The 72,089-nt window shown below is 42.0% G+C and overlaps 2 protein-coding genes across 11 annotated transcripts; both read left to right on the top strand.

The window, feature by feature from the left end:
• Positions 1-31,172: 31,172 nt before the first annotated feature.
• LOC133918930 (aspartic proteinase 36-like) lies at positions 31,173-35,779 on the top strand. 10 transcript variants are annotated; one of them, XR_009909868.1, is made up of 5 exons: positions 31,183-31,592; positions 31,676-31,746; positions 31,901-31,988; positions 34,471-34,653; positions 35,025-35,779. XR_009909868.1 is itself a non-coding variant. In XM_062363065.1 (4 exons), the coding sequence occupies exons 1-4, from the start codon at positions 31,527-31,529 to the stop codon at positions 35,040-35,042; spliced, it is 243 nt and encodes an 80-aa protein (XP_062219049.1). In that variant the 5' UTR covers positions 31,173-31,526; the 3' UTR covers positions 35,043-35,779. The 10 variants fall into 10 exon arrangements, 1 of the variants encoding a protein (XP_062219049.1); XR_009909871.1 differs by having other exon boundaries at positions 31,198-31,592; positions 31,676-31,761; positions 34,494-34,653; XR_009909869.1 differs by having other exon boundaries at positions 31,198-31,592; positions 31,676-31,768; positions 34,494-34,653.
• An 11,096-nt stretch (positions 35,780-46,875) lies between these two features.
• Positions 46,876-59,127, top strand: LOC133918929 (riboflavin biosynthesis protein PYRR, chloroplastic). Its single transcript, XM_062363064.1, is given in 10 exon segments — positions 46,876-47,543; positions 47,840-47,974; positions 49,210-49,309; positions 49,396-49,521; positions 49,609-49,922; positions 50,539-50,658; positions 50,955-51,200; positions 52,258-52,383; positions 58,513-58,738; positions 58,741-59,127. Coding segments are annotated over 10 exon segments (1,836 nt in total). The 5' UTR covers positions 46,876-47,132; the 3' UTR covers positions 58,773-59,127.
• Positions 59,128-72,089: the final 12,962 nt, after the last annotated feature.

Here is a 72,089-nt window from a genome sequence, read left to right as displayed (position 1 = left end):
CTAGGCCAGTCGGGGCAATGTTTGTTGACCCTCTACTGATTGGTGTTGCTCCCAGAACCACCGCCTGCGATCGATACCTGGCTCCAAGCAGTCTGGTCACCTCTGTGGCCAGCTAGGTGTGCTTCACGACCGGGTTGACGGCCGGCCGGAGCAGCGCTGAGCAGTAGAGAGGACATGCGGGCATCAAGATCAACTTCCCGGGTGATCATCATGACCTCGTCTAAGACATTGACCTCGAGAAGACCCTACGACGATGCAAACCATGAAACTCTAACCCAGGAGAAGGCTTGGAAGTGAAAAGTCGGGAAAAGACCAAGCATACCAATCTGATCTGAGCCCTCTCCGACGAAGGGAGGACACACAGTGGTGGAGCGTCTCACAGAGGGCCATTCTTCCTCGGGGTAGCCACCATTAGAAATTTGACCCGCAAATCGACGGCTTCATCAAGGAGATTTGAAAAAAAGAGATACCTAAAATACAGCACGATTAGCAACAAGCGCCATGAAAATGGTTGCGACGTTACCTGAGGAGCTCTCCCGGGTGTCATCCTCACTCCTGGTGTACAGGTAGGTCGGTTGTGCTCTCCTTCGTAAGGGACACAACCGGTACTTGATGAAGTCACGAACGATGTTTGACCCGACAGCCCAGCATTCGCAAGCTTCTTAACCCAAGCAGTGAGGCTCAACAGCTTTAGAGTGACCATAGGGGCGCTCCCTCAGTTCTTGCTGAGTTGCGTCGGCGTGGCCTGTAAGTGGATGTTGTCTAAAAAATCTTCTGTTTGGAGGTGGAACCACTCATCCCTCCATCCTGACTATGACGATTTGAGGTGCATCTCGAGGTAGGAGCCCATGACACCGTCGCGAGTTGAAACCCGAAGCTCCCGATGGCCGACCTGATCTATAACCTAGCTGTGTAAAAGAATCTAAAAAGATTGAGGCACAACTCGACTCCTATAAAATTCTCGCACATGTGAGCAAAAATACTCAGCATGATGATGAAATTAGGGTTGAGGTGGAGGTGCAAGATGTTGTAGAAGGTGATAACTGTGGTGAAGAATTCAGAGAAGGCTAGAAAGAAGGAGGCGAACATAATGATCTCCCCCTGGTGGGGAGCAGGCGCATCTTCCCTAGGGCGGTAACCCGAAGAGAGGCGATGAGGGAGCAGATGGTTCTTGCGCATCTACCTCATCTTCGTCACAGTGCATTTGGACTTGGAGAAGTTAGGTTCTTTACTGGAGCGCAACGCCATAAGAATGTGGCAAAGGCTGTGGTGAGAGCACGGACAATGACGGAGAAGAGGGGCTTTGAGCATAAGGGCTAGGGGCTTGGAGAATGACAAAAAGATCTACGGAGAGCCAACGACACCCACATTTATAGGATGACTACGGTATCTCAACCACCGTGAGGCCCAACCAGTTCGAAATTCAAAAAGCCGTGCAGGAGAAGCAAAAATTCCCTTGGGTCCGATGGCCATCATTGTATCTCTCTCCTACGTTCCCCTTTTCTCTCTATTTTTTAACCTTCCCTCAGGATACGATTTCCTGGGCCCACCGTGAGGGAAGACTATGTCGATGACCACTTTTGGGGTAAACTCTTGTTCACATGGGTCCCAAGTGGTGTGGTTAGGTCTGATCACATCCATGGGGGAGCTTAGGGGCTATTGTCGGTATATGGAACAAGGGGGTCCATATCAGGGGGAGTTCGCACAAAGGAGTGCTAGCTGGCGGTAGATAGTTTTTCAAAGACCATGGCTCTATCGCGCGACCAGGAGAGGCTCTCGTGACTAGCCCCCTAGTCGTGGAGGTAAGCCTTGCGACTAGCCTCACTAATCGCATGATAGCTATTTCATCTTAACCTATCAAGTCGCATTAAATGCTATGGACGCAAGTGTTTTTCTTCCCCAAGCACACCCTCCAGCGAACAAAGTCTTGGCTAGCGTAGATGGGCAGTGTCCCGTCCCGTAGCATTAAACGCTATTACATGGCGTTACAGACAGGCATGGCGCCGCACAATAGATGGGACGGCGTCACAGGCAGGCATGTAGCATGGGGCGACAGGACAGGGCAGGTCGGTCAACAAGTGTAGGGTCTGCATTCCTACTCTAGCTATGGGTAGTTGGTTTCATCAAGGTTAGACAGGGCACGCTGTTGGCACGGTCTGTTTGTATGTACACTACTCTTGCTATATAAATAGAGAAGGATCAGACTTGTAAGAAGAAGAGAAACACATTTGTAAACAGTTTCATACTATCTATAAAAGAATATGCAAGACGTATGGCTGTTATCCTACTGAAGACCTGAACCTGAATAACCCTGGTGTTCTTAAGTTCATATACACACACGAAACATGTCGATCATGCACCTATCATCCGATATACTCAGGAAGTATTATCAGGGATTAATTTCCGACAATACTATTAGTGAAATTGCACTTTGCCAAAATACCACTAAGTGTGTCAATGACACATGGGATCATACCCCACTTGTTATTACCATAACTCAATGGCATTTGGGCAAATTAGGGTTTCACTAGTGGTATTTTGGCAATGTTCCCTATAACTATGTGGGCTAAACAATTGAAAAAAAATACTGAATGAAAGATTGAGATGTGTAAGCATAGCTTATCGGTGTACATGCGCCAAAAACATACCCTCTTTAGTTTATAAAAGTTTTTGCTTTTGATTGGTTTTGAAGTGGACAACAGTTGCAGAATTGGTCCTAAAATTATATTAAATCTAGAAAAATATCCTCATAATAGCGTTCCTAAGAAATAAAGAAATTACATAACAATACAACCAGGTCATCTTCTTCGCATCCGATAGCATACATGTTCTTCACATTTCTCCTCAACAGCTAAATGAAGTGGATCGCCAATGCTAACTTTGATGAGGAGCCCTAACCCCTTGGACCATGGACAACAACTTGATATTAAACTAGGTTTTTTTTTTTACTAAATTTCTATTTATCTCGGCATTGTTTGCATGTTACACTTTCCATTAGGATTTCTGGAATAAAATGGGTGAGGGGTTCGAGCCATTTTCATCTGAAGAAAATAGTTTGCTTGTCATGCTACAAAGTTATGATACAAATTTTGGCAAAATTTGTGCATGTTGTTCAAATCTATAACTATCTCTTTACAAAAGTTGCACATGTTCAGATCTATAACTCTCTACTTAAGTTGGTTGTTACCACTAGATATTATTACTAGAACAGAATATGTTCTTTTCTGTTTCGAGAAGAAAGCAGCAGGGAAGGAGCATACGTCACTGGCCACTAGGGCGAATCGGTTTGTTACCTACCTACCCATCCTCCCGTTATCTGCCTGGTCCCACGCGCGCAACCAGGACCAGCTTTCCACAACGGGCAGTGGTGGCACGAACCGGACGACGATCAGTTTGGTTTGGCCCAGCGAGGCGCGACAGCTGTGGGCCTCCATCCGTCCGTGGAAAACCCCATCCGACGGCGCACGTAGTCCCGCCTTCGCGTCGTATCCACGACTCCGCCCCTGCCGCACGCACGTGGGTCTTCTGCGGCCACCAGGGCCAGGGCCCCGCGCGGGCGTCCTTCCTGACACCGGGGCCGGCTCTCGAGTGGGAATCTATGATTCGGCGTGATGGCGCGAGGCATGTGCGCGGCTTGCTTTCGCCTCTTGTGCGCGGCTGTGCCGTCGCGTCCTCGTCTGTTGTCCTCTCGAGAAAAGCGCTGGCGCGCCCGTGTACCCTCGGATTCGGCCGTCGCTTTCACCCCTGCCTTTTCGGGTGCTCTGCTCGCCTCGGCTCGGCCCGGCCTGGCCTGCCCGTCGTCGTGGCGCAGGCGCTCGCAACGGGAAAGTTCAAAGTTGTGCTGTGCACGCTTGGTTGCATGCATGCATGCCTTCGTGGAACAATCTTCCGGTTCCGTGTTAGCAGAGCATGAATTTGTTACCCGATACATGCTATGTCTACTGTTTTTGCCTCAGTTACTGCAACTGCAGGGACATGGTTAAGGATGACAGTTTATTCTGTTGGGTCAGGTACTCACAGGTTTTAGACTTGGCATGATCGGATTCAGTGAAAAAACGACCCCGCGTGGCTACCGAGTCGGGGTCTGACCTAAGTCGGATTCGGAGTCAGGATAGACTATGCACCCGCAGGTTACCTATAAGCCTCGAATACTATAAAAAAACAACACAACCATTGCTAACGTCTCTTAGACTCCCCCCCACACAGCCCAACATGCCCTGCCGTCACTACCCGAGGGCCCCAGCCCGCTTGCGTCTCTGCCCATCAACCGCCGTGGTCGAGCTCTCCACGACTCCACCGTCGTCGTTGCCCTCCCGCTCCAACGCTTTACAGTACGCCATCGGGTCTCTACCGAGGCCGAGGAACGTTTTGCACCCGATAACCATTTCGAGCTAGGTCAAATTTGAGATCTCATATTTTAGATCTAGTGTATTCAAGCTTCATCCGTCCCGACCTGATCCGTTGCCACCCCTATACATGGTGCATGTCCCTAGTTGTGTTGTGATCATGGCAGGTCAGGTATTGCCGTATTTGTACAGGCAAATTTAGCCAGAAAGAGATGTGTGCGCCATCATGTTCTTAGAAAATGAGAAAGGGATCCGAACGCCACATTGGTGCCAATCATCAGCTGCCCTGCCTTGCCACCCGATTGTCGCTGACATGCCTTTTGCCCATCTCGGAGGAGTAAGCAGTGTTTGCGGAGGGGAGGATTGGGGGTACTGAACTACCGGATCCATTCCTCACGTGCACAACTCCATAACAATACAATGCGTCTTTGGGACTCTCTCAACAGTCAACACATGACTAAAGGCAAGTTCAGTCATCCATCGTCCCTCAATTAGGGCCTTGCACAAATAAACTCGAGGCATATTTGGTTTGTGCCTAATTTTGTCATTCTAAGCTTAGTCACATCACATATTTTTGGCAGTTGTTTGGTTGAATGTCACAAGCTTAGTCACAAGGCACACTTTGTTAGCACCTTAGACTCATATGTTATACATTTAATTTTTTTACAAACTTTGGTATACTTATAGTTAAAAATTTGTTGGTCATACTTTTTGTAGCAAGTCATGTTTACCTAATATTAGTTGTGGCATCATTAGGCATGAACAAAAAAACCCACGGTCTCTTTTGTAAGCTGGAAAACTCCATCATTTCAAATGATACCTTTTTTACTAAATGAAACTTTACTACAAAGAGAAAGAATTCCATTTTTTTAATCAAAAAATGCTTCTTTGAACTAAAAATGTATTTGCACCTAATTGCTAGTTCATTTCCCCTATATTTAGAGACGAGGTGAACTAGAGTGATGACCCAACTACCCATTACATTGGTGAGAATTTTCATAATACGACACTAAAATCACATGCCTTTCACGATTGCACCACTTGCAACCTTGGAAGGCACATGAGTTTAGTGTTATATACTAAATATCTCGTGTTGGTTGGCACCACTTGCATCCCTAGTTTGATGCAACAAATGAATGAGAGCTTCAACGAGGTCATATATGCACTTGTTAGCGTGAGAGTGCACAACCACACATGCAGGTGCCCTCTTCCCTGTCACTGTTAACATATGCACATGAATCACAAGTGCACTTTAGGGGTACAAGTGCATGTCAAGAAAAGCTGGAGGTAACCATGGTTAAAACAAGGAAATAAATGAGCATGAGAGATCCACGTATAGCATTTGGGAAATACTCATGGGCCGAGAATGTTATAGGCCACATAGGGCAGACGCAAACCCACCACCGCACACCCCCTCCTCCACGAGCTCCTCTACCCCAATCGTCATCCCTGTTGTAATGTTGAGCTACACGTAGAGCAATTGGGAAAGATTAATCGTCGGAAATGTTATAGGCTGCATAGGGCAGACTCAAACCCACCACCGCACACCCCCTCCCCACGAGTTAATTCACCCCAAATCGTCATTGCCGCTACAGCGTTGAGATGCATGTAGAACAATTCGGAAAGATTCATGGGCCTAGAATGTTATAGGCTTCATAGGGCAGACGCAAACCAACCGCTGCACGTAGAGCAATTGGGAAAGACTCGTGGGCCGAAAATGTTATAGTCCTCATAGGTTAGATGCAAACCCACCTCCGCACAACCCCTCCCCTGATGAGTATCTTCCCCCCAAATCGTCGTTGCCGCTGCAGCGCTCCATGCTCCCAGGTGCTCCACGCTCCCCTGTGCTCCCATGCCTTCCTGCTCCTTGTGACCCAGTCATGCTTCGCCGCCTCATGCATAACCTAGGAAGGGGTGGGGACGTGAATGGCGGTAGTGCTACTAGCATGATTCAGCGTAGCCATCACTAGAGTGGAGGTAGAAGGTGAGATGTGGGTCTATAGTTGGAACAATTGATTTGTACTCCTAAACATTTGTTTTCTTGAAATAGAATATTTTTTTCTACGTTCGAAACATATGGCTCGAGGTTCACCAGAGATGTTCTTGGTGCTAGGAATGACGACACTCAGCTATGTTGAGGTGGGGCCGTCTACAATAGCGGTTATAGATACGAAATGATACGGGCTGACCTAGTGGGCCAACGTATGGTGCTGGATCAAAGTGGACTAGAGGTGCATGTCTTGTGAGTTGGATTCACAAGGGGGTCGACCTACCTTGGCTTGAATCTGCGTGCTTTGCAAAGCTTTCAAAAAAAAGTCTAGGATATATTGCCTAGTCCTAAAAACAAGAATAAATAGGCAGTCCAACTAAAAAACTTCCTCTGTTTCACTATGTTTGACCATGGCCTCGAGAGTATCCAGTTTAAATATTTGTCCACATACTTTGTGATGATTAGTGATCACTTGTTTCAAAGAGACTTTAAATGCAAAGGAAGGCTTTTAGAGGGGAAAAAGCAATGCATGTAGATCACTTAAGGTATGATTATGTGTCCCAAAGGATGGACACCTAAATGTGGGTTGATTTATTGCTTCTTTTACACCGATTTTATATTTTCTTGGTATGTGTGCAACGGTGGGTGTGAACAAATATAGCGAAATGGAGAGACTATTAATTGTAGCCCAACACTAACAACTTCATCTAATCCAAATTAGATAAGACGCTTAGGCGCTCAGCTCAACACGGAGGCAACGATGTGATATAAGATTCGGCCCACGGGAAACCAATTTGAAGCGAAATATGCTCTGGCTCACTGTTGTTGAACCCGACGCAGAGCTTTGAGGTCACTTACAAGAACCTAAATACGTTTAGATTTTGCAAGTGTATATTTAGAGGTAGAAATAATAAGATAAGCTTACCTTTAGCGATATGCTTGATGGCACCCTGTGTACATCCATGCTAGACGTACTTGAGATTTCAATGGACTAATGTGACACTGGGTGAAATTTAGCACCACGTCCCATGCCATCAGACTACAAGTCTTGAGGCCCTTGATGCAATCGATGAGTACTTGAAGTTACTGCCTCACCTTGAGAGGATCTTCCCAACAAGAACTCGACTTTGCATGGATGCCTCTATACTCGACGACGCTTGGTGTTGGGCACTCATAGTAGAACCACTGCTTGTGCCATCATGACCATGATGACTTGGTGTTGATGTCGATGTATTCATCAGCAAGGCCGTCGTGAAGGCGAAAGTCATTAGATCCCACCACTCTTGCAGCTGAAAATTGTTTCAGCTAGTAGAAGTAGTGAAAGAGGAGCACGGGTGGCCTTACCCCCATGAAATCTTCACAACGGTGATCAAAGATGCCCATCATGGTGATGCAGTTGGGGTTGAGGTTGACGAGCTCAATGTCATAGAAGAGAGGATTTCTTTAAAGAAATTCAAAGTAGAGAGGTGAAACAACAGTGGAAGAAAGCCTCGAACACCATGATTTCTCCGATGTTCGGACTTGAAGACCCCTCCCCCTTAGCTTGCTTCCAAGAGATCAAACTCTTAGGGGAGATCATTTCCTCCTATTCTAACTTCTGAGTACAAGCATTTGAAATCTCTGAGGATGCCCACAAGTTGCTAGAAGTATCCATTAGAAAGTTGGGGGCTAAAGATTGAAGAAAGGGGAAAAATTCACTTGAAGGCAGATGTTTTGAGAATGCGAGAGCATATATGAAGATAACACTGAGACCCTTTCCTATTTGTAAGGGAGGGAAGTTTGGCAACGGTTCCATAATGGACTCTTGCATCACTACTTCAATTAAAGGCATCCTCAACATTTTGAATGTCAAAGCACTTTTTTCAAATGTCACGATTGTTTCAACTCCCCTCAGAAGGCGTGCACATTTAATGCAATATTCCCTGAGGACGTAGAAAAGAGAAGGTGACACATGGGATTCTACGATTGGAGGTATTTCCTGACTAGGTAAGCCTCTCCGAGTAGAGCTTTGTTCAATTGGAAGAGTTTTTTTACAAAAAAAAGAGATTCTATTCAGTCAGAGATGATTCCCGACTAGGAAGAACATTTTTGGCCAAGGAATATATCCAGCTAGGTGAGTTCTAGCCCCTCATTCTTTTCTAAGTAGAGTTGAGGGGCTAGCTGAGAAGGACTAAATAATTAATAATTAAATGATTTACTAAAAATATATTATATTTTACAGACAAATATACACCATACATGTGTCCTTAGTCTGATATGGTAGGTTTCATAGCCGTCATGAGGTAAATAAGACATGTGCCTAACGAGAAATATATAATTATTTATTCTACATTTATCATAAATGCGGCATATCCATAACAGATATCTATCGTGCACATGTCCTTTACTCATTTCAGTAGGTATCATAACCACCATACTGTAAACAAGGCATGTGATAAAATATCCGATACACAAATGTATCTGATACGGAGATTACCCCGTATTTGGAAAGGATCTCCTAGATATCTAGGAGAGTTACAATCTGAAAAGGTTACGCTTGAAGGAGTCTAAGTAGGATAAGGCTGCCTCACCCTGACTATAAAAAAGGAGGGGGAGGGGTATGTCCAAGGCACGCTAATTGATGCCAATCAACACCAGAGACATTGCATATCGCAATTCAACTCACCTCAAGCCAACACATGCCTTCAAAATCTATGTAGATGCTAATCCTAGAGCAAGCCTAGTCAAGTAGGAATCAGAGACACCGAGAGAAGATCCATGGAAAAGAATAAAATCATTCAACTAGGGCTTTCATGATATAGAACATGAGAGATTCCGCATATAGATTTAGGATTAGATCTACATACCCCCCCTAGTTGTAATTATCTTCTCTGAGATAAATCAAGACAAGACATGATGTAGGACTGTTATCTTGACGAAGGCTTGAACCTGTATAAAAACTTGTATCTCTATCTTCGATACATACTCTATGACTAGCAGATATCCTTACTTAATATATAAGTATTCACTATCGATTTACTAATCATTGACATTGCCGATATTCCAGATAGTTCATCATGTTCTACACAAAAATCATCCCCAGATTAGGAAAGAGTTCTCTAGATATTTGAAAGAAATATAATCTAAGAAGGTTACAACTAAGAGACTTCGAGTATGGTATGTATTCCTAACCCGATTATATAAGGAGGGGATGTGGTACGTCTAGGAGGGATCGATTAAGCCAAGAAGGAGCCAAAAGCCAGCATAGCAATACGAGCCAAGCCTAGTTGGATAAAAGTATAAATAACCCATTAAGATCTGCAATAGATTCAAGATATGATTAAATCTAGACACACCTCCATTATAATTGCCTTTTCCTGAGATTAATCAAGACAGAATATGACGTATGACTATTATCCCAAAGGAGATCTGAACCTGTATAAAATCTTATGTCCTCTTCAATACACACAAGTATCCATACTTGAAATAAAATATTTGTGTAATCAACTTTACAAATCATCGACAACGACCGTACTGTGCTATCCCCTTGATGTCATCGTCATTTAACCTCTAGGGATTACTATGAGTTGGACAAGGAACCCAATCTAAAGTTACAATGGAAAAGGGTCATTCAAAAAGATGTACATGATATTCCACTTTTAATTTCACACTAAGATAAAATATATTCACTAAAGAATATTAAATATTTAACAAGGGTAAAATACTAAAAAGGGCCACTTTATTTATATGATAAAAGTATTGCATATATTGGAAATATAAAGATATAAGGATTCCGACTTGTATTGATACTCCAAAGAAGATTTCTCCGGAACCGGGGCTTGGATGCCCGAATCTAGACTCTAGTCTCCTAGCATAGCCTAGACTACTCTTACACTACTCTTGAAGTAGACGAAGTGAAGGATGTGTTGATGGTGCATTTTATGTTGCTTGAGAGGGGGAGTGATCTCCTATTTATAGGTGGCCTAGAAGTGAGGCCGAGCAGCCTGGTCGTGGAGGCCGGCCGACCATTGATCTCCATAGGCAGTGGATTGGGTGACCTGGGCTCTTTGACTTGGCATGTGAGCCAGGCGGCCTACCCAAGTCCCTCGGGCGGCCAAGTAAGTTCCCACCAAGGGTTTGTCAGGAAGGATGTGGCACGTGGACTTGGTTGGCCTAGCCAGTCAGCCCAACCTAGTACGCTAGGCGGCCACATGGTCGTGGGCCCCTTCGGTCGGCCTGGACCTTGGGGTTAAGCCCTTTTTTTCATTTTAATGTGTATTACAATTAAGTATTGCTCAACTAATATCTGATTAATTGTTATATCCACAAGATTTATGTTAAATTGTCAAAACCTTAGGAAAAGGGATAGTGGGCAAATCCAAGTATACAATTGTTAAGATCTCGCAAAATTGAAGACAACCGAACCAAGCATGCCTCAATTGGAGTTTCTAGGAGGTTTGGAGGAATGTGGTACGGTCTCCTATTGTGATCATACGTGTACTTTTGGGACTGGATCATCAAATCGTACAACTTTTGTGAAGACTTTTTTGGGGCAAAGTATCTTCTAGATGTGGCCCAAAACCCTATTCTGCGGAGGTTATAAAGAGAAGGCATCAATCCATATTCACAACACTGTCCAGAGACACCACACCGCCGCCACACCCGCATAGCTAGAGTTCATCATCCCCGCCATCCATCTCCACAATAGAACCTTGTACTGATCCATAAACAATTTTCTCTCGATGTACTCTAGCATCGCGTCAAGGAAGTTATTGTGTTTGCATCTATCATTGTATTTACTTCATATCTTTATCATGATGGTTTATTCCTTGGAATTCCTTATTGTTATGCTATTATTATGATGTGTGAGTAGTTCCATTAGGGCCAGGGGACGCAAAGGCGCCATGTAGCACCTCGGACGGGAAGTAGTCTTAGCGGAGATGTGTCTATGCAACTTCTTTCGATTGTCTTTACTCCTTTCTCGTGAATGCTTGGCCACACATATGAAGCTTAGATCACAAGTTAAGGTAGTGATTGTGTGGATGGCCTATTTGTGATTGAGGCTCGGTGATAAGGACAACCCTAGCACAGGGAAGCACTCTCGTAAGTGACCATGATATAATGATGAAGCGGAAGACGTTATTCTAGAATCTAATCCTTTAATAAAGGTGCACAACGATGACCCCTCGTAGAACCAAAGGATGATTGCTCTGGTCTAAAAGGGACACAAAAAGCCATAGCACAAAGATTGTCATGTTGTACCTCCCAGGTGACGAATCATATATATATTCAATACATATTATTCTTCATTGGTATTTACTTTTCTAGATTAATTTTCGACTTTGTGCACCATTAGCTACATGGCACTACCATGCCCTTTGCTCTATCTTTTATAATTGTTGCAAGTCTACTATTAATCCACAATCATTTATTTATAGCAATTTAGTATTAATTCATATTTATGTTATTTGGTACTTTAATTCTAGGTTTTTCTGTACAATCTTTTCCCCCCTTATTACAACATTGGTTGGACAGACTCTGTAGGTTAGGCTCAGTAGACCTCCATACTTCTTCGAGGGATCAATAATTAAACCTAGGATCACTCTAGGGGAAAGAGACTACCACACTCTTTTTTGTGACATTGGAGGGGCATTCATGTGCTAGTCACAATCAGCAAGCAGGAAGCCATCTAGCTTCCCGTACTTCCGCACTAAAGCCAAAAAATCCATGGACCAACGCCTCATATCCCGAGGTCCTCTGATAAATGACGTAGCATGCATGATATGTTTGCCGACCACGTCCGCTTTACTCTCTCTACTAGTAGTGCTATCTATCAAGCCTCAGTATAGGTTCGCCCTTATCTACTTCTGATGACCCTATATGTAGTCCAACCGTGAGCTCTCGATCTTGATGTATGTATCGACCACGAAATGCTGGAAAAGACACTTGCCACAAAATATTGCGTTGAATATCACTATCTGCATTTGGAACTTGTAGCAGTAGTACTCCCTCTTAGACACACACAACTTGCTATTTGAATCTACGTTGAGCATATGACGATAAATGTTAGTGCTAGATCTAAACGAATACCATGGCATGACCCACCATCAAAACATTAATTATATGAGAATACCAACCTAGGTCTGCATGATTATTACCACGAGCTACCCTAACCGCATCCATAGACAAGCAAACCTTTAGGATCTCAGGATGCCAGTCTACTTCACCTCTAAGGAAGAGAGGGTATGGCAGGGGTCATAGCATGCATGATTAGGGATGATAGTTTTACTCGTTTACCCGCAGGTAAATATCCTAATAGGGTCAGGTATGTTCCTTATTTGCTATCCACGGGCATGTTCATGGATGCAAATCGCTACCCGATGGGTATACAGATACAGGTATGGGTAAGACATACCCATACCTGTGAAACCCATTTACCCGTCTATATATAAGATAGGTAGGCCTATCTTACCCTTACCCTAGTATTCCAAGTTTCCAACTCGCCAGCGCTCCAACCCCCTCCACTCACACACGGAGAGGGAGACATAGTCACCGACACACCAAGCGTCCCACTCGGTCGCTCCTGCATCCCTGCCTCCGTCCGTCATCGCGCCACCCGTTTGCCCCAACCGCTACCACGCCGCTCGTCCGCAACCCCCAGTGCATGTCCGCCTCGATCGCCACCGCACCACCAGTCCACCCGACCGCCAATGCGCCGCCCATCCGCAGCCCCCAGCGTCCAATGCCCCGACCTACCAAATCCTGTCCACTGCCCGTCCGAGTGCGATGTCTGCCATCCAGCCTTGACACGAATCCATTGAGCTCAGATCCCACCGGCCGTCGTCACCTCCACGTTCAAGTGGCTCGGCCAACACAGATTTGGCCTTGGCAAGCACTTCACAAAAAGGGCATCTAGTAGAGATTATTCTTCCCAAATACGACTGCATGCAGCATAACCAAATTAACAATCTTAAGGCATGTATCTTATTTGTTGATTCTTATTATGAATTTAGTTGCATCTTTTTTGTGGGGGTTGCATCTTCTGTTTGGGTAAGATTGCTGTTCTGTGATTCTGCAGGTTCTAGATGTTGTCGTACAGTCCTACTTTGAGGGAGATCTGTTTGGCAACAAAATATGGACCGGGACTGTTGAAGGTTCCATGCAACCCTCAGTTTAACCATTGTTTAAAATTAAATCTGTGTTGACCTAACTAAACTTAGCATGTGCAGGCCTTCCTGTCTACTTTATTGAACCACAGCATCCAGCCAAGTTCTTCTGGAGAGCACAATACTATGGAGAGCATGATGACTTCAAACGTTTTTCTTACTTTAGTCGAGTGGCACTGGAATTACTTCACCAATCTGGCAAGAAAGTTGACATAATCCACTGTCATGACTGGCATACTGCGTTTATTGTAAGATTTAAATATCATGGGGCAGGCTAAAAATTGATCTTGTCTTTCTTAGCTGTTTTACTACGTTGGAGGTACTAAGTTGTGTTCCTTTGTGTAAAATATGTTGTAAAGTCATGTCTAATCTGGTGGGTAATTAGATATGTAGGCGATGGGTACCCATGAGTAACAGGTTATTTCTCCGCTCTTTGTTTGTGGGCGTTTGTGGGTATGCCCACGGGCAAACAAAATTCACAGGTACTTGTGTGTGAGGAAGCACTACTTGTACCTGTCACATCCGATTGCCGTCTATATGTATGATACAACCAGATGTCATATTTCTCATTATTGATCCCATACAAGATAACGTTATAATTGAAATTCCTCCATATTCCATTCCCTCGACCCATACGGCTGCCAGCTCTAAAGTGACAGGTACGTTATACCGCATCTAGTCCATCCTATGGTGTCAGAAGTACTTTGACTAACGAACATGTAATCCTCCTCATCTATGCCCTCTTCGAATATGACTTCATCATCATCTGTCGTCTCATAAAGGTGCGTATTAGTATATGATGGTCCCTTTGTATCATAAGAAAATTAATACAATGGAGAACGTTACTGTCATTAGCGACGAATGACTATGTTGGAGGCTCTGCCCGGTTGGTGGCTTGTGAGATCAGTGAAGGATTTTCTGCTGATAAGACAAAAGCTTGTGTGTAAGCACATCGAGTTAGTTGTGCATCATAGGAAAAAAAGAAATTAATATAGTTAAATCGTTGACGTTAGTAACGACTGACTGCGATGGAGGGAAAAAAGAAATTAATATAGTTGTTCAAACTTTGCATGCGTTCTCTTCTCTGAGCATTATTTGCATCCCTCTCTTGAGGTGTCAACGATCCCGCTTTGCTTGCCTTTGCTCCGGTGTTAGGCTTGGATTCCGAGCATTGTGTCTGAACCCTCCCAGCTTGTACTTGTTCTGGTACTTGAAGGCGTAAGGCGTGCATCAGAACAAGCACCAGAAGGACGCTTTCGTCCTAATAGATATAGGGTGATTATATCGATAGCTGCATTAGTCCAACTCACATAGATAGAAAAACACGGTAAGATATTTAACCAAACACATGGATTTGCCATTGGAGCAATCGCCTTGTTTCTACACCCCAACTGATATGATGTGAGTGCACTGCAGGAGGGAAGGGTGGAAGCTAAGAGAGTCAGAGCATCCTCGTCCTGATGAATAACTTATGTTTGTGGATGGAGATGGCTCATCTATGATCGGAGTATTTAATTTTTTTCCATCCTGCTATTCGGTAGAGTGGTAAATTTATCACTGAGTTCACTATCATAGACTTAGAAGGGTCCATTTATTATTCTCAGCGAGAAATTATCACTGACAAAAAGTTAAATATTCCTCTATAACCACTCCAATATGGGTACCTGTTGCTGAATTGGTTCTACATCTCTTCGAGGCTTTGCGTTCATCGGGCACTGCTGCAATACTATATACAAAAACTAAAACATCAAATATTTTGTTTAGATTGCATTATTGTATATAATTTCATGTTCCAAGATAACAAACTTCTTTTTCCTTGACCTGGGGGTTGTCTCCAATGCTCTGACATTTCATAGAAAGACCTTCAATACAGAAAAATGTTTGCTCATAGCATTCACTTCGTTCGCTCAATTTTTTTAGAAAGGCGTTCGTTTGCTCAAATTCAATATTGTTTATTGTTAATGGTTCAGGTTATTTTGTTTATGAATTATGACATATAGAATTGCTCCATTCCTTACAGTCAAATGATTAGCAGAGGGAACAGTGTAAGAACGTTCTAAATGGTGCCGGATATTGTCGACAACAAAGAAAAATTGAGGGAACAGCCACATTGATATGAAAATCCACGTACTTGTCATTTCAAAGTTGAAAAGCTCGAACTCATACGTTTGGATATGACCTATTTGGATAAGTTGTGGCTTCAGAGCTTCTGCCTAGTTTGAAAAGAAACCAGCAGCAACGCAAACTGTTCATGCACACTCCATATGAGATTAGCTGAACAGCCAATTTAAAAAGCAATGGATGCACAGCCAAACATTTGCCTGTCTAGGGTAATAGTTTGCGGTATCATTTACATGAGATCGTTGCAAAGCCACATAAGTTGCAGTCGTTGTTTACAAAGTTTACATGGTTCTGAGCTAAAATTTTCAGCATGTAGTACAAGATTGAAACACATTAGCTTGCATATAGCACTGTAACGAACGTGAGAATGAATTTTCAACCATCTTGTGCACTGCTCTAAAATAACAACTTCATCTATACTTCGAAGTCTAAAAATCTGTATCATCTCTAAAGTCTACATGTGTAATGTGACTTGCGGCCTCCCTTGATCAAACTATTGCTCAGAATCTTAAACTGATGCTCGACCCGAGAACTGACGCCATATTTCCCTCACTTCAGTTCAAGAATGTATATGAATCAAAAGATATTTTCATACAATTGTGACATTTTTAAAAACACGGAGTAGATATTGTCTGTGTTTTAGAAACATTATATAAGCATCAATTAAACTGATAGTCAACAGATTTGTCCCGAACCACCAAGAAGAAGGAATTAGTCAATTCGAGATCCTCACATGCCTAAACAAAATAGCCCCTGGAAAATCATTGCCAGTCATCTTAAGCTAAGGGCTCTTCTGGAATCAGACTGAAAGTTCAGAATCTCAAATTTCAGGACAAATTATAATGAGCAATGATGGCATATTAATCAGATCATGTACATGAATATTTTTTATGTACAGGAGGTAGATCTGGAAACAGAAAGACTGAACAAAAACCAATGGCCAGTTGGCGCTGATCTCTGAACGCATCAACCAAACACATAATGAAACAAGATAAAAATCAGTAAAAAAACAAAACATCGTCATTTCGGAGTGCACATAACACTGAACAATTAGTGTCTTATACACCAAAAAATGTTGGCATATAAATGTTTTGGACGAAACAACAGGGGGATGCAGTGTTTTGGATGAGCATAATAGGCAGCCTAAAGACACATGCACTTAATAGTTCACATAATGAGGCCATGAAAAGCGAGGAAATGCAAATGACCGCCTTTTATCATGAAAACTGAAACAGGAAAACCCCCAACATTACTGGCAATTCAACTTGCAGACTACCATATGATGTTTTTATAGCAACAATCATCCAAACAAATAATGTGTCTGCCAGGACAGATACCTTCTAGAAAATAGGCAAAACATCTCAAACAGGAGGTACCTTGTAGATGTCAAAAAAACAATGCAAGGTCTGGGTAAAACATGAGCACCAGGTGTGATACAAATGCATGGAAAAGCAGTATATTGCAAAGACATGTTATCTCAAATATCTCTATAGAGCAATCACGTGATAGCTTGATTCATCACAAAAATCGCAAAGAGGATGTACCGTGCACGTACGAAAATAACTACTCGGAATTAATCATGCAAATAAACTTAAGCCAATATGCATGACCCATCACCCATTACAATGATCATGAATATCACAAAATAGTGCCCTTGGTCAACGATCTATACAGACGTCCATTTATATGGTATCGCCTCTACAGATTTCATCAAAATTCTGCTACCATATATAGGTCCATGCCAATTATGAAAGCATTTAGGATTTTAAATACTTAGTGATATACTAAAATCAATTAGCACCTTCAGATACTTCAATAAAGGAGTAAGCGTACATAGATTGGCTATTAAAAACCGATCAACAGAACTCTAAAATTAAACAGGTGCATATATATAAGGGATGCACATAGGAAACAATACGAAATTGCTTACAGGTTATGCGCAGTAGGAAACAATATGAAATTGCTTACAGGATAGGCGCAGGAAGAAACAATATGAAATTTCTTACAGTTACAGGTGATGTGCAGTAGGAAAAAATATTGAAATTGCTTCGTTGAAATATGAACATGCGCAAACAACTATGTGCAGGAATCAATACGAACAATTCAGATGAGTTATTTCAAGTATACTTGACAATTCATATTCCATCAAACTGCGCTTATTTGCTTCACATGGAAATGACAAAAAAATCCATTTAAATGGCATCGCCTGTACAGATTTCAACAAACTTCCACTCCCACTCGCCCTTGTCAAATACTTCCGTGATATACCACTGGTGATGAAATGCCCTCTCAGTCACATTACATCCACGTGGTACAAAAATCGCGGAAACGATATGGACTGCTTTTTACAGCAAAACAATTGTATGCGTGTACATTCAGATTACAGTTCCGAACTAATTTTTCCAACACCTTGTCTGGCGCTACCCATTAGGAGGCGGGAGCGGAGGATGAGGCGGCGAGGGAGCAGAGCGGCGGTGGGGTCGCGGCAATGCCTGAGGCGGCGCAGAAGTGTCGAGGCCCAGGCCTGCACCATCGGAGGATCCCCACGAGCAGCGGTAGACGGCGAACGATGGGAGGTAGCGAACCGATGCCGGGTGAAGAGCGTGAAGAATAAGCTAACAAATAATATAGAGAAATGATTGCTCGGTAAGGTTTCTTGAGCGTGTTTTTTTTTTATCTTAAAATGCTGGCTCATAAAAAACTAAACAACAAAGGGTTTGTCGAGTTAAATTGTAATTTTCCTTAAAAATTTGTAGTTTATTTAAATTATTCGAGATATCGTTGACAACACTTTGTCCTCTAAGTTATGCTGGTGTGAACTTTTTGAATTTTCCATTGTACAACTATTGTTTAGCCTTCAACACCCATTCGGAGAATTCTAGGCCCATCAAGTAAGCCTCCTCAACGGCAGCGGCGGCGATAGCCTTCTTCTGGGCGACTTGTACCTTCTTCCTCAGCTCAGAGGCGACGTACACTCCAGGACGGCGGCAAAGTAGACCGGAGCCAGCGCGCTGCGGGTAGCGGCCCTTGTTGAGGTAGTGGCGATGCGAGACTAGCACTAGCTAAGGAACCACGGATGGAACGGAGACGATACTCTGATGTACTGACGGCTACTGCACATCCGTGTGTAAACGGCTGTGCAATACTCCATGTGTAAACGGCTGTGCAGTACGTGCGAGGACACGTCCCGGATGGAACTGCACCGCACCGGCCGGGAGTCCGTTTCTTTCAGTCCACGACCGGCAGTTCGATTTCACCTGCTTACTTATCCACCGGCCGAATCTGATTCTGTTATGAGGCCGAGCGGGAGTTTTGAAAGGAATTGGTGGGACGGACCTGGGTTAGCCCAACGACTGGGGCGGGCCGTTTAATGGGTTTATTGTGCTTACTGTACCGGAGTACATGAAAGATAGAATTAAGTCAGCGGTGGAAATGGGCCAAGACTAGGGCTAGTTGCGCTAATGGCAAATCCGCCCAACCTACCCTTATCTATATAGTCCGGTGATCAATGTTGGATAGAGGGTTGATAGAAAAAAATAGTATAACCAGATTTTTTTTATATATCAGATAGTCCGGTGATCAATGTTATGTCATCGTTGGACTATCCGATGCTTGTATTTTGATTTCGACCAGAAGACATGTTTTTTGAAAAAAATAGTTCGGTGAGGGGCTTATTGAACGCCAGACTATTCGGTGCTTATAGTTCGAATTTGGTGCAGTAAAATATGCTCTCTGTATAAAATAGTCCGGTGGAGATTCCAGTGTATCACCGGACTATTCGGTGTGTAGAAGGTCAATTTGCGTCGAAAACTTACTCTCTGTAAAAAATGGTCCCGTGGAGATTCCGGGGTATCACCGAACTATCCGGTGAAAAGAAAAATGTTTTTTAGCCAAAAAAATGTTCTCTGCTAAAAATTATCCGGTGAGATCTTTGATGATCACTGGATCATCCGGTGTGTTCAAAAGGAAAACTTTGCAAAAAATTTGCTCTCTATAAATATTGGTCCGGTGACATGCACCGATGAGTATAAACATAACATCGAAATATCTGGTATGTGTAAGACCGAGTCTTAGAGTTTTGGCCGAGTGAACTCGCCGGATGATCCGGTGTTCTGCAGTTTGTTCTCACCAGATCATCCGGTGTTCAGTCTGAAACCGAATCAAATTGGATTCGTGAATTTGTTCGAATCTCTTTCGTAATTTTGGCCGAATAGAGCATGTTTAAGGTTGGAATAGAGTCCTACTTCGATTCCCTAGTGTCAAGACCATACCCCCTTATAAATAGTCGAGGGGTGGAGGCTGATTGCATATCCATCAGTCAATCGCATCTATTGAATCTACGTACTTTTCATTTTGCCTTTACTTTCCTGCAATTTAGGGTTAGTTCTTCGCTGCTCTTAGAATCCCTGTGGTTCGGGTGGTAGTTCTTTGTTGATTTGCTCGTAAATCGTCCGAGCGGTGATCCCCAAGGTTGCCGATCGAAACCTTTGCTTGTTTGCTTGTAAACAAGTCGTGTGTCGCTACGAAAAATGATAAGTATCCTTAACGGAAACCGTGTTGGCGAGGCGTTGCCCAATTCCGCACCAACACAAATTGGCGACTCCGCTGGAGGCCAACGGTTCTCCATCAACATCCACACCTAGGGTTTCGGTGTCGACACCCCTTGCACCCTGTTGCGCCATGTCTAAGGAGGAGGGAGTCGAAATCAACATGGACAATATCATTTCGGCTACGCTTGAAGAGCTTTCCGAGGAGGATCGCCAAGCTATTGAAGCTCAAAAGTGGGAGGTTGAGAAGATGATGCTTGCATGCTATCAGAAAACATGTCAAGGTGTCATCAAGAAGGGCGATCCGATGTCAATCGTCCACGCCAAGTATGAGGTAAAAACCAATGTAAGTGATTCTACTCATGATTTCAAAGAGCACATTGCGCATATAACAGATCAGTCTGTTGGTGCTGCTATGTTCAATAATTCTGAAACATTGGTTAAAAGTCTAGATCATATACTGTCTAGTCGTGTTAGAACTTTGTTTATTGAATTGTAGGATGAAAAAGGTAAAAGGGGGAGAGGCTCGCCATCTTAGTTTGTTATTTTGCTATGAGATGATGACATATGGATTTGTGTGAATAGTACTCATCAGATCCAATTTTCTTTCTCATCCTCTCTGTTCAAAATAGTAGTCTTTTATTGCTCAAAAATCTTAAAACTTTTTGTACGTGTTACATAATCCATGTGCAACCTATTTTAATTAGATTCACCCAATGTAAACTAAAATTCTTCAAAAAAGATTACTTTTATAACTTCTAGCAATTGTTAGGGTCTCTAATAAATTTCTGAAAATCTAGAAAAATTCATTAATATTCTTCTTATATGATTGATTAATTTCTAAAATTATTTTTACTCCTAGTTTATAGGATAAAAAAATGAGTTCCTTTGTAATGCTCTATTTATATGTATTTTTATCATTTCATGTGATATCTCCTTTTAATTCAATTTGAATTCAAACAAAATTTAAAAATATACAAAATTTAACTATTGCAATTTTTTATTTATAGAATACTAATAAAATATAAGTAAGTGAAATTTAGGAAGTGAGATTTAGAGAGTTGATTGGATTGTGTTGATAAATATAGAGTAAAATCTAAATAGAGAACTCCCTATATAAAAAAAATTAGAGAACTAAATTTAAAAGATCTGTTGGAGATGCTCTAAAGTGACCCTTTTGTGTTCCGGTGAGTTTTAGCCGAGTCACCTTTGACAAGCTTTTATCACTGACGCAGCACTTGCCCCAAGAAATGAGTTTTGATATGGTGGTAGCTCTTTTTCTGTATGATGATTTCTTTTAAACGTATCGTGCACGTATTTCATTAAGAACTTCGTATGCTGATCTGCAATTGTCAAGGAAGAAAGTCATTTTGTTGCGGCAAATTTACCGATTGGTTAGGGCACTAATAACGTTCTCATGCGTTGCACATTATGGTTGCATGGTATCTCAGGCACTTGATCCTAGCGTTCATAATCCCTGCCTCTAGTCACCCATGAATTCCACCTACTACAGCAGAAAGACATATCAGTACCAGTTTAAAAATCTCATCAGTACCAGTTTTTAAACCGACACTGATTACTACCGGAACCGACACTAAAAATTCTTTTCACTGCCGGTTTGTGGCTCCAACCGGCAGTGAAAAAGTTTTGGGAGCCAAAAAATAAACGAGCCGGCTCGAGAGTTCTCAAGCTGGCTCGGTTGCCACTCCTGTCGCCGGCAGTGCTCCCGCCGCCGCTACCGCCGCATGCTTGAATCGAACACATCTCATCCATATAACACATCTCGCAATCAAATTCAATATAACAACACCGGAATCTTGTCCACACAACACATCTCACAATCAAATTCAATACAACAACGTAAAAAACCACAGAGTGCCGGAACTTGAAGGCGATCCTGGGCGGCTCGCTGTAGACGTCGATCACCTCAATGGTGAACCCTCGCGGGAATGTCGTCGGGAACGTCGCCATGCCGGCCTTGAGCATCTCCTTGTCAGGGTCGTAGATGTGGTGCTCTGGCGGCAGCGTGGTCTGCAGGAACGCGTTGTAGCCGCTGATGGCCATCACCTCCGCCCGAGTCAGAGCTTTCATCCCTACATGCCTGTTGCACGGCGCTTTTCAGTGGCCACCATTGATGGCTGAGAAGCTTGTGGCGATCAGATGGGATGGATGCTGGACGTGGTCTCAATGTTGGTGCTTGCGCAATACTTCTGGGAGTTGATTGTCTTATGGTCCTCGGCGCGCACCTTGTGGATGAACTCCATCTCCCAGGCGCCATGGATGAGCTTGCCATGGTGGACGAGAGAGCACAAAGATGAGTGGATGAGAGAGGAGTGGATAAGAGACAGCGGACGAGAGACCATGCTAGAAAATATCAGCGGAGAGTGGACGAGCCGACGGACGCGAGCCAAAAGTGAATTGAAACAAAAATTCGGGTCCATTTGTATCGGTGCCGGTTCTTAGTGATTCCATCATAGTTCGTACACGGGAGTTTAAGAACCGGTACTGATACATCTTTAATCGCGATTGTGACTGAACCGGTACTGATAGGATGCTACTTTTGACTGATTCTATAGTAGTGACCCTTGACAACAATTCAGTTTCAATTTTAGGCTCATAGTAATGAGTAACCTATTTTACCAACACGAAGTTTTAGGTACCACCGTAGTGTCATTTTTTTCATTTAGTGTTTGTCTGGGGTCACTGCTAGTGCAATTTGAGTGTCACTGGAAACTACACGTGTATTTTACATACGTAAAATTTATTCAGGATATAGTAATCTAAAGAAGTAAAAAAAATATAGGATAATAAAAGAGATTTGTATATATGAAATTCACAATATGATCATATAATTTTAGGAGGGAGAAGGAGATCGTATTGTCTAGAGTTGATCGTCTGTAGCAACACTGTGAGGAGGATCAAGAGATGATGATCTATTTATAAGCGGATAAAAATAATTCTCGTATAGTACCTTGGTGTAAAGATAGTGCGATAAAGATGACCTCTATAGAAGACGACGGTGAAGGTGATGTGCGGGCGGTGGCACATTCTTTGGATAAATTCAACATTGTAGGCAAAGTGCGGGAGGTGGCACACTCTCTAAAGAAACCCGATGGTGAATGTATGGAAGACAAAAATTGGATGTCTAGATATGAAAGATAAATAATGAGAGAATGTTTATATTTTTGGAATGTATGGAAGGTAAATGTTAGATGTCTAGGTATTAAAGTCAAATAATAAAACATTAAATATATTTATAGAAGGAGTAATGATGTCTAACTTTGCATGGTAACCGTTTGATCAATTTGGGCGAACGGTAAAAATTAATCAGATTTGTCATAAATTGTGTGTTGGAACCGATGTCCCGAACAAGGAGAACCTTCGCTTGTAGGGAAAACCGAAGGCTTCTGGGTGTGATACGTGTTTAGGGTAAATAGTCTCAATTGATTCCGCCCGTCTCGGGTACAGTATGGTCCTATTTATAACCCGTACTCAACCACTCCACGCTGGGATTTACAGTTTTACCCCCTCACCTGGTACATTCTCGGGATATTCGGAGGTATTATGGTCCAATCAAGTGCATTTGCATAATTACAACTTTGCCTTGGGCAATTAAGTGGGCCTCGACATCCAACCGTGGTCTTCGGTCGATCCCATGACTACGCCGAAGGCTTCTCAACTATCAGTCGGAGGTTCACCACAGGCTTCGCTCCTCCCCTTCGGCACCATGAGTTGATCTTCAGTCTCCGGCTGAAGACGCGCTGGTACCTTCGCCCACTTTGGTCAGCAAGACTGCCAGTGTAGCCTTCAGCTTCCGACCGAAGGCCCGTTGTCGCCTTCACCGAGACGGGTAACTAGGACCGCGGACGCACCTTCAGGCTTCGACCAAAGGCTCGTCCGAGCCTTCGCCCGCACGGATGAAGGGTTTGGGCCAACCTCCTAGCTGCGACTGAAGGTACTTTGTGATCTTCGCCTGCACTCCCTGAAACATCCTTGTAACACCCGAATACGTAGCCACCGGTAGACTTCGAGTTACCCTACAAAGGGGGAGGGTGAGAGATCATCCCCAACAGTAGCCCCCTACGGGTAAGGTTCATCTTCGATGGGCCGAGCCTGTAGAACTCAAGATGTGTCTCAACGCCATTCCCTTCGGCCCGTCGAAGGCTTGCAGGGGCGGATGCACTTCAGGAAATTTCCGGATTAAGTGTTGGTTGTGGTAACAATCTATAATTTTTTTTAGGTATGACCATCTTGCCCCTGAATAACTGTTTCGTTTATGGGCATTAAATGTCTTCGCTAGACACCGAGACGTCATTTCCCACTTCGTTTCAAATTTTGACGCGCCTCATTTTAACCTCTCTCCTTGTTGTTATAAATACTAGTCTGCGGTGGTTTCTTTTTACCGCACGCCACTGCTTGAGCTGCAGCTCTCGTACAAAGCTTCTCATTCTCTCCTCCGAGTCTTTCGCCATCTAAGATTTTTCAAGTCAGCCCGATGGCGCCGAAGGCAAGGTCTAATTGCCCAAAGACATACTGGATTGGGCAATCGAAAGTGGATGACGAAGTGCTGGTTGACCTCGTGAAGGAGGGACTGATCAACGACATCTCAAAGGTTAGGCTTCCCGGGAACCAGGAGACATCAGAGCCTACTGAAGACGAAGCTGTCATTTTTGTTGACTATTTTCGAGCAGGCCTTCGCTTGCCCTGCGATGACATGGTGGCCAAGGTACTGAAATTATTCGAAGTGTACCTACACCAACTTACGCCCAACACCATTGTGAGGTTGGGGCTATTTGCCTGGGCTGCTCAATCTGAGGGAGCAAAAGCATCGGCCAGGGCCTTCGCTGCTGCCCACCGGCTTCATCACCAGCCGAAGCCCGTATTCGCCCGAAGCGTGCAGAGCGAAGCACATTACGGGTGCTTAAACTTCGCTTACCACGCCGGGTTATCCACGCCTGCCATCGTGTACAAAAATAAATGGTCGAAGGACTGGACGCAGTGATGGTTCTACCACAAGGTAGATCAACAGGAATTTCTCGTTTTGAAATGCGAGGAGGTAAAGGGGAACCACGCTCCTGACATGCAATCGAAAGCTTCCCAGCGGACTGCTCTCGAGGCCTTCGCCAGATGCGCGAAGTATTTATCCACCCGGGACTTCGTAGAGGAGTTTATAGCCGTCGAAGTGTGGCCCCTCAGAACTTCACACTAGCGCTTCGAAAAAGCGAAGACACGTGAAACGCTTGCCGCAAGGGGCCCGGAAGAAAAAGGCATTGGCCCTTCAGAAAAGACCGTGCGAGGTTGCCACCGACGACGCTCATGAAGAGGCAACTCCTGAGGGTGCAGTGGCACTGCACACCATGCTCTTAAGGCAAGAGGTGCCCGAGAGCACCCAGGATCCCCGCCCCTCCCTGAAATCGGGGTTCTGCTCTCGCGTGGACCTTCCCACGCTAATCCTCAGCGATGAGGAGGAGGATCTAGCGGAAACATGAACCATCGTCGAAACTACTGCCAGGGACGCCGAGGTCGAAGGGGGTGAAAATATTGAAGCTGTAGCCGACTCTTCACCCTCGTCGTCCTCGAGCTCGTCCTCTGGCACTGAGGAGTCTACGCCCACTGTGCCCCACCGTGGCGGGAAAGGGCTGATGAGCCACGGCGGGCTGATTGACGCGAAGGCTATCGAGCCTGAGGCGTTTAAGATTTCTTCATTTGAACCAAGCTCTGGGGAGGTCAGCGATGCGAAGAAGATTTTTAGCACCTTCGTCTTGCCCAAGCTTGAGATTTCTCTTGCCCGGAAGCCCGCCACCGAACTTCTCGACGCTTTCAACGTGGCGATTGCGAAGGTATATCCGTATGTTCTATTATGTTTGTATTTCCTTGTCATTTTATTACTCGCTCTCATATCTGTGCGACGTCCCAGGCTGTGCTTATCTTGCGGGCTCAACGCAAACAAGCGGAAAATTATGAAGCCCACGCCTGGAACGCGGAGGCGCAAATAGACATGTCGTAGAAGCGTGCGGAAAGAGCCGAAGGCCACAAACGTGAATTTGCGCGCCGAGCGATGGAAACCGAGGCACGCCTGGAATAGCTCGAGAAGGAACTAAGCACCCTCCGCTCAGAGAAACAGAGCGCCGAAGAGGAGGTCAAGTGCTTGCGGCAAAATTTATAATCATCAGAAGCGCAAGTCTCTGACCTACAGGCGCTCTGCACCGCTGAAACCGCTAAAGCACAATGGTTGCAAGAAGAGCTGAATGAGACGGAGGCTTTGTCCGAAGATGCCTTAAATGCACTTGGGGAGTTGGAGCCGAAGGCCGTCGCCGCATGCGAAGCAATCAGCAGCACCTTTGAAGGGATCGGTGCTTCAACCACGCCCCCAACACTCGATATTGTTGGGCTGGGTGGTCTTATAGGGTGGATTAATGAAACCGGTGGAAACCTTCTTCCTGTACTCAATTGTATGGCAACTTTTGCCCAATGGTCTCAACCCGAAGCCTTGTCCAATCAATTGAAATGACCAGCTGCGGCCATCATATTGCACTCCAGAAGCACACCTTCCAGTATCCAATAGACATGTCTACTTCGGCCATGTCGAGGGCATCGAAGGCCATTGCCCAATCATTCACCACCAATTATTGGTGTAGACATGGCCGCGATCTTGCCCTCCGGGAGGCGGAGATGAACCGCCGTGAGTACGTTGCTTCTTACTACCAGTTTTATTTAATTGGTTGAGTCGTGTGCACTTTGAAGAAATCTTTCTCTTGCAGGCGAAGGCGAGGGACGATCCTTCGGCTAAGGCTACGACCGCGGCGGCCGAAGAGACAGGGAAGGTGTGACGAATTAGTGCGAAGCGTCACATTGTCTATTAAAATTTTGTTATAACCTGGGGCGATGTAATATATATTAGCGATGTAATATATACTATTTTTACTTGTTGCGAAATGTTCTTGACTGTTTGCGCTCCCTGCACATGTCCTCCCCTTGGACACTGCGCAAGTAGCTGAAGAGGCTGTTCCGTTACTATGATGCAGCACAATTTTTTTTGTCTTGGTCTTGCTGGGACTCCTTTCACCGCCGCCATCCAGATATTGAGTTCGAGCGGTACTGGGAGGCGAAGTGTAGGGCATACGATGCGATGAATAACAGAACCAAAGCATTTTGGATATCTTTTAGCCCTTCGGCTTTGGTTACCCACAGAGCTGAGCACAACTCGTGTCGGATTGCGCGTGGAGACGTCGAACCTTCACCTACTCTCATCGAACCGAAGCCCGAGCCCGAAGACGACGACGGACTCCTGCCTCGCCAGCCTCAGCTTTGCTACCGCTGGGGGCCCTCTTCGTAGTTAGTGCAACACACCGAAGGCGAGGGAGCCCTTCATGCATCTCCCTCTGCTTCATCTTCTTATGTTGGGTCCCCACTGGACCTAACTATGTCTTTTCATGCTAGTCAAGGCATATCCTTTCAATTTGGTTTTAGTCGATGGTATAAGAATTTTGTTGATCCTGATATTGATCGCTTTGCGGAATAAAAAGTGTTTTTTACAATTAATGTTACTTCGTTTTTGGGCGTTTGAGTTGTTTCTTCGGCGGTACCACACTTGAAGTGTGATTTTAATAAAGACGTTTCGCAATGCTTTTAGAGGTTAGGAACACTTCGCAATAACTTGAGCAAAGTCTCCCTCGGTGAACACTGCTCACCCCTTTCTAGGGCCGCAGGAACCGAGTACCATCCGGGATAAAAAGTGTTTTCTCGAGTGTCATTCTCGATAATTTATTTGGGGTGATGCTTCAGCGGTGATGGATGTTTAAGATCTGAGAACGCCGTCCCCCCCCCCCCCCCCTTGACTTTTTGCCGTAGGTACCTTCGGCTGCGATGGAGTGTTGTTCCAAGAATGTCGTCCCCCCTGACTTTTTGCCGTAGGTACCTTCGGCTGATGGAACTTTATTATTTAGTGCGAGGGTAGGCACTCTTAGCCCCCGAATTTTTAGCAAGAAGTGCGCCGCTTTCGTTTAGGTCGAGCGGCACTTCGGCTTTTCTTCTGAAGGTTTGTTTTTCCTTCGGTGCGGGGGCAAGCACTCTTAGCCCCCAACTTTTTAGCGAGAAATACGTTGCCTTCTTTCAGGTCAAGCGGCACTTCGGCTTTTCTTCTGAAGGCTTGTTTTTCCTTCGGTGCAGGGGCAGGCACTCTTAGCCCCCGACTTTTTAGCGAGAAGTGCGCTGCCTTCTTTTAAGTCGAGCGGCACTTCAGCTTTTGTTCCGAAGGTTTATTTTTCCTTCGGTGCAGGGGTAGGCACTCTTAGCTTCTGACTTTTTAGCGAGAAGTGCGCTGCCTTCTTTCAGGTTGAGCGGCACTTCGGCTTTTCGAAGGCTTGTTTTTCCTCCGGTGCGGGGGCAGACACTCTTAGCCCCCGACTTTTTAGCGAGAAGTGCGCTGCCTTCTTTTAGCTTGAGCTGCACTTCGGTTTTTTTTCCGAAGGTTTATTTTTCCTTCGGTGCGGGGGCAGGCACTCTTAGCCCCCGACTTTTTAGCGAGAAGTGTGCTGCCTTCTTTCAGGTCGAGTGGCACTTCACTTGTAGGGAAAGCCAAAGGCTTCTGGGTGTGACACATGTTTGGGGGTAAATAGTCTCAATTGATTCTGCTCGTCTTGGGTACAGTATGATCCTATTTATAGCTTGTACTCAACCACTCCACGCTGGGGTTTACAGTTTTACCCCCTCACCTGCTACATTCTCGGGATATTCGGAGGCATTATGGTACAATCAAGTGTATTTACATAATTACAACTCTACCCTGGGCAATTAAGTGGGCCTTGACATCCAACCGTGGTCTTTGGCCGATCCCATGACTGCGCCGAAGGCTTCTCAGCTATCAGTCCGAGGTTCACCATGGGCTTCGCTCCTCCCATTTGGCACCATGAGTCGATCTTCGATCTCCGGCTGAAGACGTGCTGGTACCTTCGCCCACTTCGGTTAGCAAGACTGCCAGTGTAGTCTTCGGCTTCCGACCGAAGGCCCGTTGTCGCCTTCACCGACGCGGGTAACTGGGACCGCAGACGCAACTTCGGGCTTCGACCAAAGGCTCATCTGGGCCTTCGCCCGCACGGATGATGGATTTGGGCCAACCTCCGGGCTACGACCGAAGGTACTTCGTGATCTTCGTCTGCACTCCATGAAACATCGCTGCAACACCCGAATGCGTAGCCACCGGTAGACTTCGAGTTACCCTATGAAGGGGGAGGGCGAGAGATCATCCCCAACATTGTGCATTTTATAGAAGTATAGACATAAAAATACGTAAGGAAAACGGTAATCCTCTTACCCGAACGCTCGACAATGGATGATTTGTTCGGATGGTCCATCCACCGTTCTCCATGTATCTAATGGCATGTTGCACCCCGTCGATCGTTATCCAAGACACAGGACCTGAAATTTCTATCTTCCTAGTACTCAATAAGCTGACGTCCGGCAACTTATATTGCTAGGATTTAAGCGGATATGTAATGGATAGTGCTGAATTAATACTACTAATATTACTTGGTTGCATCCGACATGTGAAAATATCAGACACTTCACGAGAGTAAGATAGAGGTTAATAGGAATTTGGAGTTGTGGAGATATGCTTTAGAATTGAAAGGTTTTAGACTTAGTATAGGATCAAAACCGAGTATATGAAGTGCGACTAGGCATGAGGGAGAATATATTAGTTTCGGTGGAGAGGTGGTTTCCAAGAATGATACTTTTTGATGTTTGGGATCGATGCTACAGATGGATGGTGATATCGATGAAGATGTTAGTCATAGAATCAAAGCTGGATGGATGAAATAACGCTAAGCTTCTGGCATCCTCTGTGACAAGAGGGTGTCAAAAAAGTTGAAAGGTAAGTTCTATATGACAACGATTAGATCCGTGATGTTGTATGACGCTAAATATTGGCCAACTAAAAGGCGACATGTCTAACAGTTAAGTGTAGCAGAGATGCGGATGTTGCAATGGATTTGTGGCCATACAAGAAAGGATTGGATTTAAAATAATGATATACGTTATAGGATAGGGGTAACACTAATTGAAGAAAAACTTGTCGAACATCGGTTGAAATGGTTTGGACATATCTAACAGAGGCCGCTAGAGTCACCTGTGTATAGCGGGATACTGAGACACACTAATAATATGAAGAGAGATAGGAGTCAACCAAACCTAAACGGGAGGAGTCTGTAAAGAGAGAGTTGAAGGAATGAAATATCCCCAAAGAACTATCTACGGATAGAAGTGCGTGAAAGTTAGCAATCTACATGCCAGAACCATAACTTATGCATTAGTCTTCTTGCACCGTTATTACTTTTTTTACTATTACTAGTACCTTTCTTATCATTATTGTTTTTTTATCATCTTTTTTATTGGATCTTGTGGTTTTCATCTCAACCTACCCCAACTTGCTTAGGACAAAAGTAGTTGTTGTTGTTGTAGGCTCAAAGATGTATGATTTTTTAAGCCTGGATAATGTTTTTTAATTTTGTTGTTTTTCATAAATACTTAGTAACTATGAGTGTCCGAAGTCCTCATCTTTGTAGCTCTATATATACTGCTGTTATCGTGTAAATAGTAAAGCTATCATTCTCTCCATTTACTTCTCCAAGTGTATAACTGGGTTTTAGTACCAACTTGAGTACAAGTCATATAAAGTGCTACTGTAGCTTTCAATTGTCTGAACGTTTTTGCTGTGGTCTCTTCAGCTGATGTTTTAACTGTAATGTGAGATATATGGATTTAGAAAATCAAGATGTCATGTTTCTCTGAATTAAAAAGAAGCACCTTTGTCTGATTCCAGTTTAGTTACCACGCGATTACCAGTTCCTCCAACCACTGCTATGGACTATGGTGTAACACACTAGCCTTATTTCGTCCTGGCCACTTACCTTGGCCTAAACTTTTCCTGTTTTCCACCTCCATCTTGGGTGTCAATGCAATAGTGAAACCAAATGCATGACAGTGTTGCAGCTGCTTGTAGCTGATGACATGAAGTTAAGCACTGTGCTGATGCTAGGACATCCGCACCAATGTGTGTGTGTTGTTGTTTGACTTGTATGCGTAGCCATGGCCATCTAGGACAAATCCGAATTCAGCTGTAGGCATTGTTTGATAGCAGGAGACTAGAATTTGAGGACAAACAAGTTTTATTATAATTTCATACAACAGACATTGGTTGACATAATGCTCATGTGAGGCATGCTTTTGTTATGGATGACATTCTTTTTAGTTTGCGACACCTTATGAAAATTTACCTTGTAGGCCACACTACAATGTCAACCTGAAAGTGATTGCTGTTGGTGGTGCGACGCTGCAGCTTCCAACAAATACTTTTGATACAGGTGAAAGTAAAGGTACTATGATTGATAGCGGGACAACACTGACGTATCTCCCAGAGGAAGTTTATAAGACTATGTTGGCTGCGGTATGAATGCTTCTATCTGAACAAATCCTTGTAGTGAAGAGCAATTTGTGGCCACCACATGATGTTTTCTTGATGATTTGTAGGTTTTTGATAAGTATCAAGATATGTACTCACCTAATTATCAAGACCCTCTCTGTTTCAAGTTTTCTGGAAGGTAAGCTTGGCAATGGTTCTCTGTAAACTCCCCTGCTCTCCATATATTGATACATGCATTTGTACATTCATCGTGAAGGGTTCATCTCCCCACATGGCCCCTTTTGTTTTTTATTTTCGTATGTTTTTAAGTCCTTCACTAAATTCCTTTGCAGTGTAGATGATGAATTTCCCATAATCACCTTTCATTTTGAGGGAGACCTTACACTGAATGTTTACCCTGATTACCTATTGCAAAATGGGGTAAGATAACATCCCTTTTCCCTGCTTTTTTGTGACTAATATAGCAACATTCTGTCAAGCCATTAGCTTTGCATCTACAAATCAGGCGCACTGCCCCATAGGTTTCATGCTAGTTTATGTCTGCCATTATTCATTTGCATGCTGTGTCACCAAAAAAATTATTGAACTGGACGTATTCCATGCATGACTGTTTCAATTCTTAAAATCGATGCACGACTGTTTCCTGCTTGCCAGATCTGTTTTGTGCTGTGTATTGATTTGTGCCCATAAGTCTCTTTTCTATTTTAACCCTTCCCTTGACATTCTTATGGCGGACACAGCAATAAAACTTTTCCTCTTTTGAGTTTCTTGCTTTCTGACTGTAAATACTGTGATTGGGTTTCCTATATATGCATTCTTATCAATCAATCTGTATGCCTATATGTGCCAGATGAATAAATCTAATGAAGTAATGAAACTTGATACTCTCCTTGAGTATTTCCGGAATAGGTAATACTTCTGTTACACAAATGTCAACAGCACATGCCTGCAGTAAGCTCATTATATTACCTCTTAACTTCGATATGGAACATATTATAGAGCATGAATTTAGCTGTGCGCTCGCAAATGAAATTTACCAAATGCCATGGTACATTTTGTCTAGTTTTGGTTTTGACTCTCTTACCATATTCAGTATCACATGAATTATTGGGCCATGCTTATGGGCTAAATTGAACAGAAGTTCAGAAGTGAGTTGTATTATGTTACAACATTAGAATTTCTGTTCTCCAAAGATGAGTGACACATTTGAACTTTGACCAACTCTTGATTGGATACATCAAGTTAGTAATTCACTGAGTTTGACCTCATAACTGACTGTAACAATAAACAAATGCCAGAGCTTACATTCTTGTAATTAAAAGCTTGAGTACAGACAGAATAAAACCAATCTGTCCCTTGTCGTTTCCTGATTTTCTAATCTTCTTTGTTTTGTTTAGCATTTAGCAGTTTCCTTGTTACTACCAGCTGTTCATCAGCCCACCTCATACTTGGTTCATGTTGCGATGCATTGGTATGTGTATTTGATAAAACTTTTTACTAAGTGCTATGGGTGCCAGATAGTCAGCTGACTTGTTTATCGAAGTCAGAAATCCTGACGTTAGATGACTTTTGTGAAGTACAGGGGTATTTTCCTGCTAGAGTTTAGTACTTGAGAACTGGCTGAGGACATTCTACTTGTTTGTTGTGGACGGGACTTGCAGTAAATTATGCCTGTGTAGCTTGAAAAGTTATCAAACAATTCAACGAAAGGAAAAAAAAAATCCGAATTCAGTTATCATATTGAAATAGTATGCAAACACTCTTCATGGAACAATTTTTGATCTCTGGAGGGCATCTTAGTTCACTGGTAACTTAACCAAAACACAGCTACCACCTAAAGTTGATATTACCATATAACATCTACGTTTACTGAAATTTGTTCTATTAGGACACAACACAAAGATATATTTTTGTTTAATAATTTTTTTGTCGTATATTCAAAGGAAAAGAAAAGAATTTGTTCAAAACATTGTGTTTCTATTCAGATGCTTGTCCTTGTTTCTGCAGCAGAATTTCTGGCTGTGGAGTGAGTTAAAATGCTATTTATGGACTGGGGTATTTCTCCTATGTTTTCTACCCCAAAAGCCCACTTTTGGATTGCTATTTACATCTGATTTTGTTGTTAGTAACAATGTGCTATTTAATGTTCTAGCCTGCCCATGGAATCTCTGATGTAGAACATGGAAGTTTTGTTCTGTAAGAACTTGTTTAGAGTTTTGTTCTTACAAGGAAAAAGAAAAGGAAAGAGATTTAGATTGTAAACACTTCTAGTTTAGTGGGGGATTTTATGGTCCTTTTGGGACTGGCCATGTAAATTACAGCAACTTGCTTGAGCAACTTATAAGCATTAATGTCGGGTTAAGGTTTGGTTCTTTTGGGCTTATATAACGCAACCTGCAACCTATCAGGTGCAGTCCAAACATGGGGTGTAATCGTGCAATCTGGCCTCCAATGTGGCGCCAAATGATGACGAGAAAAATTGTAAAAGAAAATGATGATGTAGTCTATTTTGTGTTGTGGCACCTTTTGAAACTTCAACTTCCTACCCAAAAGACGTTGAAGATAAAGATATGACCGTTTTGTGTAATAACCTGTCATTTTTTATCTTTTTTATTTATCATCATATGTCTGAAATCTTAATATAGGAAAGAATTGGAACTCGAAATTCTACATACTGGTTGAGTAAAATAAGAAGTACGTGTATAATTCTTCTTTTTTGAAGATCTATTTTCACACATCGTCCAGATAAGTCAGACTATTTTTGAAGTAAACACACGAGGGACATGCACCATACACGTGTATGCGTTCACTAGGCATGCTAGAATTTTTTTTTGAAGGCTTTCTAGTCCTTGCACACTTTTTCACTGTGGCCGTTCCAATCTATACTCTTCCGTGCATCAAGGTGTTCACTGCGTGCTAAAACAGGTGCCCGGAAACTTTATCAAAGCGGAGGTACTCCCAGCTGCAGAGAAGGAAGATATAAATGCTTGATATTGTTACAAAGCAGAGGAAGGCTTTGTTTCAAGAAGGAAATAATGATGTGGCCTAGGCCACTCCAAATATTTCAGTTGATGCTACCACAAAGGTTTGCAATGAATCAAATATTTCTTTTATTCAGATTGGTGCATTTTGTTCCAATGTAAAGCATGGCAAGAAGGAGGATATTCTTACTGATGTTATGACAAACAAAGCAAGATGATTTCATGCTACTGAAGAAACAATCTCCAATTTGTGGGTCTCATGTTCAGCAGAGGAGAATGAGAAATTAAGTTGAAATGTACTTTGATTTATTTATGATGAGTGATTGACATCAGTATTTATTTGGCTTAATAGTCTTTGGTTTGCATGAGCTTTGATGTGATATGAATTGATTTGAGATTTTATTTGAGCATATTGATTATGGACTAATTGGAATTGGAGTTGAAAATGTCCGTTTGATTATCTTATGGTGTGCAGGTGGTGGATGCAACTTAGCGGTCGACGATGAGATGCTCGGGGCTAAGCGGAGTGCTCAGTGTCGGACGATCAAGGAGGTCAGACAGAGTCAAAAGTGATTCTAGCTGAACACGTAGAGGTCAAGCAAAGCATGGAAAGTGGATGTAGGCGTATTGATAAAGTCAAACGAAGGGGATGATGGTGCAAGTGATAAGGCGGCCAAAGGAATCGGGAGCGGGAGAGACTTGTTGGCGGTCAGGATCGTATGGCGGAGTATATGTATCGATATCGAAGCACTTGCTTAAGGTGTAAGTAAGGTGGTGAGTCACGCTTTAAGAAGTATGCAAGCGATTTCACAGTTTGGCCTCAAAATCATAGGAGGACTGGAGGAGTACGTGGCACCATCGCGAAGCTTGCGTCAAGGCAAAGCTAAGTTGTAAAGGCGTCATAGTCGTTCGATGAATGGAGAAGAAAATAGATTAAAATATCTTCGGTGATAGGTAGGAGTGTACTACAATAGATGGTATTTTGGGAAAAAGCTAGGAAACTTAGGGATTAAGTTTATTAGGCCTATAAATAGAGGGGTAGGACTATGAGAGAGTTTGAACCAGTCAATTGAGTTCCCTTTACCACCTATTTGAGAGTTTAGAACTAGAGTTTTAGATGAGAGAATGATGAGTGTTTAGCTTATGTAATAGGTGAGAGTTTTAAGAGAAATCTTTGTAATCCATCTAAAATAGGGTTGACATTTTTTATAATGAAGTTTATGTTTTTCATATGCTTGAATTCCCCTTCTGCTTGTTTCCCTCTATTGGTTCCTTGTAAGTTTGTAAGTTTTTTGGTTTTCGATTTTGATTTTTGTTTTGGTTTTTGAGCTGAAATTTCAATATTTTATGAGGTCATTTTTCTTGTTGTTAGAGACATAAAATTCACATGCACACGTTTGTGTGATGGGGTTTTGAATTCTCTTGCCTCTAGATAATTAATTTGGAGAGTTTTGTTGCTTGGTGTTCATCTTTTCTTATCTCTTTGCAAGTTGTGATTTTTTGAGTGCTAAGACATATGGATTGATTTTAAATGGAACATATGGTTCGTATACTATTCGTGCAGTTGTGTTGCTTCGATTTTCTCTTATTAAAACTTATCTCTATTTTTGCTTCCGCATGATTTTTAAGATACGTCAGGTGATCTAAATAGGAGAATGTGATCGATTTCACAAGAAATTTGTTGAGACGTTTATTCATCTTCTCTAGTTGTCAATCTCATTCTTACCATTGGTACCAGAGTCGGTTTGATCACTTGTTGATCTTAATCGGCTTTGTCATCCATAGACGACATGGAGAGAAGTGGAAAGATTATGTTGTTTGATGGTCGTGATTTTTCGTACTAGAAGGTGCGCATGAAGGCTTATCTCTTAAGTTAAGGAAGTGCAATTTGGGAGGTAGTTGATTCCAACTATGAGATCTCTACTGCTCGTACGACTCAGGTTCAAATCAAATAGTATGAGCTAACAATCATGTCATAAATATTTTGTTCATAAGCCTGAGTCAGAATGAGTTTGACAGGGTTCAATACCTCTGTACTGCTCAGGAGATCTAGACTACTCTGAGTGTCTTTCTTGAAGACACTAATCAGATTAAGGCTAGACGCTAAAACACATACAACCAAGAATATTAAATGTTTGTGCAAGGCCTCGGAGAGTCTTTGGATGCCATGTTTGCTTGCTTTGATGAAATTATTAGCAATCTTCGATCAACTGGTGTTTTACCTTATGCTGACCACGAGAGAGCGATCAAGCTTCTCTATGCTCTGGATCGTAGTATATGGGAAGTGAAGATCTCGAGCATTGAAAAGTCATCAAGTTATGACATGTTAACATGTGTTGAATTCTTCAGCAAGCTTAAGTCCACCGAGATAGCCATCGGCTCGGATTGGTTTCAGAAGTCATTGTCTCAGAACATGGCGTTGGTTTCCGGACCTAGTGATGGCAACCAGTCCGAAGTTGGTATTTCTTGTGATAACACTTTATCTGGTGGATTTGCTTTGTCTTTCTTGGTCTCTATCATAGAGGAGCAGGTGGATGTGCTTAATGATGAGGATCTTGCACTGATCGTAAAGAAATTCATCCGCTTCTATAACAACCGCAGAGACCGGAGGAGGGGCAGTTCCCGTGCCTACTTTGAGTGTGGTGACACCACCCACTTCAAGGCGGACTGTCACAAGCTCAAGAAGAAGGAAGACCACAACCACGACTATGACAAGCACAAGAAAAAGAATAAGAAGCCCTTCTTCAAGAAGAACCGCGACAAGATAGCTAAGAAGGCGGCCAAGATGTCTTCTAGGGCGTTCATGACAGCTCTCAGCGATATTGACACATCTTCAAGCAAGGAGAGCTCAGAGGAGGATGAACCGCAAGGTAAGAAGCCAAGGATCTTACCGGCCTTTGTTTTATGACGGATGACAGCAACGATAGTGACCTTGAGCTTGATCCCTCTAAGGTATTACCTTACTATGACCAGCTTTTCATTCAAGTCGATACCTTGAATGATGCTCTCGTTAGCCATGATATCTTACTTAAGAAAATTGTGCGTGAGTTGAAGGAGTTTAGGTCTAAGTATGAGTCTGTTTCTTCTGAGCATGCATTGCTTAAGTCTAGGCGTGATGATGATGAGTGTGAGAGTTGTTTAGTGGTTATGACAGAATTTATCGTGCTTTAGGCTTTGCATGCTCAAGTTGGCAGTCGACTTGAGATTGCTTAGAAGAAGCTCTCTAAGAAGGAATCTAGATCCACTCTCTTAGGCGCCTACATGAATTGCCATTTGCTTGCAAAGGATGTTGAACTGAAAGCAGTGTGCATCAAGGAGTTGGAATTTAAACTGAAGAGTGCTGGGAGTTTGAATGATGTGCAGTCAAATTGTTCCACCTGTATCGTCTTTCAGGATAAACTCAGCTGGGTTAGATGGCAAGTTGAGAAGCTTTTAGCCGAGAATGAATATCTCCTTTCTCTAGTGGAGAAATGCTCAGAAGGCAAGGGTAAACTGAATTTGATCTTTGCCAAAACCAAGATATGTGCCAATAAGGTGGGTTTGGCTCTTGGATTGGGTTTTGAGAGGGTGGCTTACAGTGGGGAGAGTAAGACTGTTTTCTCCATATCTATTACTCTAGAAGTTGAGAAATCCAAAATCAATATCACACCACAACTCAACAAGAAACCCTTCCCACAGCCTACCAAGAGAGCTTCACAGTCTCAGATGAGAACCCCTGTGAGAGAGCCTAGAGTGACTGACAGTCGAGTTCCAAAGAGACGATACCACTACACCTACTGCTACAGAGAGGGTTATTTGGTTGGATTTTGCTTTCGCCATAGGAAGGATGAGCGGCGTGAGTGAGAGTGGTGTGCCTAGGACATATACCGTCCCTCTGTTGGTGTATATAAGCCCTCTTCTTGCTCTGCCCACGAGTCTCTAGCGCTTTTCGGTCTCTTTTTAAAGGTGATGCTCTATATGAATTTTATCATGACTCATATAATTTTGATTCACGTGTAAGAGGTTTTGAGTTCCAGTGTTTTGGCGGACCATATTTCTCTTTGTGGTTCTCACCCCTAACGTACTAGTGTTGATTTGCTGATTTGCATGCACCTGCTTTTAATGCTTCAGGGTGGATGACCCAGTACTAGATTCCCAAGAAGTTTATGACTAACCCAGTACTAAGCCATCCACTTACTACTTTTCCCACATGTAGGTGGCAGGCGGAGGCCTAGAGAATAAGTGGTTCATTGACTCTGATTATTCACGTCACATGACCAGAAATACATCATGGTTCTCCAGTCTCACCCTGATGAAACGACACGAGTACATCACTTGGGATTATCGGAAAGGAATAGTGAAAGCTAAAGGTATGATAAGGGTGAATGAGAGTTTTGCTCTCAAGAATGTGCCTTTGGTGGATTATCTGGGATACAATTTGCTTTCTGTATCTTAGTTGCTAGATGAGGATTTGGAAGTGTGTTTCAAACATGATACTTCTTGAGTTCTTGATTCTTTAGGCGCTTTGATTTGCCGGATTTTCAGGGTTGGGAGAATTTTTGGAGCTGATTTTTCTGAGTTCTTTGGTTCTTTTTGTTGTTTGATTGCTTAACCTTTTTCTAAGCTTTGGATGTGGCATAGGAGACTAGGGTATATGAGTTTTGACTTGTTTACTCGTTTGAGTGCCTTAGGTTTGATCCGAGGATTGTCTAAGCTCAAGTTTGAGAAGAATCTTGTTTGGGTCACCCACCAATCAATCTGATGATGACTGAATGATCGAGAGAACTTCTCCATATAGACACTATTGGTCCTCATCGTGTTCGTTCGACAGGTGGGAAGTGATATGTACTTATCATTGTTGATGATTTCTCTCATTACTCTTGAGTTTTCTTTCTTGTGTGCAAGGATGAGGTGTTTTCACACTTTTAGAGCTTAGCTTTAAGATTGTTCAAAGAACTCTCTAGTGCATTGAAAGCAATTTGCAGTGATAATGGCACCGAGTTCCAGAACTATCTTTTTACTGCTTTCTATCTTGAGTATAGTATTGAGCATCAATTTTCTGCCCCACACGTTTCTTAGCAGAATAGTGTGGTTGAGAGGAAGAATCACACTTTGGTGGAGATGGCTAGGACGATACTCGATGAGTATAGGATTCCTAGGAAGTTTTGGGCTGAGGCCATTAACACGGCATGCTACATCTTCAATTGAATTTTCTTGCGCTCGATCTTGAATTTGACTTCTTATGAGTTGCGTTTTGGGAGAAAGCCGAATGTTTCGTATTTGAGAGTTTTTAGGTGTCGGTGCTTCATCCTAAAGCATGACGATCTTGACAAGTTCGAGTCGCGTTCTTTCGATGGTATTTTTTTTGTATTCTCTTCATGTTCATTCTTACAGGGTCTTCAATGTTGACACTAACACCATCATGGAGTCTTGTGATGTTATATTTGATGAATCAACCCCTTGTGCTAGTCCTGTCTTTGAGTGTGCAGGTGATCAGGAGATGAGCGAAAGCATTTTTGTAGACAGCGACCTTCTAGCTTTCGAGGATGATGAGAATGATCCACTACTTTCTACTACTACACTCGCTCCCGAGCTAGTCCCTGCCTCCTCAACACCGGGAGAGAGTTCTGCAGCCTCTATTTCTATTTTAGCTACTTTCAAGCTTGCACCGGCAGTGTTTGAGGGGGAGGTCATCTCGCAGTGCGAAGTCCCTTAACACATTAAGCGGCGATATCCCCCACAGCTGATGATCGGCGACCTTGGTGAGAGGGTAACGAGGTCTAAATCTGTTTCTCATGCTCATTTCACTAGTTCTGCATTTGTTGCTTCTTTTGAGCCCCATGATGTTAGACATGATGTATCTGATTCGAGTTGGATCAATGCTATGCATGAAGAGCTTAAAAACTTTGAGAGAAACCAAGTTTGGGTTCTAGTAAAGGTACCCTCAAATGTTCACATCATAGACATCAAATGGGTTTTCAAAAACAGACAGAGGGAGGATGGGTCTGTAGTAAGAAATAAAGCTAGACCAGTAGCTCAGGGTTTCACTCAGGTAGAGGGGATAAACTTTGAAGAGACTTTTGCACCAGTAGGCAGGCTAGAAGCTATTAGGATCCTCCTTGCATTTGCGGCATCCCGAGGTTTTAAGTTGTATTAAATAGATGTCAAGAGTGCTTTCCTAAATGGTTTCATAGAGAAAGAGGTTTATGTCAAGTAATCCCTAGGCTTTGAGCATCCCAAATACTCTTATGGAGTACACAAGCTTCAGAAAGTTTTGTATAGGTTTAAGTAGGCACCTAGGGTTTGGTATGATAAGCTTAGGTCTTTTTGCTAGGTCATGGGTATGTGATGGGGTCAACGGATAAAATTTTGTTCACTCTCAAGCATGATAATGATTTCTTACTTGTTCAAATTTACGTGGATAATATCATGTTTTTTGCTCTTCTCATATACTTGTGGCTAAGTTTGCAGAAACTATGAGTAGTGAGTTCGAGATGTCGATGATGGACGTGCTCAACTTCTTTCTTGGGCTGCAAATCAAGCAATGCAAGTAAAGTACATTCGTCCACCAAACGAAGTACACTAATGATTTGCTGAAGAAGTTTAACATGAGTGATGCAAAGCCATTAACGATACCGATGGCTACCTTGATCATGCTTGATCTGGATGAAAATGACGAGGGGGTGGATCAACGGGAGTACATGAGCATGATCGGCTCCCTCCTGTACCTGACGACGATAAGACCCGACATTCACTTCACCGTCTGCTTGTATACTTGCTTCCAGGCTTCACCGAGGACGTCTCACTGCCAAGCGGTGAAACACATTCTGAGGTATCTCAAGCACACTCTCGAGTATAGCATTTGATTTTTTGCATCCTTTTCTCTTTCTCTTCGTGGCGTTTTGGATGCGGATTTTGCTGGTTGTAGAATTGACAAGAAGAGTACATCTGGTACTTGTCATTTCTTGGGTACTTCTCCTGTGGTTGGTCTTCTTGCAAGCAGTCTAACGTTGCACAGTCTACTGCTGCAGCTGAATATGTATTTGTTGCTAGCTGTTTCTCATAAATTTTGTGGATGGTTGCTACTTTGAGGAATTTTGTGTTAGATTTCAGAGTGTGCCACTTTTGTGTGACAACACCAGTGCTATAAGCTTAGCCGATAACTCATTTCAACACTCTAGAACCAAATACATAAATGTGAGATTTTACTTCCTGAGAGACCAAAATGAGAAGAGAGATATTGAGTTGAGCTACATAGATATCCAACACCAGCTTGCCGACATCTTTACCAAGCCTTTAGATGCAATAAGATTTGCTTTTCTGAGGGAAGAGCTTGGTGTGTACCATCTTTATGATATTATGTGAGGGGAGTTGCCTTTGTACATACTCTATCTTACTTTTGTTATATTTGCATTGCATAGCATAGCATTTTTGTAAGATAATCATGTTAGCAAGCTTCACTTATATGTTCTTTGCACTTTCTTGTACTAGTTGTGAATTTATGCTAAGTGTTGGATGTATAACAATTTGTGTAAACTTAGGCTTTTATTGAAACATAGCATAAAATCTGTTGAGCAACCTTGTCTTTTCTAAGAATGAACTCGAAATGTGAGCATAATCACTTTTCACCCTTTAGTCTTTGCTTTAGCTTGATCAGTGTTTAAATTAGGGCTAGTTTTGTGAAAATCTTATACTAGACCGCTTTGTTCAGTTCAACGGATTGGGGGTCTTTGACCTTTGTCTATGTAAATATTTAGCTTATCATTAATCCTTCAGAGAGCATGCGCTATTTTGTGTCGCAAAGGCACAACTTGTTTTGGCTTAGTGACAAATTGCATATTTTAAATCCTGTGTTGAGTTAATAAAATGAATGATCAAATTTTAAGCTAAAATTGAATCTAATACAGTGACTTAAGGTTTCATGTGCTTTGCCAAATAAGTGAACTTATGGTTGCTTAAAACTCACATGATGATAGTTAAATGATCAAATGCGAAAATTAACTTGTGCTTTTTAATGTGCTAAAAATGTTATTTTTTATGTTGTCAAACTAATGTTTGTATAGCTCGTCATGTTGAACTTGGTTGTCTAGTTTGAACTTGACATAGTACTAGTTTCTCTAATCTTTGCACTGATCATGAAACTGTGAATGTTTTTATGGTGATATCTTTTGGATAATTGAACAATATGATCAAAACTTGTTTCACTTCCGGTGCTTGTGACATGAACTCACTTCGAGACTTTGTGCGTCTTTGAGTTATATTGTTTACTCCTCCTAGTGTTTTGATATCTCTAGTCCTTGCAAGTGTTTCATGATCTATGTGAAGCTTTGTAGGTTTGTATTTCATTTGTATATCTTTTGCATAGTTTTGTATCCTTGATGTTTGCATTACTAAAGGGGAAGAAAATATGCCAAAGATACTATGTAGAAATATTCAACAAAAGGGGAGAAAATTGCACTTATCTAGAAATTAAAGGAAAAAATAGAATATGTGCAATCATCAAGGAGGAGCATGTATTCTTGGGTTTTTGAGTTTTTCTTACTTTTTTGAGGTTTTTGGCTCGTCTTTGCCTCTTTTAGTGCTGTTGCAACCTTTCTTATGCCAAGTGATATATTTTGCTGTTTCTCAAAATTTTGTCACTTGGATGAGCTAATCTTAATTTCTTCAAACTAAAATCTTTATGCTTTAAAGGTTGTCAATACATTCATCAAGGGGGAGATTGCGAAACCAAATTGAAATGTGCCTTGATTTACTTGTGATGAGTAATTGACATTGATATTTATTTGGCTTGATGATTTTTGGTTTGCATGAGCTTTGATGTTATTTGAATTGATTTGGGATTTCATTTGAGCATATTGATTATTGACTAACTAGAATTAGAGTTGGAGATATACGTTTGCTTGTCTTATGGTGTGTAAGTGATTGATGCAACTTGACGGTCGACGGTGGGATGATCAGGGCCAAGTGGAGTGCTTAGTGCCAGATGATCAAGGAGGTTGGGCAGAGTCAAAGGTGATTCTAACTGAACACGTGGAGGTCAAGCAAAGCATGAGAGACGGATGGATACGACGTGTTGACACAGTCAAGCGAAGGGGATGTTGGTGCAAGTGACAAGGTGACACGAAAAATCGGGAGCAAGAGAAACTTGTCGGCGGTCAGTATCGCATGACGGAGTACACGCGTCGACATCGAAGCGCTTGCTTAAGGTGTAAGTAAGGCGACGAGTCACGCTTTGAGAAGCGTGCAAATGGTTTGGCCTCAAAACCGTGGGAGAACTGGAGGAGTACGTGGCACCATCGCGAAGCTTGCGTTGAGGTGAAGCTAAGTCATAAAGGCGCCGCGACCGTCCGATTAATGGAGAAAAAAATAGACTAAAATACCATTAGTGGTAGGTGGGAGTGTAATACAAGAGAGGGGTATTTTGGGAAAAAAGTAGAAAACTTAGGGGCCAAGTTCTTAAGCCTATAAATAGAGGAGTAAGGTTATGAGAGAGTTTGAACCAGCCAATTGAGTCCCCTTGTGTCACCCATTTGAGAGCTTAGAGCTAAAGTTTTAGAGGAGAGAAGGATGAGTGTTTAGCCTATGTAATATGTGAGAGTTTTGAGAGATAAATCTTTGTAATTTGTCTATAATAGGGTTGACCTCTTTGAGTAATGAAATTTATATTTTTGCATATCCTTGAATTCCCCTTATTCTAGTTTCCCTTTACTGATTCCTTTGTAAGTTTGCAAGTTTTTCAGTTTCTGATTTTGATTTTTGTTTTGGTTTTTGGGTTGAAATTTCAGCACATAAAACTCACATACACACGCTTATGTGATGGAGTTTTGAATTCGCTTACCTCTAGACAATCAACTTGGAGAGTTTCGTTGCTTGTTGTTCATTTTTTCTTGTCTCTTTGCAAGTTATGATCTTTCGAGTGCTAAAATATATGGATTGATCTTAAATAGAACCTATGATTTATATAACATCTGTGTTTCCTCGATTTTCTTTTGTTAAAACTTCTCTTTATTTTTGTTTCCATTTGAGTTTAAGGTGCGTTGGGTGATCCAAATAGGAGAATACCATTGATTTCGAAAAAAATGCGTTGAGGCGCTTATTCACCCTCCTCTAGTCGTAAATTTCGTACCTACAGTGGTTTAGGTCAACACCTTCCACTTCGTGGTGCAGAAGCAAACCATGTGTTTGTAGGCTTGAAACAAGGAGCCTTGGGATGTCAAGGAGTTCCTTTCCATGTTGTCCACGCATTCAACTCGGCCCAAGCTAAGAGATTGAAGAAAGAAAGGCTTTAAGTCTGTCTCGGGTTCGGCTTGTCACCGTCGGACAAGCTCAGAGTAAAATTAACATTACTTCCTTACATGGTGTTTGTTTGAGATGTATGATTACTTATCGAAAAGCATATCTCTCAGCCTTTTAGAAAGATTTGGTCCGGTCCCCTGGTTCATCGTATGTGCGGTGTAGTAGCAAAATAGTGTAAGTAAGTTTTAAGTCTAGATCCATTTAGAGTTGAGTTTGTGGCTAGCCTGTGTGGCTATAAAGCCAAGGAGACCACCCCTGTAACCCTAGGATGAGTTTGATGTTTTTAGTTGTGAGGAGAGCCTCCAATGAAACATAGAGGGGATCACCTTTGTTATCTATTAAAGAACTACGGCCGATCTATTTTGGACTGCGAAGAGTGCATGATTAGGAATGTTTCCTAGGTGCGTGGGTTGAATCTTGCTAAATTCCCCTTCTCTAAATCATGATCTTCTTTGGGGGACACAGGTGGCAGAGTCATCTTGGGTTGGGTTGTGTCAATTGTAAGCCAATTCCCCTGTTATCTTGCTGCTCCGTTTGATCGTGAGTAATCAAGTTAGCCTAATTTGTTTCTGCTTTGGATTGCTATCATCTTGTCTCAATTGCTACTGTTGATTTCTTAGCCCCATAGAGTTGAGAGAGATATTTCTGCTATTATCCTAGTTTCGTTGCTGCTATTATTGCCCAAGGTGTTGGGGATAAATCAGAATTGTAAAAAGTTAGATCTGGACTTGTCACTGGTTTATGGATAGTTTGTCTAGGAGTCAACTAACCAGAATCGGTTATGGAGCAAATTGGAAAAACATGTGATTTATAAGTGTGTTTATGGATTTTTGGTAAAATATTATGGACAAGCATGAATACTTTTGCAGTAGTCACTCCGGTACAAAGATTTTTTTTACCTTTTATTCGATCAACCTATATAATATCTATCACTTATCACTTCGTATTTATTAAAACTGAACCTATAAAAATGGCCTAGTGACACTAGGGATAGTATTGGGCCCATCCCTGTTCTGCGGCATATAATTCTTCGATTAGGGTTAGGATGATGCTCTTTCGCCCCTCACAGTGGCTATAAGCGAGTGATCCTAGTCCCGCCTTCTATCTGGTAGAGGTACATTCCCTTGCCCCATTTTCCTATCCCATGTGTCTTGAAATTCCTCGTATGCGATGGTTTTAGACATCTATCTTGTGCTATAGCGATGGTTTTATATGTCTGTCCTGTGTTATTTGTATTTATGTTAATATGCTGGTCTTGCCATCTATCATGCATTCTTGTGTTAATGTGATCTGTGCTGGTCATGTTAAATGCATACCTAGATTCTACCTCAATTCTGTATGAATGTAAAACTTTGCTAGCATGTAATTGGGGATAGGGACCCGTCGACTACCAATTACATGTGCAGAGGTGAGGATGAGGAAAAATGAACTTAAAGGCCGGGATGTGAAATTTTCCTCCATACGTGGATCTCTCAAATATATATCTATACTTTTATAAAATGTATGAGTTAAAAGTAGATCCGATTAATCTCCATCATTCATTCGAGTTTATCAAACACTCACCGAAAATACATTTTATTTCTCATTATTTTTCTTTCATACTTAGACACCTAATATTGAACTTCCATACATTTCAAAAATATATTCAATCTCATATTATTTGTCTTTCATACCCAGACGTCTAATATTTTCTAGATTGATTCCATATGTGTGAAACACATAGGCACTTGCTAGTTATAGTAAAGTAATTTAGAGGACCGTATCATAACAATACACTCCTAGACGAAGGAAGTATGATATATCCTACTCTTTAGACACCTATTTTTTATTTTGTTTTTAGACGATAGCTATGAGTCGTTGGATAAGCATCCAACTGCTCACAACCTTTATTCAACCACAAGATCAAACCCCATGCAGCTTCTTCAACCGACACCACCCGATGCTCCCCTACCTCCCGCCCTCTTCCAATAACAACTACGCCCTCACCTCTCCCTTAATAACATCTAGTTTTCACACTTTTCTACTCTCATCTCCTATACCTCCTTAGAACTTCCTCTGAAACCGCGGACGAACAAGCCCCACTCCCAGGAATCGGTCCCCGCCGGAGCATGCTACTCTTGCCAGCGTGTGTTCACACTGGGGATTTCAGGCGCCTGTGCTTAGAAAGCGTGATGAAGTATTTAGCAAAATGGAAAAGCAAAACAGCTTTGAGAAATTCAAGAAAATGGTTCCCCCGAAAAACTATTCCAAAGCAAACGGTCCCTGTCAGCCATAGCCAAAAACTCCGTCCCCTTCCTCACCCGAAAACATGCCGCCGCTCGGCGCCGTCGCGCCCGCCCCGGCAGCCACCCGCTTCCTCCTCCATCTCCCCCTTCGCACGCTCCGCCGCCTCCCCGCCTCATGCGCCGCCGCCTCCCATTCCTCCCACGCGCACGACGCTCTCCTCCTCCGCCGGGCCGCCGAGGTGGCCGACTGCTCCGCAGGGCTCACCTCCCCGCATCCCAACTTGGGGTGCGTCATCGCGCGGCCCCAGCTCGAGACCGACAGCGTCGAGGCCTGGGTGGTTGGCGAGGGCTTCCTCTACGCGCAGGGCACGCCCTGCGCCGAGCTCCTCGCCGCTCGGGAGGCCGGTGAGCACGCTCGCGGCGCCACGGCCTACCTCAACCTCGAGCCCGGAGACTGCTACGGGGACAGCACCGCCGTCGCATCCCTCGTCCAGGTGCTCGATGGAGTTGCCTTTCCTATCCTCCCTTCTCATCTAATTCTCCAAATTTGCTATTATTTGCAGAAATTCCCGTGCCATTTACAAGTCATAAAACCTAATGAGTCTTGGATTACAATCGTTTACTCCTGAACATGTATGTATCTTGCAGAGTAGTCTGCGTCACCGTAGATGACAATAATGTGTACGAATTGAATATTCTTTGATTAGCGAGGTTTTGACCCTTGTGAGTTTCTCCACAGGAGCTCTGTGTCTGCATAAAAATGTAGACAGTATACTAATGATTTTATTAGGCAGGAATCACAAGAGTTGTGGTGGGTCTTAGACACCCCCTGAAGCACTTGAGAGGGAAGGCAATTCAAGCATTACGAAGTGAAGGCATTCAAGTTGATGTTGTGGGGGAGGATCTGCAGAGTAAAATATTCCAGGTGACTCTTGGCTTATATATGTTTTTTTCGCAAGTTTTGATTGCTTACAGCTTTATTTTATGTCCATTGTTTAGATCTCCTAAACTCACAGTTATGATCTTGTGGTTTTGGCACTGACATTATGATTTGAGAAGATATAAAAAGTTTGTAAGTTTACTTTAACGGGAATACAAAACTATGAGTGCATATTTCATTGATCTGTTACACTTCACTTGATCTATGTATGAAGCAATTTGGAAGAAACATACCGTGTGAAAGAAATGGAAGACTTAGTAGGGCCAAAACCGAGTATATGAAGCGCAATTTCGGTGTTACTAAGTATGAGAGAGAAGATGTTAGTCTCAGTGGAGAGGTGGTTCCTAAGAAAGATAACTTTCACTATTTGGGATCGATGCTACAGAGGGATGGTGATATCGATGAAGATGTTAGTCATATAATCAAAGTCGGATGGATGAAATGGCGCCAAGCTTCTAACATCCTCTGTGACAAGAGGGTGCCACAAGAGCTGAAAGGTAAGTTCTATAGGAAGACAATTCGACCCGTGATGTTGTATGGCGCCGAATGTTAGCCAACTAAAAGGTGACACGTCTAACAGTTAAATGTAGCAGAGATGCGTATATTGCGATGGATATGTGGCCATACAAGAAAGGATCGGATTCGAAATAATGATATACGAGATATGGTAGGGGTAGCGCTAATTGAAGAAAAGCTTGTTCAATATTGGTTGAGATGGCTTGAACATATCCAACGGAGGCCTCCAAAGTTACTTGTGCATAATGGGACACTGAGACACGCTGATAATATGAAGAGAGGCAGGGGTCGATCAAATTTAACGTAAGAGAAGTTTGTAAAGAGAGACTTGAAGGAATGGAATATCCTCAAAGAATTATCCACGGATAGAAGCACGTGGAAGTTAGCAATCCATGTGTCAGAACCATAACTTATGCATCAGTCTACTTATACTATTATTTTTTATTTTTTACTGTTATTAGTACTTTTATTATTGTTATTGTTTTCTCATCAACTGAGAAAGGCTGCTGCTGTTGTTGAGAGAAATGGAAGAGAACCAGGTTGACCTGTTATATGCCTATTGACAAATATAATAGAGAAAATTAGGAACAACCCCCACCCACTCAAAACAAAAGGGAACAGACCCTACTAAGTGGGTCAGAAAGATATAGTCATTCCATTATTTCATTTTACTAGTTTATTAACTTTTAAGTTGTTCACTGTAGGAAGCTCTGAAGTCATGCCTCATTGTAAATGCTCCATTACTTTACAGAGCTGCCTTTCATGTCCCATTCTCAGTTCTGAAGTATGCTATGACTGCAGATGGTGAGACATGATATGATAATGTTAGTTGGGATATTTATTCACATGACATCTAGCTTGTACCCTTTTTCACCTCAATTAATGGGCAGGAAAAATTGCGGCAAGTAGTGGGCATGCTTCTTGGGTAAGTGGCAAAGCATCAAGAGGCCGAGTATTTGAATTGCGTGGCAGAAGTGATGCTGTTATTGTTGGTGGAAATACAGTGCGCTTGGATGGTAATGACCACATAATGCAACATTCTAGTTGCCATGTTACCTATTGGTGTTGATTCATAAAATTGAAGCCTTTTAGTTGTGTTGTAGATCCTCGGTTAACTGCAAGGCATGTTAAGGGACATGTTCCAGTGCGCATTGTGATGTCACAGTCTCTTAACCTTCCTGAAGAAGCAAATTTATGGAATGTTAACGATGCATATACAATTGTTGCAACTCAACGAGGTGCTCGTAGAGATTTTCAAAAGAAGCTGGCTATGAAGGGTGTTGAAGTAGTGGAGTTTGACATGCTAAATCCTAGAGATGTTATGTCATATTGCTATGATCGTGGTTACCTTTCCGTATTGTGGGAGTGCGGTGGGACCCTATCAGCTTCTGCTATATCTGCTAGTGTTATTCATAAGGTGAACATTTTTTTAACTAGATTTACTATATATCTCTTGTTCATTTGACTATGTTTAAATTAGTTGTATTATGGTTCGGCGATTAATTTTGTTCTACTTCACAAATAGTAAACTTAATGGAATGAGCACAAAATCAGATGAAACAACTAGGGCATTGAACATATAGAATTTATTTTGACTTCTTCAGGTTTGCATTTGGTAGAATATGAATATTGGCATGTTAATTGACATGTTTTGGGCATACAGATCCTACAAAAGGTCAGTATAATGTAGACATGCTTTATTTCTTGGGTGAACCTGCCGATAAACCATAGATGAGGAACCATATGTTAGAAGTAAGATCAAAGCTTAGCTCTTGCGTCCCTGGAAGGGGACCTGGGATAATCACAAGGACAAAAGTCCCTCTGCATTTACTTCTCTCGTTTACATAATCACATATGAATATCTTAGCGCCCATCATTATTTGCATCATGAACATCAGCAATTCACTTTTATGGTTTGTTGGTTGTCTTGGCTTTATTAGAATCCCTCATTTTTGTGTCATCATGTGCTTGTTCTATAGCAGATGTTCTATAAAAGCTCATCCTACAATGGTGAATTTTGCATCTCTTGACAGGTCTATGCATTCTGGGCTCCAAAAATAATTGGGGGAGTAAATGCCCCAACACCAGTTGGTGAACTAGGGATGAACCAAATGACTCAAGCGATTGATTTAATTGATGTCTCTTATGAGCAGGTTCGAATGTTTTCTTCAGCAATGAAATTAATATACTCAATACACTACACTTTTGTTAGTATTCATTTCATTTTTCAACTTCTTCCTATTTTCTCTCTTTTGTATCAGTGTCTCATATTTTTTAGAACCCCACCATTTTTTGTCCATTTTGGGTAAATTTTCCTACATTGCTCTCTTCAGGCTATATATTTTAAGACTGACATCCGAGTAACTATGCATTGCTGCTGCATATCTATGCCATTTGGCATTAGTTCACGTCCCATACATGTTACATTTTTTCCTTTATGATTCTGCAGATTGACCGAGACATGCTCATGAGTGGATACATCCAACCCATTCCTGATCTTTCACCTGTTATACCATCTGTGGATGAAATATCTTCCGTTGATCCAGAAGTATCTCCATATGAAACAAATATCGTTTCCTTTTACAAGACTTGGGATGTTTTTGGGGCTTTCTCAAACTTTTCACCTCATCCAATTCGCATGCCCGATGAAAATGGAGATTATGTAACATGGCCAACAGTGGAACACTATTACCAGGTTTTTCTTCTTTCAGTAAATTTCACTTTGGACCATGTATGTGTACTTGGTGCACTTTGAACCACCTTTGACAATAACTTCCACTTCGAGCCATATATTTGATGCTAATATTTCAATTTGCACTGTATTTAAGGAATCGACCTTTGACCATGCTCACGTGACGAGCAGTTTCATCCACCTCAGCTCTACGTATTCATTTAGAAGGATAGATTGTTGTTTCCAGACCAAGCTTTCTTCCTATCAGTTCATTCTTCATTGCCTGCTTGCTCTTTGGCCTCAAGTTGCTAAAACTGACTCTCCATATTGCATAGGATGGTATCGAGTTTATGACGCCGTCGACCATCCAAAAAGTCAACATCCTACATGTAATTTGACCCTCTAATTACCTGTTTGCTAGCATTGCAGAGATAGGCATCGAGCTGACAATGAGGTAGGCATGGCCGTGGTGGTGTGACAGTACGGGTGCGACAGTACAGGTGGTGACTTGAGGAGAGGCGGCGACAAGGTAGACATGGCTGAAGAGGAGTGGCCGTGCAGGCGGCAACTTGAGGTGACAACGTTAGTGAGGAATATAAGCAGATGATAAAGTAACGGTGGCACTTGGACTCTAAAGGCACGATATGGAGAGGCGGCTCTAGTAACTTGAGGCCAAATGGGAAGCATGCAACGAAAAATGAACCGAGAGAAAGAAAGCTTGGGCTAAAAACAATAGTCCACCCTCCCAGTTGAATCCGTGGAGCCGAGGTGGATATAACTGCTCGCCACGGAGCAGTTCCAAAGGCCTAATCCTTAGACATGGTGCAAATTGAAAGGTTACCATAAAATATATGATTAAAAGTGACACCTATTATTAAATGTGGTTCAAAGTGCATCAAAAGCACTAATATATGGCCTAAAGTGAAATTTGCTCTCTTTTTTTGGTTACATTTGTCAATCTTTGCTATAGGGAGCAATCCTTGATCATAATGCACTAGCATATGTTTCTTTTTTTTTTCATTACTGTGCAACATCATTCTTTCAATTGTCAAACATGTCAGTAAGCCCAAACTTTTTTCAGGCCCATAAGTTTGTCGGTGTTGACAAATCTGAAGCAAGAGACCTTGTCCAAGAAATAAAGCAAGCAAAGAGTCCTGAAGAGGCTGCTAGAATAGGAAGGACTCGGCAAAGAGAATTCCCAGAATTGGTATGTCTGAATATTCTGCTTTCATTTTTTAGTTTTTACTGATTATAGTGGGAAGAAATGAAGGAACCTTCTTGATATAAGTGATATATAACATGCGATCTGTTAGAGATATTTATTGTTATATCGTACCTATGTAAAATACCCATGCTATAAGGGGCTTTTTGCATATTGCTCACCTATATATGTATACTAGTTAAGTGTCTGTATATTGCAATGAAAACATAAATATTGAACTCGGTAACATAAACCCAAACTCAAGATATGGAGATTTGGATGTGTCATGGGAGTATCGTTGAACGAATACGTCGGGAGCGATGTGTAGTTTGATTTCAGATGTGATCCAAAAAAGGAGAGATTATCCGCTAGTTTTCCTCCTAATTTCTTCATTTATTTTCATTAGTAAAATTGAGCTTATATCCGTAGCCGTTAATGAGATGGGGAAATCGGAGGACGAGGGTGGATAGCAAAAGAGGCTAAATTATTTGAACCTTAGCGGTTTTTATTAGATGAGAGGAGTAGGGGAAGAGGTGATGCGAGAACCAACTCGTGTTTTATATATTAGAGATATACTGGCCTATAGTCTCTATGTAATACAAGTTGCTATTCCTAACATGATATTAGAGCTAGGTTTTGTTTTGGGACACAACAACTCCTCTCGATCTAGCCCACCCACTTGTCTCCCTATCCTTGTCGGTTGCTCTCTCTCCGTTGCCGACCCGATTCCCTACCAGATCCGACTCTACTCTGGCTGGATCTGCTTCTCCCTCAACCAGATCCAGGCTCTCCCTTGGTCGAATTCGGCTCTCCCCAGACTGATTGCGTCGTGTTGGCCCTCCCGCGGCTATGCCGCCCTTGCTGTCCAACTCTGGCAGCCGTTGCTGCACTCCCGTGGCCACGCCATCCCAAGACCAGCCACTGCTGTCCTCTCTGGTCCGCCACCGACACCCTCCCATTGTGATGCTGCCCCGGGACCCGTCGCTGGCAGGTTTGATTCAGCAGCTCCCCGACCGATTTGATCCACGATCGCCTGTTGCTGGTGACCTCACCGGCGGCCACCCGCTCCTCTCTGTCTTTGCTCACTCGCTCTCCTTCCCATCTCTGATTCACTCACTCTGTTCTCTCTAGAGTCGTGCGGGTAAGCAAGGAGCAACATGTAAAAGAAAAACAAAGAAAAAAGCAAAAAAAAAAAAAAAAAAATTTGCAGCAGTTGCCGCTCGCCTCTACATGTTTGCAGTCTCGCCATCGCTAGCCGCTACTCTTTTGCACTCTTGTCGTTGCTCGCCGCTACTCTTTTGCACTCTCGACGTAGCTCTCCACTACTTCTTCGCACTCTTGTTGTCGCCACTTCTTTAGGATGTCGTCAGGCATCGTTCCAGTTCCTTAGTGCTCGGTAATTTTGATGGTGTCAACTACCTTACTTTGCGCAGCATATGCGCATTTGCATGCGTGGGCTTCATCTTTGGGGTGTTCTCTCTGACGACATTCCTTATCCGCCTTCCCTTGTTCTTTCGACGGAGCTTGTGATGCCTTTCACTATCAAAGTAGATAAAGCAGCTATTGAAGCTGTCACCGCCAACTATGATAAGACTGTCCCCGCCTACCAAGATGCTTTGGAGTTGTATCGTGATCACTTGTTTGATTATACTTAGTGGATGGATGATGATGCTCGTGCTACGTGAATGCTAGTTGCTAGTGTCAAGTTCTGGTTCTCCTCTGAGATTGTAGAGTTTTATACTGTCTTTCAGATGTGGACTCATCTTTATCAGAACTATAAGCCTTCTGCGGATTCTCTCTACCTGTCTATTGTTCGCCAAGAGCAGTCTCTTCAACAGGATGATGCCATTGTTGATATGTTCTACGATCATATGTTGGGAGTATGGCGTCAGCTGGACTCTTTTTGCGCTGCTTGTTGCCGCTCCTATAAGTGTTGTTTGGATTTGCGTGCTGAAAACCTCTACGAGTTCTTGACTTGTCTTTGTCCCGAATTTGAGTAGCGTCATCCTTGTGAGTGTACCAAACTAACTGCTTAATCTGTTGAGTGTCTTTCTAGGTTATGGTGTTGAGCATAAAGGTTATCGATGTTGGGATCTTGTTGCTTGTCAGATGCATTTTTCTCGGGATTCTATTTTTGATGATTCTCGTCCCTTCTATCTCTGTACCGCCCCTGAACCATTGTCTTTTCTCACTTTTCCTGCCACACCCATCACTATTTTGTTCTCGTTTTCCTGCTAACCTGTGGTGCCTCCTCCTGTTGCACCTTCTTTGGTGTCTACCTCGCCTTTGACTCCCACCCCACCAGATCCTCCTTCTGGCATTGTTGCATCTTTTACTTTATACTACACTTGTCTTCTCATGCTGTCTCACATCTTGCTAAGCTTTGACGAGACGTCTCCTTCTGGCGATCCAGCTTCTCTATCTTCTCCTTGCTACTCTATTTGTGATCGACAGTCGATTTGGCCTCTTGATTGATTTGTTTTTGCTGGGGCTATTCTTGCTGAGCCGTCTTCTTATCGTGAGGTTGCTGTTCATTAGGAAGGGCATCATGCGATGGTAGAGGAGCTGGTTGCTCTTGAGCGTACTGGCAGTAGGATCTTGTTCCTCTTTCCCCCACATGTTCATCCCATCACGTGTAAGTGGGTCTATAAGGTTAAGACCTGCTTTGATGATTGACTTGGGCACTACAAGGTTTGTCTTGTCGTTCGTGGTTTTTAGTAGGAGCATGGTCGTGACTATGATAAGACTTTTGCACCTGTAGCTCACATGACCATAGTTTGCACTCTTCTAGTTGTGGCCTCTGTGTCAATAGTCAATCTCCCAGCTTGACGTCAAGAATGCCTTTCTTAATGGTGAGCTGTGTGAGGAGGTATACATGCACCCACCACCCGAGTATTTTGTTTCTAAGGGCATGACTTGTCTCCGCCTTTCTCTTTATGGCCTTAAGCAAGCCTTGTATTTTGTTTCTAAGGGCATGACTTGTCGTCTCCGCCTTTCTCTTTATGGCCTTAAGCAAGCCTTTCGTGCCTGGTTTGAACTTTTTTCTTCTGTGATCATTGCTACTGGTTTTTCTGCTAGTGCTCATAATCTTGCGCTCTTTGTCCACACTTCGTATTATGATCAGACTCTTCTCTTGTATGTTGATAATATCATCATTACATGAGATGATTCTAAGTATATTGCCTTTGTGAAGGCTTGTCTTTATGAGCAGTTTCTTATGTTTGATCTGGGTCCTCTTCGCTATTTTATTGGGATTGAGATTTTTTTACATTTGAGGGTTTCTTTATGTCCCAAGAGAAGTACATTTATGATCTTCTTGATCGTGCTTCTCTCACTGATGAGCGCACTATTGAGACTCCCATGTAGCTTAACCTTCATCTTCGGTCCACTAATGGTGAGCTTCTTGCGGATCCCACCCGCTATTGTCATTTTGTTGGGAGTCTTGTTTACCTTGGTATCACTCGTGATATTTCTAATATAGTGCACATTCTCAGTCAATTCGTTTCTGCTCTCACTCAGCTGCACTATAGTCATCTTCTGCATATTTTGCGCTATCTTTGTGGGACTATCTCTCGTCATCTGTTCTTTGCACGATCTAGCTCTTTGTAGCTCCGTGCATATTTTGATGCTACTTTGTAGCTTCGCATATTCTGATGCTACTTGAGCTAGTGATCCTTTTGATTACTAGTCTTTTTTGCTTACTTTGTTTTTCTTGGTGGTTCTCTTGTTGTTTGGAAGACTAAAAAGCAGATTGCAGTTCTCATTCCAGTGTAGAGGCTGAGTTACGAGCCATGACGTTATTGACAATGGAGCTCAATTGGTTATAGTGGTTACTTGAGAATTTTGGTGTTTCATCTTCTACACCTATTCCTCTTTACTTTGACAATACCTGTGCTATTAGTATTGCTCGAGATTTGGTGAAGCATGAGCTCGCCAAGCATATTGGTGTTGATGCTTCTTTCATATGGATATAAGTACATGATGAGGTTATTGATCTTCAGTATGTTCATTCAGAACTTCAGTTGGCTGATTTCTTCACGAAGGCATAAAGTACAACTCAGCACATGTTCTATCTCTCCAAACTCAGTGTGGTTGACCCCCCATGAGTTTGAGGGGTGGTGGTTAGAGATATTTATTGTTATATTGTGCATGTGTAATATCCTCATGCTATAAGGGGCTTTCTGTATATGTTTTTGCTGTTTTCTACAGTTTTTCCTATCGTTTTCGAATTTTCGGGACTTACGCGAAAACGAGACGGAAACGATTTTGCTGTTTTCTCGACTGTATTGTCGGTATCCCGTTTTTAATCTGGAATTTTTCATTTTTTCAATTGAGACCAAACTTCACAAATCACAATGTAGCCCACATGCCAAGTCCAATTGGCCAACCCAAACATCACTCCTGTCCCAAACTTCACTTAGACCCTAGGGGCCTAGTCTGAGTCGGCTGCTGACCTACCGATGTCGTTCAAGCTCCCGTGCTTGCGCTGCCTCCAACTCTAGTCTTTGTGTGACTGTATGTTGTGTCCATTATTCAAGTTACGACATGGTGACTGTTTTACAATCGAGACTTCTGTCATTATGCGATCTATCTGTGTATAGTATGAATTACTTTTGTTGGTGTGACTTAATCAACTTTCGCGTTGATGCTTGAAGTCATGGTTCTATAGGTCGGTGTTCCCTGTTTGACTTATCGGTTCCCGACCGATACAGGCGTATTTTCGTTTGGATTGGTCGTTTTTGATATCTTGACAATCCCGAGTTCGTACTCGTTTCTGGTTTTCCCGCTTTTGATTCTGCTTTCGATATTCTGATCACACTGTAAACTGATTGCATTACTCTTCATTTGTTTCACGCCCAACATAATCGGATGCTACAGGAACATATAGCGCGCCTTCAGCAAGCTAATTACCCCCGATCTGGGCGGTAAGCAATTGCGATCCCGTCCAGCAGTGCACGATGCTCCCTCAAGGAAAAAGAATTGGGAAAAACTCCCATCTCCGCAGCGCACGACACAAGAAGTGGCATCCACTAGGCGGCCATTGCTGTTCCCGCATGCTGCACGCGGCTTCCTCGTCATACCTCACCACCTTCAAGCCCGTTTCCGATGGCAACTTTTTCGGATTTGTCAAGGGTGAGACCGGGTCTGGTGCCTCGGCGGTTTGCGCATGACGCCTCTTTGGGCTGCTTCCCTCCGCATTTTGCTTTCCACCTCCAAGCTGCCTTCCCATGGCCATAGTGCATTCGGCAGCCTCAGTGGGCATCTTCAAGAAGGGAGCAATGGTGATGTCGTTCTGATCTGAGCGTCCCGGCCATCATCCGTGCGGTTGATCACGTCTAGGATTGCCACTGGTGTGTGTTCCTTCCCCGTTACTACTGCTCAACCAAACAAATCAAGCATCATCGGTTCCTTTCCCGTTACAGCTGTGAATCTGTTCCCTTCGCGCTTACGTTACCATTTGTGGAACCAAACATCACTTATGTGGTTGCATATAATTAGTAACAGTCTCCGACTCTGTTGCTACTGACCAAAAGACAAACCACCACCAGTATCAAGGATTAATCCTTGATCCTTGATAGGGAAGGGCACCTTGGGGTGGTACACTGTTTTGATAAATTGCATAAATGTTTTTTTAAAACGCTAGCAGTATGCATTGTCATTTTTAACAGAACATTTGGAGTATATAATACAATATCATCACTTCCATTTATCAGAGATTTATGGTATATAAGCTATATGATATTGCTGTAACATGTTAACGGAAATATGCCATGTTCTTATGCTACAGTAATCCAGTTGCTCAATCATTCTGTTGAACAAATGTTGTTTAACCTTCCAGTAAAATTGGTTGTCTTGGCTAGGTATTTAAACTGACGTGCTTTGCTCTGTCTCTGGGCAGCCATCTATGGTTGTTGTACGGTGCATCACCTCAGGCATTGGTTGTTTGGTAGTACTAGCCTACCGGTGCTAGTGATCATCTGTAGGGCTTATATGGCAACAAATCATCATATTTTAAAAGAGTATATGGCCCATTTGGTTTGGCTCCACTTTATATGTTTAGATCATTTTGTTTCACACTCTTGCTTGGTTATGTAAACTGATATGAATGTTTTCTTAAATACCTTTGCTTTTTAGGTACGGACAGATTGGGAGTCTTCGAAGATTGATGTGATGTACAGAGCTATCAAATGCAAGTTTTCAACTTATCCCCATCTGACTAACATGCTGTTGTCAACGGCTGGCTCCGTTCTTGTTGAGGCATCACCCCACGATCTATTTTGGGGTGGCGGGCGTGAGGGCGAAGGTCTGAATTACTTGGGCAGATTGCTGATGCAGTTGAGATCAGAGATTCTGGGAACAGTTCCGCAAGTGTAGAGGTAAGGGAGCCAGCTTGATCTGCAGGTGTACCAAGTTTGTTTGGCAGAAGAGCTGCTTGCGAGATCCGACATTTAGGTCTGGCAGGTTCTTGACTGTTATAGTGCCTCTCAGTACAGCGACGGCAATCAAATTTTGTTAAATCATCTATGCCTAGTTTTCCTTTCATTGCTATTGAAAGCTGAAATGCTTTCTTGGCGCGAAGAACCTATTGCAGCCTGTTCTCTTGTGAAACAATTTCAGGTCTACACCTCATAAGCCATAACTGATTAATATAGGGAAGGCAAGGCAAGGCAGAAAGACCAACAGTATCATGCAGAGTGATATGATGTGTACTCTGTAACAGTCTTAAATAAAATGGAGTTACTTCCCATATATCTTCCTTCTTTTTATCCTGTTCTCAGTTCCCGTTGATCGCTCTGCCTCATCGTTACTGACATTACTGGCAAACACAACACCGGGGGCATGACATCAGCGATTCTGAGTCTTCTATTTCCTCAATGCACCATAGCACATTTCTAATAATAGATACTCATTGTACAGGTCGCCTCTTATATCGTCTTTAAATTTACGTGGAGACAAGAGTCGACCTAAAGACAGCCCCATTGAAGACGGGTGTAGCAAAAATAGTCATTTTAAGCTACGGTTGTGATTTTAATAATTAATAACAATATAATTATTAGAATTAACATATTTATCAAGAATATATATTATTAGGTATCATGGATGTAATACATTAAGAATTCACCAAAATCGGGATAAAGTTTGATTGAATTGAAAAAGTCCTAGAAAGATTTGCCTCACCAGATGATCCGATGCAGAGAAGTTTACACTCATCAGAGCATTGTGTCCAGAGGCCGATAGCCTCACTGGATAATCTGGTGAATAGGATATGAGACCATCATAGTGTTTCTGACGAAGGGAAAGAAGGCTGAGGACCTTACCGGATAGTCTGGTGATGAAGGGCATAAAGCATCAGAGTATTTCTTGTAGAGATGATTCTAAGTGCTGAAGAATGAAGATCAAATCACAGGATAGTCCGGTGATTATAAAGATAGTTGCATTGGAGCATTTTTAGGGAAAAGAAGAGAATATTTAACTCACCGGATAGTCTGGTGTGAATGAAATGAACACCAGATGAATGCATTGGAGTATTTTACACAGAGAAGTTGCAGAGCCTCGGATGACTCAAGATAACTTATCGGAAAGTCCGGTGATAGATTTGAAGGTACACCAGAGTATCCGACGTTCACAGAGGCATTAAGTAAAGTTTCAACGGCTAGTTTATGAGGTTGTACTCACCGTATGATCTGGTATTAGTATTACTGTTCTCACCGGATCATCTGATATTAATAGTTTTTCTGAGCCGTTGGGAAAACGACTAGTTGGCAGGTTTGAAGCTATAAATACCCCTCTAGTCAGTCATTTGAAGGTGTAGCATGCTGCTCGAGTCTAGAGAAACCTATATACACTTGAGAAGAAATTTGAGTCACCAAAGTGCTTAAAATGATCATCCAAGGCAATTAAGCATAAGATTAGGGTGTGGTAAGTGCTTATAGGTATAGAGAGAGTGTTCTAGGTGATGACTACTTAGAGAGTGGATCAAGGAGTGATCCGAGCTTGTACCGAGAGGTACACTGACGCCTTAGAGTCTTAGTGACTAGCCGGCATCTTGCGCTTTGGTGGCTTAAACTTGTTGATCCTCCGGCTTGATGTGGAGCGGCGGAAGACACGTGTACGGGGACACGGAGATCCTTGCTTTGGTGACTCAAGTTCCAAAGTGATCACGGCGGTAAGTAACCGGAAGAGACGCTAGTAGTAAGACTTTACCTTGGTGGCTCTTCTGATTTGAGGCCTTAGCTTGGTAACTTGGTGGCTCAAAAGTCATGATTGGGTGCCTACCAGGAGCATATTTTTGGTGGAGTTTCAACGTAGGTCAGAGGTGACATTCATGTTATTAATATCACGGGATAAAAATTTCTTGTACCGAGTTTATCTCTCTGCCTTATTTACGTTTTTGTATTTACTTCTTGTAAATTACCTTGCTAAAATAGGTTACAACCATCTTGAGCGGTAGACTAGACATAATAGATTAATTAAAACATATTTAAATAAAAATTAAGATAAATTTATCCTATACAATTTTAAAATTATTAGTTTCTAAATATTCTAATTCACTCCTTTTAATATATCACCGTTCCCAACAACAGAAGTGAGTACAACAGGGCCAATTCCGATTGTTGTACATACCCTATCCTCTGGAGGTTGGTCAGATGCCTTACACATGTTGCTGAACTATGTCAACCATAGCTGATACAGGACTGTACGAGAGCTTCGTGGATCAACTAGTACCAACACCTGATTCTGATCCAGTAACACCAACTGATTCTTACCCGAGGATTATTAGGGGATCTAGAAATGGTTTGCAATGTAATTGCTTGAGAAGAGATTATTTTTTTGGCCAGCTTTTGCATACGACTGGACTGACAGTGGCAGCATCGCGTCGACCTTGGAGAAATTTGTGTTGGTGACAGAGCAACCACGAAGATTAACATGTCACATGACATGTAGAATGATTAGGAACCAAATGTCCTGGCATACTGATAACGAGAAATTAACAAGTCGGGCGGACGGGACACGACACGATATGATATATATGGCACTATGGTATGCAGCATTACCAAACCTCCCCACGCCATTTACAATGCTGCTGTCTCATATCTCATTGTTTTGCATCCGATGGATGACTTAAGAGACAATCTATGCAATGTGTTATCTCTTAGCGATCCTAATCCCTTAATTTTTGCATTAAACAACTAATGACTGGTCTCCCAATAGAGACGACATCTATTATAATGTTGCATCAGTCTTTGTCTAGCACTAAAATATTGCTCAAGAGATATTTAGGGTCTGTTTGGTAGAGCACCTAGAGTGAAATTAATATGAGTTCTGTCAAATGGTAGTTTGCAAATTTTCAACTCTCAGAATGCTTTCGTGAGAGTGATTTCTTAAAATGAACTATATACTAGGGAGCTAAAAAAAAACAGCTTTATCTAATTCGCTTCTTCCACAAAATCAGTTTCTCTATAGTGTTTACTTTAGAAAAACACTAGAGAATCAATTTCAATTATAGAATTACTTTCTCTAGAAAATCACTCACCTCAAAAAATTTAGATTAAAAAAAGCTCTACCAAACAGACCATTGTTTCTCACATCAAAAGTGTCAATGTTGTGAAACTACTAAAAGACAATCGATGTGAACTAGTAAGTTTGCACGTGAAATTCACGTGAATATAAAAATAAATTTGATATGGGTAATATATATCATTATCATAATCAATTACGTACCCACGTTGAGGCCAGAGCAGTAAAAGTATAAAAGTTATGTCATTACGTTAATTATTCAATTTCATGTCCTTCATAAATCAATTATTCCAAACAAATATACAGCATGCTCAACTACGTACCCACGTTGAGGCCAGAGCAGTAAAAGTATAAAAGCTATATCTTCTTGCTGCACCATATATCATTTATCTCTCGTTGTTCAATTACTGCAAGTTCTTCTTGCTGCACCATATATCATTTATCTCTCGATGTTCAATTACTGCAAGTTCTTCTTGCTGCACCATATATCATTTATCTCTCCTCTTGAGCTCTAAAGTGGCCATCATGTCAAACCCGAGAGCATTCCCCTACGAACAAATATTTGTAAGGAGTTCGTATCCTTTATCCAAACATAGAACTTGGCTCTTGCTCGAAAAATAACTTGAAGCATTGATTTAATACAACATATGATTTTTGCCTCTTTCTCCTAGGATCAAGCCAACAGAACAATGAACAAAAGAACACTCCTCCGAGTTACAGATTTCCTACAAGGAAAGAGGTAGATTATATGAAAACAAGAACATATTAAAATAGAAATTAATATTATATTATGAACAACCATGTGTCAGAACAGTTACTTGGTTGGCTCTGTGTGTGCTACGCCTACCAAAACTAACGAATTCATCAAGACAACAGATACTTTGTTGATCTCAGATGTGGAGATTCAGGAGATAACGCTAATATGGTAACCATTTCCCCCTTTTTGGTCTGTATGAATAAGCTGTTACCCAATTTCTGATAAAGCTACAACATAGAAAGCACTATACAGAAAAGATGGTGGATCCAAATGAGGTACCAAATGTGGTAGTCATATCCCTACAAAAACGTAGCAATCAGTAATAAGCTATTTTGCAGAGATATATGATCATGGTTTGTTGGGAGAATACAATGTGACAGTTGTGCTTCACACCAACATTTATAGATTGGGCTGGGAAAGTTTCATAAAACAAATAGCTAGCACGACAAACCCAGATTGGAAAGGCATACTGCAAACAGGGATGTGGAATTCACCAGCCACGATTCAGTGATCCACCATGTTAGCCATCCTTGCTTGTGTGTGATCTTACCAAATAACTATATGACATAAAAAAGAATGAGAGTCAAACAACAAGAATTATATGTTGCCTGCAGAAAAGAAAAGGAACCATATGAAAGAAGAAACCTGTTTCGCCACTTCAAGACGTCTTGGTACAGAATTGTCTCGGTAGAGTTTTCCATGTGCCCCCTGACTCAACTTTGCTTATTCTAGCACCTCCACCTCTCTTCGTTGTATAATTCACGCTTCTTCTACCGGAGAGCATTCATTTGGTCGGGACTCATTGAATAGTATTGGTCCCTCTCACACATCCTTTTTGATTGCATTCCGTTTCACAACAGCTTCATGGCCCACACTCCTAGGTGATTGTTGGGCTAGTCATTTGTAAAATAATAATACAGATTAAGACTTCACAATGGAAAATTTTGGTTCATAAAAGATTTGGAACATTAGCTTCATGACCCAGTTTTGAATCTTGTAAGGAAGCTCTAGACAGAATCAGAACTTATAATATTCGAGGGGAGAGATACATTTGTGTATTCACATTCACATTGTTAGTTGTCACTGGAGAAGAATGCAGAGGTAACCCATTAACATCTGGGTTAGGTTTTCCAGTATTACTCCCATTAGATTGTGAATACACAGATGCCATGCCCTCATTCCTTCGGCTGTGTGCGGACTCACGTTTCCTTTTTAGGTATGCCTCGTCACGGCTCATATTAGAGTATCGCTCCCTCCCAATGTTCTTAAGGCGTTAAGGCTAGACATGGCGACCTGTCCTTTTCTTATCGCCTAGGCGTTTAAGACAAGGTGGTAAGGCGAGCGAGACAGACACCATACTCATACATATTTTAGAGAAAAGAAAGGAACAATGAAAGTGTCAATATGCCACAACTACAACAAGTAGCGAGCCCACTAACCTACAATAGCCCAATCGAAGTCCATAAAGCACCCTCCCCTCTCCCTTCATGTGCCCTAGCTTCTTAATGCCCTCTATTGCACGTTGCCTCCTTATCTCTCTCTCTAGCACGCAACAGTGCTGCTTGCTACCCGTCTCTCTCTTAGCGTAGCGCAGCATTGCTACTCGTTGCCTATCTCTCTCTGCCAGCCAGCCACTCCATCTTCTAGGCGCTCCCATGCCTCTCGCTGCGCTGTCACCTGCCAGATTGATCGTTGCTGCCGCCCCCTTCCAGATCGACCACCGTCGCTGATAAGAGGGAGTGTTGTGTTGGCCAACGGCGCTGTAGCCGGCAGGGATGGTGGAGGCAGTGGCTGCTTGGCCTTGCTGGTCGGTTCTCCTCCCACTGTTCCTCTCTTCTTACCCTGTCTCTTATTCTTCACTGCTTGGTAAGTGTGGGTGATGCTCTCTGGATTGTTCTTCCCAATTAAATGAACTGACAATTGCACGGCTGACAAAGAAGCAAACAATGATATGCCTTGAACAGAGGGAAAAAAAAGAGTTACTTTGTCACCATAATGGCTGCCATTCTCAAACATTAGCAATCAAATGATGGTGGTACCTTATTTCACATTCGACGACGGAGTTGCAAAAGTACTTGGAATATTGCCTGCAGCTGCATCCGGCTGAAATGTAGGACCGCAGGCGGAGAATCAAATAATGATATGCATTGAAAAAGGAAAACGAAAAAGGAGTTACTTTGTCACCATGATGACTGCCATTCTCAAACATTATCAATCAAATGAGGGCGGTATCTTGTTTCACATTCAACGGCAAAGTTGCAAAAGTACTTAGAATATTATCTACAGCTGCATCCGGCTGACATGGTAGGATTGTGTGGTGCTCCCACGCCCGCCTCAATCTCAGCCCTCTATTCCACCTTAGCACAAATTTCAAACAGTTTGATATGTGGAAGCGAAAAAAGGCAACCTATATATAGGATTTCCTTAAATTCTACGGCTTCTACTCTCAAATAAATAAATTCCACACTTCTTACAAAAAAAAAATAAAAAAATAAAATTCCAGACCCTACTAGCCACAAATCAAATCATAATCTTAAAAACAGAGGTATTGACGGTGGCGAGAGAGAAAAGGAAAAAAAAGAAGAGAAAATCTGTAACTTTTTTTAAACTAAAAAAGGACCATACTTATATATCATAAGCAGCTAAATCGGTACAGGCCAAGTTACAAATGAAAGATGGAAACTCCTCTGTCCAGATTACAGGGGCAGAAGATTCCAAATTAGCCCCATACTTGACTAGTTCATTTGCTAGTCTATTACAATCTCTCTTACAATACATCACTTCATAAGTCTCAAAATGAAAAAGCAATAAGCTCTTAATTTCATAGATTACAACAACATTAACACTGAAGTTGATAGTATCAGCACGCAGAATCTGGCATAAATTTGTGGCTTCTGTTTCCAGAATGATTCGGCTTACACTAAAATGATTAGCTAGCTTTAGTGCTTTAGCACATGCAATTGCTTTAGACTGTGCCATATCATGCACTTATCAATCCTTCTGGTTGCTGCCAAAAGAGGTTTTCCTTCTTCGTTTCTTAGTATAGCTCCCCATGCTCCAGACTTAGTTTTCTCACAGTAGGAGACATCCGTGTTTATCTTTGTCATATTGTTTGCTGGTGGTTTCCAATGGCATTGAACGGTCTCATTTCTAGATCATTTCTCTGCACCAGCAAACTCTATAAATTCTCTTACAAATGCATTCACTTGGAGAACCACTTCATCATTCGAAGGGAGGGCTTCCCAGCATTTACTTTATTTCCTATAAACCACCAGTACCAAAATAAAATGATTACCTTCAGTTTTGTCTCTTCATGCAACAACCACATTTCGTTTAGTACTTGCAAAGCGGAGCCACACAAAGATAGCTTTAGTCTTACCTATTCTAGATGTAATTCTCTCCAGATTTGTTAATTTTCTTACATTTCAAGAAAAGATGACCACCATCTTCATCAAGACGCGTACATATTACACATCTTGTATCAATGTTGACACCTCTTCTCTTGATATTCAGAAATAGAGGAAGATTGTTATGGGTGACTCTCCATAAAAAATGCTTCACCTTATTTGGGGCTTTAATTTCCCAAAGTTTACTTCATTTAAATCTATTTTCTCCCATTCCTAAATTGCTTTGTGAACCTTCTTGGATAAATTTTATTATTCAAAAATAATCTGTAAGCTGATTTAACAGAAAATCTACCCTTATGGTCATAGTGCCATGCAAGGAAATCTTCTATATTTTCCTAATTGGTATGAACTTAATATGCTGAGCATCCTCTACATTAAAGATGTCATTTATCAGTTCTAAGTCCCATTGGCCTTACACAAGATTAATAGGTTCATTTACTCTTGTTATGAGGCATGTGCTCTTGTTTGTACCCGCAAATCTTGAGTTTGTTTTCGGCAACCATGGGTCATCCCTTATTTTGATATGTGCGCCATCCCCTACTTTCCATATAATTCATTTCTTTAGTAGATTTATTCCCTTCAGCTTTTGCCTTTGCATTTATTATGTTTCCATTTAGAAAGTATTTTGCTTTGAGCACTTGTGGACATATTGATTCTGGGTTTTGTGTAAAACCCAATCAACACAAGCACTTCAGGTTCATCATCTTTTTCTTGCTCAACCAATGAATTTTATGCTCATTATCTTGTTGAGGCCATCAGAATCTGGCAATCATGTTTGTGATTTCATCACAAAGAGTTTTGGTTAGGTAGAAATAGGACATTGCATAGATTGGCGCTGCTTGCGCTATAGCCTTAATAAGGATATCTTTTTCAGCCTTTGACAACATTTTTTTCCTTCCAGCATTGAATGTTTTTCCATATTTTATATTTTAAATATTCAAAACTCTTCTTTTTTGATTTCCCAATATATATAGGAAGCCCTAAATACTTTTCATTAGTTGTCTCGCCATTAACTGACAGTTCGGATAGCACTTCCTGTTTCACTATAGCCTTTACATTGTTGCTAAATATAACTGTTGACTTCTCTCTGTTAATTACTTGTCCCGAGCACTTTTCATAAGAATTTAGAATAGTTTTCACCATCCTTGCATTTTGTCGATTAGCTCTGATTAATAAGAGAGAATCATCTGCAAAAAATAGGTGGGTTAAGCTCGGTGCACCATTACAAATTCTCACCCCTTGAATTCTTCCTTGTTCCTTTGCCTTATTCATTGCAGATGAAAATGCTTCAGCACAAATAACAAACAAATAGGGTGATAAAGGATCACCTTGGCATAGGCCTCGCTGTGGAACAATCACCCTTGTGTTGTCACCATTTATCTTCACTCTGTACTTCACTGTTTTAACACATTTCAGAGTTAGATTAACCCAATTTCTATGAAAGCCCAGTTTTAACATAATTTTCTGGAGGAAATCCCATTCAACTATATCATAAACCTTACTCATGTCTAGATTAATGGTAGCAAACCCCTCTCTTCCATTTCTTTTGTTTCTTAGGTAGTAGTCGCTTCATAGGCAACTAAGATGTTATCCGAAATTAATCTCCCTAAAACAAAAGCACTTTGATTCAACAAAATAACTTCAGGAAGAATGCATTTCAAGCTGTTTGCTATAACTTTGGCCATTAATACATTACACAAACCTATTGGCCTTAACTCCTTTAAATTGGTAGGATTTCTAATCTTAGGAATCAAGACAATATTTGTATCATTCCATGCATTAGGCATTTGATCACTTCCCATAATATCCTAGAATCTTTTAAAAAAGTAGTAGGTATACCATCTGGACCTAGAGCTTTTAGATTCCCCATTTAATCTAGAGCCTTCCTTATTTCTTCTTTAGAAAACTCCTTCAATAAAAATTCGTTCATATCACTAGTCACCTTTGGTTACATTATATTTATGAAGTCGCAAGTTGTATGCACTACATTAGAAGAGAACAACTGTGAGTAATAACCAGCAGTGTGAATTTTTAGATTAGGAAGATATTCTATCCATGAACTTTTTTTCCAGTTTTTTAATTGAATTGATTCTTCTGCGTTCGGAGGCAAACACATGAAAAGCTGTAACTTGGCATTCCATTTGTTGTCCTTGTAGATTTGCCGTCCGTTGTCTCACTATCCCATTGACCCATTGATATGTCACTCTAGTGCATCTCGTTGTCTGTGCAGAAGGCTGAAATGGTGTTCAAAAGATACAATATATATGTCGCCATCCCCCTATCCTAAACAATAATACTTCCTCCTTTCACGGAAGAGTATCATTTTAGATATCGATTTGGCCTTCACGGAATGATGTTATAGAAAATCGTCCATGCATGTATGAAACAAGACATGCAGATCGAACTCCTATATCTTTATTTGCAAGGTTGACATGCATCTTCATTTAACATCATATTCCCTCAGCTTGACGGTTTTAAAATTGAACCATGTGGTATAATGGTCCATCACAGACGATCCTTATATGTGTGTTTTTAGTTTGCTCAACAGTAATATCGACAGCAAGAAACAAATTACCATTAATCGTCCATCAAGCTACTAATATATTTTATGTTGCACGAGGTTCACACACTCACTTTTATATATAGCCTATCTGGTATCACGTTCCATCAGCTTGACAACCTCATGATATGCAAACAAGTGAAACTACTATGCATCCCCCAGTTAGTATATTTTTAATTTGCACGCATATATTGCATATCGAATATCACGTTTATTGGGCTTGGTAACCGGGCAACAGCGTAATACAATACTTTGCACTTACTAAAATGTTGTTAGTGTTGGAATCAGAGGCCCAGCTAAAATGGGTCTTTGCTGTGGTCCAAATTTATTTGGAAAGGTTAAGGTGGTATAGGAGAGGCATATGAGATTTAGTCTTATATTGTTTGGCCATGGTGAGATAGTCCAACTTAAATAGAAGTCTCGTATGAGGTTTGTAGTTGAGGTACATACATCACTACTATAGAAAGAGTCATCAGTGTCAGCTTAAAACATCATCAGTGACGGTTTTTGAACCGATATTGATTACACGGCACTGATAGTCTGTGACTATCAATTTCGGTTTGGACCAATACTGATAATAAGTCCTCAATGCTAATTGAAGGGATTGGTGACGTCTAAGAGGGGGGTGTGAATTAGGATACTTAAAACTATTTCAGCTCCAAAAATAACACAAGATAAACCTATATCAAATTCTATCTAGATGTGCTCTAGATTTATCTAGTATATCTACTCTACTGATCAAAGCACTTGTAACTTATCTAAGAAAGTAAATTGCATGAATGTAAATGCAGAAATGTAAATAAGGTAGAGAGAGCGAACTCGGCACAAGGATTTTTTCCGTAGTATCGATGGCATGAATACCACCCATAGTCCATGTTGGAGTTTCACCAAGGATATGCTCCTGGTCGGTACCCGGTCAAGGCTATCGAGCCACCAAGTCACAAAGACAAGGCCTCCACCCGGATGAACCACCAAGCTACCAAGGTAAGGTCTCACCATTAGCCTCTCTTCTAGTTCCTTGCTGCCGTGATCACTTCGGAGCTTGAGCCACCAAGGCAAGGGTCTCCGTGTCCCCGCACAATCGCCTTGTCGTCACTCCACACCAAGTCAGAGGGTCAACAAGCTTGCTGGCGAGTCACCAAGACTCCAAGGTGTCGGTGTACCACTTGGTACAAGGTTGGATCACTCCTTGATCCACTCTCTAGGCAGCAATCACCTAGCAACACTCTCTCTAGGCCTATAAGCACTAAGCACTCTCTAATCTTGTGTTTAATCATCTTGGATAATCAGTTTATGTACTTTGGTGGCTTGGATGTCTTCTCAGGCGTACATGAACTTCTTTGGACTCCAGCACCTTCAAATAGCCAAATGGGTAGGTATTTGTAGCCTCAAACTCGCGCACTAGCCGTTAACCCAACAATTCAGAAAAGTTGTTAACACCGGATGATCCGATGAGAACAATAGTACTAACATCGGATCATCCGGTGAGTACACTCTCACAAACTAGTTGTTGGAACCTCACTCAAGCATCTGTGAATACTGGACACTCCAGTGTATACTTCATCGCCATCACCGGACTATCCGGTGAGTTATCCTGAGCCATCCGAGCCTTTCCTTCTTCTCTGTGTAAATTGCTCCGGTGAAAGCATCCGATGCACATCACTTCATCACCGGACTATCCGGTGAGTTAACTTCAGCCAACCGACCCAATGGAACTGTCTATGGAAATAATGCTCCGGTGTGCACAGTTTTCATCACCGGACTATCCGATGAGTTGAACTTTATTCTGCCTTTTTGCACTATTCATTGTCCGATGTGCGCAACACATTGATCACCAGACCATCCGGTGCTTTGATCTTCAACTTCAATGGCTGCAACCTTCTCTTGACAAAATACTTTGGTGTGTATCTTCTCTGATCACCGGACCTTTCGGTGAGGTCTTCAGGCCTCTCTCCCCCTTTGTCAAATATGCTCCGGTGAGTTCAACACCCAGAGCACTGGACCATCTTGTGAGGCAAAACTTCCTGGGATTTCTCTAATTCAGTCCAACTTTGTCCCGACTACGGTGGCTTCTTCATGTATTGCATCTATGAGACCGACTATTATATATTCTTGACAAACATATTAGTCCCATTGGCTATGTTGTCATTAATCACCAAAATCACAATCATGACCTAATAGGACCATTTTCGCTACACTGATTCATAACATGAAACCAGCACTAATACTCAAACTATTAGTACCGTTTTGTGGGACAAACCGGTACTGATACTATGACTATCAGTGCTGGCTTTTTGCATGAGCCAACACTGATGGTCCTCCTGCACATTCTAGTGGAAAATTAGTATCGACTTTTTTATGGCATTTGTAGCCATGCCGGTGCCATGGCTTGGCTTAGCAGAGCCCATCGACCTTATTACCATGTATACAAAAAAATGAGACAAGCATTTATATTTTAGTTTAATGCAACATTGGTAACATGAATGCTTAATATATTACAAAAGAAGATATGTCGTATATACATATGTCGACTTCTTCATCCATCCATCTTCCACCTAGTAGGATCCACTATAAGTTCATCCATATGCAATAATGATATATGTATTATGTGCTCTGTCTATCTATCTAGCATATGTTTGGGCTGCTAGTAGATCTGTTATAATATTTTTGAACCCATTAGGAATCAATTTAATCTTGTGCCCTGTTAATTCTACAACAGTTAGTTTGTTCACCACCATAAATAGTGATTGTAGGAAATATATTTTTCAGGGTTAATGGCCATCATGTTGAGAATGAACACATTAAGAAACAAAGTATAGGAGCAATGTTTTTTTGTCTGACCGGTATGATCTTATTGCAATTAAATGCTGATCGTCGATCTATTTCAAAACTTAACTTTGATATGCAATTAAAACACTGTTCCATTTGTTAGAACAAGTGAAATGGTTTGTTTCACTACTATAGAAATGATCATCACTGCAGTTCAAAAACTGTATTACTACCGGTTTTTGAACCGGTAGTGATTAAGCGGTAATGATAATCCATGATTGTCACTACAGGTTACACAATCGGCAGTGATAACCCCCACCCCAAATCTAGCTATTGTCGACAACAATGTATTCAGAAAATAGAACATATACATACACAATTCATCACAAATCTTTGTAGCTCAACACATTTCATTCACAAATCACATATATACATATATAATTAACATATCGTTCACAAATGTTTATTGGTTAGTTGGGACAGAGCTTAGACTCTCTAACTCATATTTTGTTTAAGAAATCTCAGGATTCACTTGAAACAGTCATGCAAGGGAAATAAATAAGCAGTTTAATCTTTCTTGCTACCCGAAGTTGTCGAACCCGGTAAGTCTTGAGTACTCATTGAAGGAAGCGCTTTATATGCTAGCACATAATCTTTTGGACTTATCACTTCATCATTGATGAACTCGATAAGTTGTTCT

This window comes from Phragmites australis, chromosome 5 (assembly GCF_958298935.1).
Source record: "Phragmites australis chromosome 5, lpPhrAust1.1, whole genome shotgun sequence".
NCBI lineage: Eukaryota > Viridiplantae > Streptophyta > Magnoliopsida > Poales > Poaceae > Phragmites > Phragmites australis.
Note: the sequence above shows the minus strand (reverse complement) of the source record. Positions and strands in the feature narration are given on the sequence as shown.

Excerpts from the sequence above, each read along its gene's own strand:
- LOC133918930 (XM_062363065.1), top strand. The coding sequence starts at position 31,527 with ATGATTGATAGCGGGACAACACTGACGTATCTCCCAGAGGAAGTTTAT. Across the intron at positions 31,593-31,675 it reads ATAAGACTATGTTGGCTGCG|GTTTTTGATAAGTATCAAGA; the intron begins GTATGAATGCTT and ends GATGATTTGTAG. Across the intron at positions 31,747-31,900 it reads TGTTTCAAGTTTTCTGGAAG|TGTAGATGATGAATTTCCCA; the intron begins GTAAGCTTGGCA and ends ATTCCTTTGCAG.